General features: G+C 39.5%; 4 protein-coding genes across 4 annotated transcripts in view; 1 reads left to right on the top strand and 3 right to left on the bottom strand.

Moving 5' to 3' along the window:
- LOC118938130 (uncharacterized) overlaps positions 1 to 8106 on the bottom strand; it is a 13041-nt gene extending 4935 nt beyond the window's left edge. The window contains exon 1 of the mRNA XM_090194703.1: positions 7744 to 8106. Coding sequence (XP_090050829.1) covers positions 7744 to 8041 — 298 coding nt within the window. The 5' untranslated portion in view covers positions 8042 to 8106. The remainder of the gene's footprint in view (positions 1 to 7743) is intronic.
- A 4402-nt stretch (positions 8107 to 12508) lies between these two features.
- On the bottom strand, positions 12509 to 27776 carry LOC118938123 (uncharacterized). Its single transcript, XM_090194701.1, has 2 exons — positions 27414 to 27776; positions 12509 to 13188 (listed from the first exon to the last, which is right to left on the bottom strand). Exons 1-2 carry the CDS (start codon positions 27709 to 27711, stop codon positions 12524 to 12526), a joined length of 963 nt encoding a protein of 320 aa, XP_090050827.1. The 5' UTR covers positions 27712 to 27776; the 3' UTR covers positions 12509 to 12523.
- Positions 27777 to 29937: 2161 nt separating this feature from the next.
- Positions 29938 to 36567, bottom strand: LOC118940190 (uncharacterized). Its single transcript, XM_090194684.1, has 2 exons — positions 35627 to 36567; positions 29938 to 32256 (listed from the first exon to the last, which is right to left on the bottom strand). Exons 1-2 carry the CDS (start codon positions 36237 to 36239, stop codon positions 31274 to 31276), a joined length of 1596 nt encoding a protein of 531 aa, XP_090050810.1. The 5' UTR covers positions 36240 to 36567; the 3' UTR covers positions 29938 to 31273.
- Positions 36568 to 41249: 4682 nt separating this feature from the next.
- LOC118938121 (uncharacterized) lies at positions 41250 to 47133 on the top strand. Its single transcript, XM_090194698.1, has 2 exons — positions 41250 to 41857; positions 45323 to 47133. Exons 1-2 carry the CDS (start codon positions 41488 to 41490, stop codon positions 46057 to 46059), a joined length of 1107 nt encoding a protein of 368 aa, XP_090050824.1. The 5' UTR covers positions 41250 to 41487; the 3' UTR covers positions 46060 to 47133.
- The last annotated feature ends 24956 nt before the right edge of the window (positions 47134 to 72089 follow it).

Genomic DNA, 72089 nt, shown 5'->3' with positions numbered 1-72089 from the left:
TCTTCATGACGGTCTTGGTATATACCCACGTGGGTGTTTGAAAGATGAACTGAGGTCCACACTTCAGTCCAGTTGATGGTGGTAATGCACCTCAAAGAGAAGTATGTGTTGATTGATTCGTGTTTAATGAGTGAGAGTTTAAAACAAACTTTTGCATTGAACCATACTTCTAGGCATATCTTTCATCATAGCCAAAATGTGGTTTATTCAATTATTCAGTTAGCTATACGTGTTAACGAGCTATACGTGTTAACAAGCTATACGTGCTAACGAGCTATACGAGCTATACGTACTAACGAGCTATACGTGCTAACGAGCTATACGTGTTAACGAGCTATACGTGCTAACAAGCTATACGTGTTAACGAGCTATACGTGCTAACGAGCTATACGTGCTAACGAGCTATACGTGCTAACAAGCTATACGTGCAAAAGTCCAACCTCAAAACATAAATGGAAAAACCAAAGAATGTAACATTTTCCCCCTTATGACAACAAATAGATCCTATATTTTTTCACCCACAAGCCTCTAGAACTCTCGTCTTCCTAAAACTAACTAAGTTCTAGAACTCTCGACCCCTTGGAACAAAATAAATTGTAATCCATGGCAAAGCGCTTGCTAAACGCAAAACTTGCTGACTGCCCACCTTTGAGACAATCAGCAACCTACTCCTGCAATATCCGTAGTAACTTTCCACCTTACTTCTCTCTCTCTTTTCAGGGTTCAATCGATAGGCATGTTGTTGGATTGGGGCCAAGTCCTCAATGTCATGCATTTGGGTTAGCACATCTGAGAATGAATCCTGATATTCTAAAAGCAGGGCAACAACGTCAATGTAATTGTATCCAAAAATGGTCAGCTGGTTGCATAAACAATTATGATTACTAAATGTTAAATAAATTGTAAATATGAAATATCAAAACCAAATGTACACCCCTTTGTTAATATGTATTGGCAATACTTCACTTAATGGTGAGGAATGGAATAATAAAACATGTATATTTTGTCAGGCTGAATGTTTGAAATATGAGGTGATTTGAGACATGCTTCTTCAGTAGTGGAATAAAGACAATTAGCACTTGAATGTTGTCAAGAAATACTGGAGTGATGTCAGATTGTTAATAAAACTGATTATAGACCAATTTATTATACTGCTTTCATCTGCAACAATTATTATATTACATGTATTTTTTTAACCAAGCAGCTTTTTCAACTAGTAGAAAACAGCTAGCTACATTTTGAAGTGCTGCATTTTGATTAAAGTGGGTCACCAACACAGTAAGGGTAACACAGCTATTTTTTTGTTACTCACTTTGTTAAATAATATTTCAATTCAGAGCCTGGATTTTCCCCTGAGGCTAATATCCATATCATGCTACAATCAATTGAACAGGGCAAACGATAAGGTAGAACATCATTAAAATACTCCTACTACAATGTTAAAACATTCTACATTGTGACATCATTAAAATACTCCTACTACAATGTTAAAACATTCTACATTGTGACATTATTTCAGTGATATCATGAAACAACTTCTTCATGCATGTATTTTCTGATGTTTGATCAGAGATCTGTTATCAGAGTATCTCTTGTCACATTGATCACAGCTAAAAGGTTTCTCTCCTGTGTGTGTTCTCTGGTGTTGAGTCAGATTGCTAGCTTGAACAAAACTCCTCCCACATAAATCACAAGTATAAGGTTTCTCTCATGTGTGTGTTCTCTGGTGTTGAGTCAGATGGCTAGCTTGAACAAAACTCCTCCCACATTGATCACAGCTATAAGGTTTCTCTCCTGTGTGTGTTCTCTGGTGTACTGTCAGAATGCTAGATGTAGTAAAACTCCTCCCACATTGATCACATCTATAAGGTTTCTCTCCTGTGTGTGTTCTCTGGTGCTGAGTCAGATTGCTAGCTTGAACAAAACTCCTCCCACATTGATCACAGCTGTAAGATTTCTCTCCTGTGTGTGTTCTCTGGTGTATTGTCAGACCATTAGATCTAGTAAAAGTCCTGCCACATTGACCACAGCTATAAGGCTTCTCTCCTGTGTGTGTTCTGTGGTGTTCAGTCAGATGGCTAGATTTAACAAAACTCCTCCCACATTGATCACAGCTATAAGGTTTCTCTCCTGTGTGTGTTCTATGGTGTTCAGTCAGATGGCTAGATTGAACAAAACACCTCCCACATTGATCACAGCTATAAGGTTTCTCTCCTGTGTGTGTTCTCTGGTGTAATGTCAGACCGCTAGATGTGGTAAAACTCCTCCCACATTGACCACAGCTATAAGGTTTCTCTCCTGTGTGTGTTCTCTGGTGTATTTTAAGTTCTGATGAAGATTTGCAACCTTTCCCACAGTCAGAGCAGCAATGAGATTTCTTCCCTGTGGGTCTCTGCTGGTGTTTCTTGAGGTGTTTTGAAGTGGAGAGACTCGCCTCTGCCTCGTCAGCATCATGAGGTTGTTGAGGCCCCCCAGAGGATCCACGATAGTTAAGTCTCTCTCCTGTGTGAACAAAAAGTCGGACAGTTGGTTTAAGGCCCACAACAGCAAAAATACACTGTAAAAAGGAGATGCCAACAGCGTAGCCATTATGTCGTACAAACAATGATGTCTGTAATGAATGAGAATTATTTGACATTTGTCTGGACAGTCAAGTGAACAGCAATAGTTATATTTTGTCTTGTTTTCCCATTAGTAGTAACATCGATGATTGTATGCAAGAAATACGTTTTTAAAGTTGTTGAAATCCTAAACAGTGTGCCAGACAACTTTTGGTCTCCAATATAGGCACCTTTCTGTAGGTCTATGTTGTTGTTAGGTGAAGTTATGGGTCCTACGGTAGGTCTATGGTATAACGAGCGGTTGCTGCATTAGCATGGAGGAGTTTATGCATGGAAAAATGTTATGCTCTGCTCTGATCCAGTGGAAATGTCATACAATACCTGATTACTTCTTATCCCTTTCACAAATAGCTTACAGCTGTGTCTGTCCCAAACTATTTCATACAATGTTGCCATCACGTTTCGGACAGACCTAGGTGATAATTGATACACTGTTTAAAGTTCTATGTAGACAGGCCATGCACAGCCAATGTGATTTATTTTTATCTGGATATTTTCTAGATGTTTTTATTTGTTGGCTTAATGTAGGCTATTTTTACATAGTTGTCAATGGCAGTAAACATTATTTAGACATAATTTTCATTTATATAGAATGTATATTAATCACAGACAATGATTTTGAGATGCATTAAAAATGTAACTGTTCCAGTAAAATGTGAATATGAAAATCATAACTGGCACCAGATCAGTAGAAATGGTTAGATAAATGTTCACTCCAAATGGAAAACGTTGCCGACTGCTGTTTTAGTCTATTACTGGAAACTTCAGGAGCATAACATCAGAATTTATGAAGGCCAGCAGCAGCGGGAAGAGGAAGAGTTCTCTTCTTCTTATGGTTATCCTATCTTGATCTCTGGTTCCCTCAAGTAATTTGTGTTTCTCAATTATTTAATAAAAACGGGGGATTCCTATGTTGATGATGTAAAGAATATTTGCTGCTCTGTGTTGTGTCATGAGGAGCAACCAGAAGCTGCACGCATTTATGAAATTGCTTATTAGAAATTGCTTATAGACTGTGTGGGATAAAAAATGGCCGTGTCCAACTCTGCTTGCTCCCTCGACTCAGCTACCAACCAGCAATCTCCAACAGGGCCCTTTACCTGTATCAATAGACACTTCATAGTGAGCTACAGGTAGGAATCAGCAATGAATCCCAAAAATGAGCCAACTATGGGAGGGGTAACAAATCTTCGTGGACAAATCTCAATGTATTACTGCTACCCTGGGGAGATTGCTATACCCCTTGAACATCGGCTCCAACCCTCGTCGGATGTGGCAGGCTTGCCATCAGACTACAAAGGGAAGCACAGCCAATAGCTGCCCAGTGACACAAGCCTACAGGTCGAGCAAAATAAGGTAAGTAACACTGAAACATGCATGAGAGCATCAGCTGTTCTGGACAACTTTGTGATCACGCTCTCCACAGCCGATGTGAGTAAGACCTTGAACAGGTTAACATTCACAAAGCCGCAGGGCCAGACGGATTACCAGGACGTGTACTCCAAGCATGCGCTGACCAACTGGCAAGGGTCTTCACTTACATTTTCTTCCCCTGTCTGAGTCTGTAATACCAACATGTTTCAAGCAGACCACCATAGTGTTCTAGCAGTTTCTAAAATTGCGTTTCCATTGCCCTCACTGCTGCAGTGATAAATTGCATTAATAATAAACTAATAAGACATCTAAGAAGCTAGACATCATTGTGAAGGCGGCAAACAGATTTCTGGATCCCCAGGACTTCAGACAAAATGTTACAGGGAGTACTGAATGAAGAAGTTCCCCCCTCCCAGGTTCCTGAACCTGTGTAGGGATCTGAATAGCACCATTTTTCTTTGAAATTCAGGGTAGTGGAGTGAACTTGGGAAGTGTTTATTTTTTATTTTACGTAATTAGTATGATTTGTTAATCCCATTTTTTTTGCGTTTTGGTTATTTTTACAACCCCGTACAGTAGGTGGCAGCAATACACCTGATGAGTGTAGTCTGACAATAAACCTCAGAATAAGACATGGTAGGAACCAAAGTGTCGGTCAGTGTTTCCAGTTGAGCCTAATTAGATGTTACATTACATTTTGTTTTCTTACTTCATGTAGCCTGCTAGCTAACCAACATCTTCATACTTCGCTTACTCCTCTCTGATAAGATACCGCTTCACAAACATGCTTATCTAGGCCTACACCAGCACTGGTACCAGGCAGTATTAGCTAGCTATGTTTGCTCTGACTCTTAATACATTTAGCAAGCTAGCTAGCCCGCTAACTAGCGATTAGCAGCTAACATTATTTAAGCAACACCTTGCTAAAAGAGAATATTTCACCTTTAATGTAATGGCATGAAAATAATTGCTGGAATATTATACAATGACTTATCAACAGCTCTAACAATTTGACCCCCACAGGAAATCTACACTGGCAGTTATAGAAAGACCCATTTACTATATAACCAGTACGACATCCGGGAACTTTTGGCATACTAACTATATCACTCTATGACCAATAAGCATACTATATACTCAATTAACATCACAAATAGTACGGTTAGTATGAGTATTCTAACACAGCTAATGACTTCTCAACAGCTCTAACAATTTGACCCCTACAGGAAATCTACACTGGCAGTTATAGAAAGACCCATTTACTATATAACCAGTACGACATCCGGGAACTTTTGGCATACTAACTATATCACACTATGATCAATAAGCATACTATATACTCAATTAACATCACAAATAGTACAGTTAGTATGAGTATTCTAACACAGCTAATGACTTCTCAACAGCTCTAACAATTTGACCCCTACAGGAAATCTACACTGGCAATTATAGAAAGACCCATTTACTATATAACCATTGATTCTTGACGAATATAACTTATAAATGCCTCAACTGTTTCAGCCGTATTACCCCACCAGAAACCAAAACGTAAGCTCGTATAACACCACTGTTTGTAAACTAATACTATATGGCTGAGGAGTAGGGTTGATCCAAGCGTTCTGACCTCACAATGACAGTAAAGCACCCAAGCTAACTGGCTAACGTTGGATAGCTTGCTAGACACAAATCAGAGAAAACCTCACTCGTACCATTTTATTTGCCCTAGCAGAGCTGGTTAGTCTGTTTTCATGTTATCCAGAGCGTTGGTGACTAACTGTGCTGCTGGCAACAATTTCATTTGAGCATTTTTTGCAGATGTTTACTGACACCGGCCATATTCAACGGGTGTTGAGTGTTATTAAATCCATCAGTTATTCTGCTCTCCAATCAATTTAATAAACATTTGGTAGTTAGTTAGAATATAGTTACTATACTGGCAAGTACTTTATTACATTGCTCAACATTTGTCATAATTATTTAACCTCTAGTGACACCACAGCCCGTGAACGGGACCGTTATCATCTGACACTAATTAGCATAACACAACGGACATAAATCTTCCTAGAAAATATTCCTATTCATGAAAATCACAAGTGAAATATATTGGAACACAGCTTAGCCTTTCGTTTATCACCCTGTCATCTCAGATTTTCAAAATATGCTTTACAGCCAAAGCTAGACAAGCCTTTGTGTAAGTTTATCGATAGCCTAGCATAGCATTATGCCTTGCTAGCAGCAGGCAACCTTGTCACGGAAATCAGAAAATAAATCAAATTAAATCGTTTACCTTTGATGAACTTCGGATGTTTTCACTCACGAGACTCCCAGGTAGAGAGCCAAAGTTCATTTTTTCCCAAAGGATTATTTTTGTAGGCGAAATAGCTCCGTTTGTTCTTCACGTTTGGCTGAGAAATCGACCGGAAATTGCAGTCATGACAACTCCGAAAAATATTCCAAATTAGCTCCATAATATCGACAGAAACATGGCAAACGTTGTTTATAATCAATCCTCAGTGTTTTTCAAATATCTATTCGATAATATATCAACCGGGACAATTGGTTTCTCAGTAGAAGCGATTGGAAAAATGGCTACCTCTGTATTTTATGCGAGAATTTCTCAGGGAGCGTCAGGTGACCACTTGCGCAATGAAGCCGCCTACGGGTATTTTTCAATATAAATGCGTAAAACTATGTCACAATGCTGTAGACACCTTGGGGAATACGTAGAAAGCGTAATCTGGTTGATAGGGCATTCACAGCTCAATAGGGACACATTGGAACGCAGGGCTTTCAAAAGATGAGTCACTTCCAGATTAGATTTTTCTCAGGCTTTCGCCTGTAACATCAGTTCTGTTATACTCAGACAATATTTTTTACAGTTTTGGAAACTTTAGAGTGTGTTCCATCCTAAGCTGTCAATTATATGCATATTCTAGCATCTTGTCCTGACAAAATATCCTGTTTCATTTGGGAACGTTATTTTTCCAAAAATGAAAATACTGCACCCTAGTACCAACAGGTTTTTAAAGCAGTTCATTTGTATCCGCTCTCGTTGGACTTTGGCTGAATATTTTCCTCCATTTTCTTCAAATCTGAAATTGATGTGAAGTCACGCCCATTTCCCAAAGAATTGCATTATGGGCCGTAAAGTACTGCGTGTATATTTCATATTTTGGTGAATTTAGTACGACATCCAGGAACTTTTGGCATACTAACTACATCATACTATGACCAATAAGCACACTATATACTCAATTAACATCAAATAGTACAGTTAGTATGAGTATTCTAACACAGCTCAGGTCCCTAGGCAGCCATTTTGTTTGTTGAAAAACTAGGTGGCCCCTTTAAAAAAGACACACAACATTCAATCAACCAATCTGCAGTTCAACCAATAACAAAGCTGTAATTACACCACTATTTTGGTAATAAGATGAAGGATGGGGCTGGAGAAATGTAACTACTCTCAAATTCATAGACAGACCTATGGATGCAAGGACTGACCATCCATGATATCAACATTATAGTTTCAACCATGTTGAGGCTATACAGTGTTGATTTACATTGTTTCTAAACATTGGAGCAAAAAAAGCTTATTTGGGGTTCTGATGTGGTAAACAGTTGAACTAAGCTCATAAGGCATGTGTTATATGCCTATGGATGTAGCAATTGCAAATTTCCCCTTTAACACCACACATCAGTTCAACAACCGCAGAGTTTGTGCTTCTGTTTTTAAGACAGTACTTACTAGTGTTAATCAGGGCCCGTTCATCGTTAGAACCATCGGACGCCTTAAGATGCGCTTGGGAAACCGGGCCCAGATATCCAGTTTCCTCCTCTTCTACATTTTTCGATGACACAGTCACCTCCCCCTCCACTTCTTTCACTTTGACTCTGAACGAGTCTTCCTCTTCTTTAACTGAGACCTCTTTCTCTTCTTTCACGATAACAGCCTCAACCTCTACTTGTTTTTGTATTGTAACAGCCTCCTCTTCCACGAGAGCGTCTTTCTCCATCCAGCAGGCAGACCACCTCTTCTTCATCATCAGGGACGGGGTTAAGTTTGTGACTGGAGCTATGAGGCATGTACTAAAGTCGCTAAGCGGTATAATTCAAAGCAGAGTCCCTTTATCAGCAGCACGTGATCAATGACGTCTGAAGAATCATTTCGTGGAACACCTGATTGGTTTGGTATTGATTAATTTGGGCTCGTTCGACATTGCAGCCGGTGGCTGCTGACTGACTAATTTACAAATCACCTTGCGCCATAAATAACTACTCATTATTATTTATAAATCAGTCAGCCAGTCACCGTTTACCCACAATGCAGCATGGACTTGATGCTCTCGATCGAGGCCCGTGGTTTCGTAGAAGACATGAAGGCTACGCTGCTACCGTGTGGGAGGTCATCTTTAAAAATGTGGCTGTTCTAAATTCTGTGTCGCTCAAAGCCTTGAGTAATGAACCTATTTATTTATTTTTAAATTATTATCTGGAAAGAGCCAATACTTCAGAAAGCTTTGTTTCCCCATCACTACTTTTCAGCAAGTTTTCTGTGAATTCGACTACGGGAGTTTTGTAACTTTTTACACCTTGACTTACTGTTAGTTGGGTTCTAACTGGTCTCCGTTAGTTGGTCTCTGCTGACCATAACCGTGCTGGTTGGTTATGCTGTTTAGGCTAATAGCTAGTTGGCTAAATAGCAAACGTTAGCTGGCTGTCTAAGATAACTGCATATAGCTAACATTCTTTGATTGGTTAGATGGCATTATGTCTTTCCAAAACGTTGGTTTACTTTAATCACTCAAGTCATGAGTGCAAACGATTGGTTTAATGTAAAGTTATACATTTTAAGTTATTTCTGTTGTAGTTAACATCATAGGTAAGGATTTGTTGATTTCCAGTTTTTAAGTATGGTATTTAAGATGATTGATGAGAAAAGTATCGTACAACCATCGGGTAACTTGTTTCATGCGCATTAAAGGTGAGGGTGAATTTCAGATGTTCACTGCTTGTATTGATGAAGGAGTGGAATCGATGAAGTTCCTCTGCTGTCCCCTGGAATAGAAAGAACACATTCTTCTCTAACATACAGTTACACATAATTCGATGCTATTTTTTTAAACTACAATGACCATAATGACCTAAGCGCCTACTTGTCTTGTCTGTGTTTCTTTTACACCTGCTACGTAAAAGAGACTGAAGAATGTGTAACAGTATAGCTTCCGTCCCTCTCCTCGCCCCTACCTGGGCTCGAACCAGGGACTCTGCACACATAAACAACTGCCTCCCACGAAACATCGTTATCATCGCTATTAGCGCACACCCCGATAACTAGCTAGCCATTTCACATCGGTTACAAATGCACAATGGTCAATGCTATCTGGGATTCTTGGGATATCCCTACCCTAAACCCTAACCTTAATCCCTAACTTAACCATTTTAGATGTAAACTTCAATGGGCTAGGGACGTCCCATGGATGTATCGCTACCTGAAATTACACAATCTAAGTGATTGATAGTTGGTGTTCAGCAGTCATAAAGCCTTATTTATTTTAATGAACTACTAAAATTGTGATTTTGTCAGACAGCAGCTCTACACTTTATTGAGTGACTGATCCATTCATCCTTCCAACCCTCCTCAGCCTTCCTCTCCTCTGAAGACCCAGTGAGGGTGGAGCTCAGTCAGAGAGCTGTTGAGGGACTGGTTAGGAAGAACACTTCAACAGCCAGAGAGGTGAGAGGACACACATGGTTTAGATGGTAAATATTTATGTCCCCTTAGTGGTTCATCACATCAGCAAAAGGGAATATGTTCCATCATCCATGTTTATTTACATTAGTGCAAATTGACGACTGATATTGGTGTAATTTCAGGTCAGGTTTCAGCTCAGGTCCTCCGAGAGAGAGAAAGAGAGAATTAGAGAGAGCACACTTAAATTCACACAGGACGCCGAATAGGACAGGAGAAGTACTCCAGATATAACAAACTGACCCTAGCCCCCCGACACAAACTACTGCAGCATAAATACTGGAGGCTGAGACAGGAGGTCTCAGACACACACATTTGTTCTTTGCTATTATGGTCATTTGTGTAGAATTTACTTTTCCCCACTCATTCACCCCACCTCTTTACGTTGCTTATTTATATTCAGTGGCCTGACTGCATCCAGACTGTCAAAGGCCAATCCTGGTAGATCTGAACCTAATGCAGCTTGGAGTGATCGGATGACAGAAGTCACATTTAGGTGCCAGGTGTAACTGAGGCCATAGACGCTCCATAATGATTACTTTTAATGTTTTATACAATATGACTAAATTTATTTATTTCTGTGTTACAGGGGCAGTCAAGAAATGGAACGGCAAGGCCACAGAACATGACACAAGCAGAGCTGTGGGAGACCACCTCAAGCCCCTGGTAGAACAGGGGGTGGTGTTTACCACTCCACCACACCTTCAGCAGGCTGGAAAATTAACCCTGATATTTTAAAAGCAGGGCAACAACGTCAATATAATTGTACCCAAAAATTGTCAGTTGGTTGCATAAATAATTATGATTACTAAATGTTACATGAAATGTAAATATGAAATATTCGGTTACATAGTCTTATTTTCAACGTCTTTTCAATTACATTTTGCTAGGTGTGATATCCCCAATGTCAAAACACAGTTTTAATGTCTCCAAATCAATAACCAATATGCAGAAACAGTTTGGGATAAATTGAAAACCTAAACATAAAATGTGCTATATAGACAAACATCTGCCACAATAATCATATTTCTTGTATTTTTTAAAACAAGCTCCTTATAAACTGCACAAGCACCAAAAACGCTGTTGTTTTGACAAGACGCAATAAATCACTGATATCGATTAAAGGGGAAATTAGGTTGTACGTGCTGTTGAAACTGACACAACAAAAAAAACACATGGAAATGGGAGATATATTTTACCTCCCTGATTAGAGGACAACCTGCAGAAGAGTCAGCTACATTTGGGAGCGATGCATTAAATATAGGGGTCGCTAAACAAGGGAATGCAGCACTTATTTGCCATCACTCATCGAGATCATGGTAAAAAAAATTGTGAGAGAGGAGAGAGATGAGGTTGCACATCCTGTTAAAACTAACAGCTCAAAAACCTCACGGAATCTGGGAGTACATCCCTGGGAGTACATCCCTGGTTAGAGGACAATTTGTAGAAAACAGCACGCTACATTTTGAAGTGTTGCATTTTGATTCAAGTGGGTCACCAACGTGGTAAGTGTAACACAACTCCTAATTATCCCTAGAATTTCTAAGCAAACAGCTGGAGGCAGGGCTTTCTCCTGTAGATCTCCATTTGAATGGAATGGTCTGCCTATCCATGTGAGAGACGCAGACTCGGTCTCAACCTTTAAGTCTTTACTGAAGACTCATCTCTTCAGTAGGTCATATGATTGAGTGTAGTCTGGCCCAGGAGTGTGAAGGTAAACGGAAAGGCTCTGGAGCAACGAACCGTCCTTGCTGTCTCTGCCTGGCCGGTTCCCCTCTCTCCACTGGGATTCTCTGCCTCTAACCCTATATTACAGGGGCTGGGTCACTGGCAAACTGGTGCTCTTTCATGCCGTCCCTAGGAGGGGTGCATCACTTGAGTGGGTTGAGTCACTGACGTGATCTTCCTGTCTGGGTTGGCGCTCCCCCTTGGGTTGTGCCGTGGCGGAGATCTTTGTGGGCTTTACTCAGCCTTGTCTCAGGATGGTAAGTTGGTGGTTGAAGATATCCCTCTAGCGGTGTGGGGGCTGTGCTTTGGCAAAGTGGGTGGGGTTATATCCTTCCTGTTTGGCCCTGTCCGGGGGTTCCATTTCAGAGCCTGGATTTTTCCCCATTAGGCTAATATCCATAACATGTTGATATCAATTCATAAGTGAAGTTAGGCTTCTACATTGTGAAATCATTACAATACTCCTACTACAATGTTAAAAAATTCTACATTGTGACATTAATTCATTGAAATCATGAAACAACTACTTCATGTATGTATTTTCTAATCTTTTGATCAGAGATCTCTTATCAGATGATCTCTGGTCACAGCTATGAGATTTCAATCCTGTGTGTTCTCTGGTGTTGAGTCAGATGGCCAGATTGAACAAAACTCTTCCCTCATTGATCACAGCTATAAGGTTTCTCTCCTGTGTGTATTCTCTTGTGCACTGTCAGATCTCCAGATCGACTAAAACTCCTCCCACATTGACCACAGCTATAAGGTTTCTCTCCTGTGTGTATTCTCTTGTGCACTGTCAGATCTCCAGATCGACTAAAACTCTTCCCACATTGATCACAGCTATAAGGTTTCTCTCCTGTGTGTGTTCTCTGGTGTACTTTCATAGAGATTAATGTTGTAAAACTCCTACAACATTGACCATAGCTATAAGATTTCTCTCCTGTGTGTGTTCTCTGGTGTCGAGTCAGATTGCCAGATGAAGTAAAGCTCTTCCCACATTGATCACAGCTATAAGATTTCTCTCCTGAGTGTGTTCTCTTGTGCACTGTCAGATCTCCAGAGCGACTAAAACTCCTCCCACATTGACCACAGCTGTGTGTGTTCTCTGGTGTAGAGTCAGGTAGCCAGATGTAGCAAAACTCCTCCCACATTGACCACAGCTATAAGGTTTCTCTCCAGTGTGTGTTCTCTGGTGTAGAGTCAGGTGGCCAGATGTAGCAAATCTCCTCCCACATTGACCACAGCTATAAGGTTTCTCTCCTGTGTGTGTTCTCTGGTGTAGAGTCAGGTGGCCAGATGTAGCAAATCTCTTCCCACATTGATCACAGCTATAAGGTTTCTCTCCTGTGTGTGTTCTCTGGTGTTGAGTCAGATGGCAAGCATAAACAAAACTCTTCCCACAATGATCACAGCTATAACGTTTCTCTCTTGTGTGTGTTCTCTGGTGTACTTTCAGAGAGATTAATGTTGTAAAACTCCTCCAACATTGACCACAGCTATAAGATTTCTCTCCTGTGTGTGTTCTCTGATGAATTTTAATGCCTGATGATGTGAATCTCTTCCCACAGTCAGAGCAGCAGTGAGTTCTCTTCCTTGTGGGTCTCTGCGGGTGTTTATTGAGGTGTTCTGATCTGGAGAGACTCTTCTCTGTCTCCTCAGCATCATGAGGTTGTTGCGGCTCCCCAGAGGATCCACGATAGTCACGTCTCTCTCCTGTGTGAACAACAAAGTCAGACAGTTGATTAAAGGCCCACAACAGCGGTAATCCAGTGTAAAAGTTGATGCCAAACAGCATAGCCATGATGTTGTACAACAATTGATGTCTGTAATGAATGTTAAAATTATTGTCTTAAAATGAGCAAGAAGTCATATTTTGTCTTGTTTTCACATTAGTAGTAACATCTAAGATTGTAGACTAGAAATAAGTTATTCATGTTGTTGAAACTCTAAGCAGTGTGGTAGAAGACTTTTGGTCTACAATACAGGCCCCTTTGTGTTTGTGCGGCACGAGGGCAATTTGATTGCATAAACTCCTCCATGCTAATGAGGAAACCACTAGTTATGGATGTCGTATATCTGGTGTGACAAGAGATGAAAATAATCTGCCCACTCCATCAAGCAATGGGGACAGCAACACAGGGCATTCACGGGACCTCATGGAACCATGGACCACACCTGCAGAAACTGGACAACATAGGGAAGCAGAGGAGATACCTATCATAGACTTCTCCCAGCTGACGCTTGACATGCCACCTACGCCGCCTCAAGTGGTAGAAACAACCAGCTGGTATCATTAAGTAGAATCAGCCAACAGTAACACGGAAGCAGCAGAATGGGAGTTAGTAGTGCATGACCTAGATTTAGAATAAGAAGCTTCCATTTAGACACAGGTCTAAGATGACGTAATAAGCAATCTACCGTCCCAGTGTAAGCACTCAGTGTAAGCAATCTACAGTCCCCGAGTAAGCACTCAGTGTCAGCAATCTACAGTCCCCGAGTAAGCACTCAGTGTAAGCAATCTACAGTCCCCGAGTAAGCACTCAGTGTAAGCAATCTACAGTCCCCGAGTAAGCACTCAGTGTAAGCAATCTACAGTCCCCGAGTAAGCGGCCGGTGCAAGCAGCAGGGCAGTGTCAGTGTGAAAGTGTGGTTTAGCCACAGCTCCAGAAACTTGCCGCACGCCTAGGCCCTTGTTACACCGCAGTAACTAAAATCCTAAAGTACTCTGCCCAGCCAGAAGACGGGGTAGAGGCATTTGCTGCAGGTATTAGGCAAAAGTCAGCACCGTGACACTGGTAATGAGGAAACCACTAGTTATGGATGTAGTATATCTGGTAATGAGGAAACTGCTAGTTATGGATGTAGTATATCTGGTAATGAGGAAACCACTAGTTATGGATGTAGTATATCTGGTAATGAGGAAACCACTAGTTATGGATGTAGTATATCTGCTAATGAGGAAACCACTAGTTATGGATGTAGTATATCTGGTAATGAGGAAACTACTAGTTATGGATGTAGTATATCTGGTAATGAGGAAACCACTAGTTATGGATGTAGTATATCTGGTAATGAGGAAACCACTAGTTATGGATGTAGTATATCTGGTTGGAGCAAAAAATGGTGAGCCAAGATTTTAGTTTTTCACAATGTATTCTGAATATTACAGCTCACTATCATCGCAGATCAGGAGTGCTACTGAAGGAAACTCACATTAAGCTCTGTGTCTATTCACTAATTCACCACCGTGGGGGAAAACTCAGGGGAGTTCTCATAGGCTGACAGCAAAAATAGCCTCCATTTACAGGTGGAATATGAGTGCCTTTCACACTATTTTTGGAATATAATTGTAAGGCTTGCTTGAATCTCCTGCTTAGTGTAATGTTTGTGGAAGTCTCAAATCAACTGCTTCATACTTAAACACTTCAACCAGTAAAATGCTCTTTAGCTTTTCCATCAGCCTGACAATGAGGGTTTGTAAACTAAGTGTTTGCCAAATTGGCCCATAACTTCACCTAACAACAACATAGACCTACTGTAGGACCCATAACTTCACCTAACAACAACATAGACCTGCTGTAGGACCCATAACTTCACCTAGCAATAACATAAACCTACTGTAGGACCCATAACTTCACCTAGCAATAACATAGACCTACTGTAGGACCCATAACTTCACCTAGCAATAACATAGACCTACTGTAGGACCCATAACTTCACCTTACAACAACATAGACCTACTGTAGGACCCATAACTTCACCTAACAATAACATAGACCTACTGTAGGACCCATAACTTCACCTTACAACAACATAGACCTACTGTAGGACCCATAACTTCACCTAACAATAACATAGACCTACTGTAGGACCCATAACTTCACCTAACAACAACATAGACCTATTGTAGGACCCATGACTTCACCTAACAACAACATAGACCTACTGTAGGACCCATAACTTCACCTAATAACAACATAGACCTACTGTAGGACCCATACCTTCACCTAACAACATAGACCTACTGTAGGACCCCTAACTTCACCTAACAACAACATACACCTACTGTAGGACCCATGACTTCACCTAACAACAACATAGACAACAACATAGACCTACTGTAGGACCCATAACTTCACCTAACAACAACATAGACAACAACATACACCTACTGTAGGACCCATAACTTCACCTAACAACAACATAGACAACAACATAGACCTACTGTAGGACCCATAACTTCACCTAACAACAACATAGACCTACTGTAGGACCCATGACTTCACCTAACAACAACATAGACCTACTGTAGGACCCATAACTTCACCTAATAACAACATAGACCTATTGTAGGACCCATGACTTCACCTAACAACATAGACCTACTGTAGGACCCATAACTTCACCTAACAATAACATACACCTACTGTAGGACCCATAACTTCACCTAACAACAACATAGACAACAACATAGACCTACTGTAGGACCCATAACTTCACCTAACAACAACATAGACCTACTGTAGGACCCATGACTTCACCTAACAACAACATAGACCTACTGTAGGACCCCTAACTTCACCTAACAACAACATAGACCTACTGTAGGACCCATACCTTCACCTAACAACATAGACCTACTGTAGGACCCCTAACTTCACCTAACAACAACATAGACCGAGGACTATAAATCATTTAATATTTCAGGTGAAACATGGAAACTAAAATGTCTTTGTCATGACATTTCATAACCTGATCACCAGATAATTTTGTGAATAATCCCACTAGGCTACTCTGTAATGTGTTGTCATTCAAAATGTCCTGAAAAAAGGAAAATCGCTCTCTTTTTCTCCTTCTGGTTAGATTATCTTGATCTCTGGCTCCCTCGAGTCATTTGTGTGTCTTAATTATTTGATCAAACAACGTGCTTAAAGCATCAGACCAGTTCAGTACATATAGTTGATTTTATTAAAACACATGGGTTGTGTCTGTATTTGGAAAAATACACAACATTTCAACCAATCGATTTGTAGAAATAACAGATGACTCTTGGTGGACCAAGATTTATGTTAGGTGGGGACAGTACTAGAACATGATTTTGGGGCTCCTGAGTGGCGCAGCGGTCTAAGACATTGCATCTCAGTGCTTGAGGCATCACTACAGACACCCCGGTTCGAGTCCAGGCTGTGTCACAACCGGCCTTGATTGGAAGTTAAATAAAGTGTAAAACATTTTAAAATGAAATAAAACATAGTTTATTCAGAAAGTTCAGACCCCCTTCCCTTTTTCCACATTTTGTTACGTTATACAGCTTTATTTTCAAATGGATTTAAACAAATAGAATCCTCATTAATCGACACACAATAATGAAAAAGTGAAAACAGGTAAAAACAATATGAAATAACTTATTTCCATACGTATTCAGACCCTTTGCTATGAGACTCGAAATTGCTTTCAGGTGCATCCTGTTTCCATTAATCATCCTTGAGATGTATCTACAACCTGTTCGGAGTCCACCTGTGGTAAATTCAATTGATTGGACATGATTTGGAAGGCACACACCTGTCTATATATAAGGTCCCAGAGCTGACAGTGCATGCCAGAGCAAAAACCAAGCAATGAGGTCGAAGGAATTGTCCTTAGAGCGCCGAGACAGGATTGTATCAAGGCACAGATCTGGGGAAGGGAACCCCAAAAAATGGCTGCTGCATTGAAGGCTTTCCTCTGACACTGCCTACTATATATGTCCTGGATGGCAGGAAGCTTGGCCACAGTGATGAACTGGGCCGTTCGCACTACCCTCTGTAGCGGTCAGATGCCGAGCAGATGCCATACCAGACGGCGATGCAGCCAGTTAGGATGCTCTCGATGGTGCTGTTGCATTGCCTTTTGAGGATCTGAGGACCCATGCCAAATCTTTTCAGTCTCTTGAGGGGGAAAAGGTTTTGTTGTGCCCTCTTCATGACGGTCTTGGTATATACCCACGTGGGTGTTTGAAAGATGAACTGAGGTCCACACTTCAGTCCAGTTGATGGTGGTAATGCACCTCAAAGAGAAGTATGTGTTGATTGATTCGTGTTTAATGAGTGAGAGTTTAAAACAAACTTTTGCATTGAACCATACTTCTAGGCATATCTTTCATCATAGCCAAAATGTGGTTTATTCAATTATTCAGTAAGCTATACGTGTTAACGAGCTATACGTGTTAACAAGCTATACGTGCTAACGAGCTATACGAGCTATACGTACTAACGAGCTATACGTGCTAACGAGCTATACGTGTTAACGAGCTATACGTGCTAACGAGCTATACGAGCTATACGTACTAACGAGCTATACGTGCTAACGAGCTATACGTGTTAACGAGCTATACGTGCTAACAAGCTATACGTGTTAACGAGCTATACGTGCTAACGAGCTATACGTGCTAACGAGCTATACGTGCAAAAGTCCAACCTCAAAACATAAATGGAAAAACCAAAGAATGTAACATTTTCCCCCTTATGACAACAAATAGATCCTATATTTTTTCACCCACAAGCCTCTAGAACTCTCGTCTTCCTAAAACTAACTAAGTTCTAGAACTCTCGACCCCTTGGAACAAAATAAATTGTAATCCATGGCAAAGCGCTTGCTAAACGCAACTTGCTGACTGCCCACCTTTGAGACAATCAGCAACCTACTCCTGCAATATCCGTAGTAACTTTCCACCTTACTTCTCTCTCTCTTTTCAGGGTTAAATCGATAGGCATGTTGTTGGATTGGGGCCAAGTCCTCAATGTCATGCATTTGGGTTAGCACATCTGAGAATGAATCCTGATATTCTAAAAGCAGGGCAACAACGTCAATGTAATTGTATCCAAAAATGGTCAGCTGGTTGCATAAACAATTATGATTACTAAATGTTAAATAAATTGTAAATATGAAATATCAAAACCAAATGTACACCCCTTTGTTAATATGTATTGGCAATACTTCACTTAATGGTGAGGAATGGAATAATAAAACATGTATATTTTGTCAGGCTGAATGTTTGAAATATGAGGTGATTTGAGACATGCTTCTTCAGTAGTGGAATAAAGACAATTAGCACTTGAATGTTGTCAAGAAATACTGGAGTGATGTCAGATTGTTAATAAAACTGATTATAGACCAATTTATTATACTGCTTTCATCTGCAACAATTATTATATTACATGTATTTTTTAAACAAGCAGCTTTTTCAACTAGTAGAAAACAGCTAGCTACATTTTGAAGTGCTACATTTTGATTAAAGTGGGTCACCAACACAGTAAGGGTAACACAGCTCTTTTTTGTTACTCACTTTGTTAAATAATATTTCAATTCAGAGCCTGGATTTTCCCCTGAGGTTAATATCCATATCATGCTGCAATCAATTGAACAGGGCAAACGATAAGGTAGAACATCATTAAAATACTCCTACTACAATGTTAAAACATTCTACATTGTGACATCATTAAAATACTCCTACTACAATGTTAAAACATTCTACATTGTGACATCATTAAAATACTCCTACTACAATGTTAAAACATTCTACATTGTGACATCACTAAAATACTCCTACTACAATGTTAAAACATTCCACATTGTGACATCATTAAAATACTCCTACTACAAAGTTAAAACATTCTACATTGTGACATTATTTCATTGATTTCCTGAAACAACTTCTTCATGTATTTTCTTATGTTTGATCAGAGGTCTTTTATCAGAGTATCTCTTGTCACATTGATCACAGCTAAAAGGTTTCTCTCCTGTGTGTTTTCTCTGGTGTACTGTCAGACCGCTAGATCTAGTAAAACTCTGCCCACATTGATCACAGCTATAAGGTTTCTCTCCTGTGTGTTTTCTCTGGTGTACTGTAAGACCGCTAGATTTACTAAAACTCCTCCCACATTGAACACAGCTATAAGGTTTCTCTCCTGTGTGTGTTCTCTGGTGTACTGTCAGACTGCTAGATCTAGTAAAACTCCGCCCACATTGATCACAGCTATAAGGTTTCTCTCCTGTGTGTTTTCTCTGGTGTACTGTAAGACCACTAGATGTAGTAAAACTCCTCCCACATTGAACACAGCTATACGGTTTCTCTCCCGTGTGTGTTCTCTGGTGTACTGTCAGACCGCTAGATGTTGTAAAACTCTGCCCACATTGATCACAGCTATAAGGTTTCTCTCCTGTGTGTTTTCTCTGGTGTACTGTCAGAATGCTAGATGTAGGAAAACTCCTCCCACATTGATCACAGCTATAAGGTTTCTCTCCTGTGTGTTTTCTCTGGTGTACTGTCAGACCGCTAGATGTAGTAAAACTCCTCACACATTGACCACAGCTATAAGGTTTCACTCCTGTGTGTGTTCTCTGGTGTACCGTCAGACCGCTAGATGTAGTAAAACTCCTCCCACATTGATCACAGTTAAAACATTTCTCTCCTGTGTGTGTTCTCTGGTGTCTTATCAGATTGCTTGATGCAGTAAAACTCATCCCACATTGATCACAGCTAAAAGGTTTCTCTCCTGTGTGTGTTCTCTGGTGTACTGTCAGATAGCTAGATGCAGAAAAACTCCTCCCACATTGACCACAGCTGTAAGGTTTCTCTCCTGTGTGTTTTCTCTGGTGTATTTTAAGTTCTGATGAAGATTTGCAACCTTTCCCACAGTCAGAGCAGCAATGAGATTTCTTCCCTGTGGGTCTCTTCTGGTGTTTCTTGACGTGTTTTGAGGTGGAGAGTCTCTTCTCTGCCTCTTCAGCATCATGAGGTTGTTCAGAACCCCCAGAGGATCCACGACAGAAACGTCTCTCTCCTGTGTGAACAAAAAGTTGGACAGGTGGTTTAAGGCCCACAACAGCAAAAATACACTGTAAAAAGGTGATGCCAACAGTGTAGCCATTATGTTGTACAAACAATGTCTGTAATGAATGTTAATTATTTGACATTTGTCTTAAGACAGTCAAGTGAACAGCAATAGTTATATTTTGTCTTGTTTTCCCATTAGTAGTAACATCAATGATTGTATGCAAGAAATACGTTTTTAAAGTTGTTGAAATTCTAAGCAGTGGGCCAGACAACTTTTGGTCTCCAATATAGGCACCTTTCTGTAGGTCTATGTTGTTGTTAGGTGAAGTTATGGGTCCTACAGTAGGTCTAAGGTATTGGGATAACTAGCGGTTTCCGCATTAGCATGGAGGAGTTTCTGCAACCAAATTGCGTTTTAGCGAACAGAGGGCAGAGAGTGATGCAGAGAGCGATGCACCTATTTGGGGATGTCTGATAGTATTTACGCACCACCACTAATGATTTGTGGAGCTTCTCAAAGTAATTCTTCACCTCAAACAGCAAGTAAACAAAGTCTTACAAATACTTTGAGGAACTATTGATTAGAGTAAAATATTTCCAGCTCTCACGCTTGATAACCAATCGACATGAAAGGGAAAAATGTAATGCTCTGATCCAGTGGAAATGTCATACAATACCCGATTACTTCTTATCCCTTTCACAAATAGCCGACAACTGTGTCTGTCCCAAATTCTCTGGTGCGGGAAACTGAGAGCCCAGAATATTTTATACAATGTTGCCATCACGTTTTGGACAGACCTAGGTGATAGTTGATACACTGTTTAAAGTTCTATGTAGACAGGCCATGCACAGCCAATGTGATTTATTTTTATCTGGATATTTTCTAGATGTTTTTATTTGTTGGCTTTATGTAGGCAATTTTTACATAGTTGGCAATGGCAATAAGTTATTTAGACTGTATAATTTTCATTTCGATTTATATAGAATGTAGATTAATCGCAGACAATGATTTTGAGATACGATTATAAATTAAATTAAAACTGTTCCAGTAAAATGTGAATATGAAAATCATAACTGGCACCAGATCAGTAGAAATGGTTAGATAAATGTTCACTCCAAATGGAAAACGTTGGCGACTGCTGTTTTAGTCTATTACTGGAAACTTCAGGAGCATAATGACTGCTGGTGTAGTCTATTACTGGAAACTATAGGAGCATAACGTCAGAATTTACGAAGGCCAGCAGCAGCGGGAGGAGGAAGAGTTTTTCCTATGGTTATCCTATCTTGATCTCTGGTTCCCTCAAGTCATTTGTGTGTCTCTATTTAATAAAAACAGGTGATTCCTATGTTGCACGCATTTATGAAATTGCTTATTCCAGTTACTAATAAGCATGCACCCATTAAGAAACTGACTGTAAAAGCTGTAAACTCCCAGTGGAATGACGAGGAATTGAAAAATGGTATGGTTGAGAAGGATGAGGCAAAAGGAATGGCAAATAAGTCTGACTGTACAACCGATTGGCAAACGTCCTGCATTGAGAAGTCATGTGACTAAACTGAATAAAAAGAAGAAAAAACACAATGAAACAAAGATAGATGTAATAAAGAATGATAGTAAAAAGCTTTTGAGAACCTTACATACAATTTTGGGGAAGAAATTAACTGAATCAGATGGCTCATTCATCACAAAGCCCACTACTCTTATGATTTTTTCATTGGCAAGATTAGCAAACGTAGGCATGTCATACCAGCAACAAACACTGACACTACACTTCCAAGTATATCTGACCAAATGATGAAAGACAAGCATTGTAATTTAGAATTCCGTAACGTCAGTGTGGAAGAGGTGAACAAATTATTGTTGTCTATCAACAATGACAAGTAACCGGGGTCTGACAATCTAGATGGAAACTTACTGAGGATAATAGCGGACGATATTGCCACTCCTATTTTCCGTATCTTTAAATTTAAGCCTACTAGAGAGCGTGTCCTCAGGCCTGGAAGGAAGCTAACGTAATTTGACATGCGCTATGCTCTGCATAGTTAGCTCCAGGAAAAATGTTACACTTATTTCAGCCATTCTGTGACCAAAAACAAGCTACATATGGACAGTACCAAAATAAACTGACTCTGGAAATGACAAAGCGCCTCTTAACCTAGCTGGAAATGGGACAAACGGACCCCTTCTGTGGAAACAGACTGGGACGACTTCTAATCAAATCTAATTCCCAGGAACGGGGTTCATACAAACCACAGAGACTGTGTGGGATAATAACATGGCCGTGTCCAACTCTGCTTGTTCCCTCGACTCAGCTACCAACCAGAAATCTAGAACAGGGCCCTTTACCTGTATCAATAGACACTTCATAGTGAGCTACAGGTAGGAATCAGCAATAAATCCCAATAATGAGCCACCTATGGGAGGGGTATCCCTTTGTGGACAAATCTCAAAGTATTACTGCTACCCTGGGGAGATTGCTATACCCCTTGAACATGGGCTCCAACCCTCATCGGATGTGGCAGGCTTGCCACATCAGACTCCAAAGGGAAGCACAGCCGATAGCTGCCCAGTGACACAAGCCTACAAGACGAGCTAAATAACTTATGTGCTCACGTCGAGGTAAGTAACACTGAAACATGCATGAGAGCATCAGCTATTTCGGACGACTTTGTGATCACGCTCTCCGCAGCCGATGTGAGTAAGACCTTTAAACAGGTTAACATTCACAAGGCCGCAGGGCCAGACGGATTACCAGGACGTGTACTCCAAGCATGCAAAAAGGGTTAACAAGTTGGTGAAACAGATGTGCTGGAATGAAAACAATATAGGTGCTACTTTGAGATCACAAACTCTCACATCTTTCACAGCACAGAGCGAGGGAGTCCGGGGGAGGACTGGAGGAGCAATGGAGGAAGCATTGAGGGATTATCTTGGCGTGAGTACAGTTGGTGAGACTGAGTGGACGATGGTGAAGAACAGTGGAGTGAAAAGGGCTAAAGTTGGTAATGAACAGCAGTTTAGGGTCGGAGTGGGAATCATCAGCAAGGATGTTTTTGAGGGTGACCTGTTAATTGTCTCAAAGATGGTGAAGTGGAATCGGTTCGAGTGACCAGGAGTGGTATGATGCCGATTGTGTGTCAACAGCGCAAAAGGAGAAAGCTTTGTGTGGTTTAGGTTAAACATTTCAGGTAGGTGGATTCAAATTAATGATAGCCGGAAGGTTTTACTGTGGTTTGGTGAAGTGGTTCTCCCATCTTGTGTAAAACCTGGGTAAGTGAGATATACAGAAGCCGCTGCAGTGTTACAATTGTAAAAAAGGTTGGACATGTGGCAAGTGCTTGTCGAAGTAATGAATAAGTCATAGTCAGATGAAGCATGTTGTAATTGTGATGGGAATCACGTTCCCGAGTTCCCGGAGTGCCCTGTACGGATGAAGGAGGTCGTAGTAGCTAGGATGATCAGGTCCATCCAGCAGGTATCCTACGTGGAGGCAGTGAAAATAGCCTTAGGAGTAGAGAGGAGAAGGTAGAAGGTATGTCCCACAGTCTGCAGTGAAGCCATGCAGGAGAAGGATCCCAACAGACAAATAGTGAAAGAGAACACACTTTGTTGTGTTTATAGAGCAAGTGATAAAATGCATTAATAAATTATTAGTAACCTTCGTCCAAAACTAGCAGTTTCCAAAATTGCGTTTGCATTGCCCTCACTGCCGCAGTGATAAATTGCATTAATAATAAACTAATAAGACATCTAAGAAGCCAGACATCATTGTGAAGGCAGCAAATAGATTTCTGGATCTCCAGGACTTCAGACAAAATGTTACAGGGAGAACTGAATGAAGAAGTTCCCCCCCTCCCAGGTTCATGAAACTGTGTAGGGATCTGAATAGTACCATTTTTGTTTGAAATTCGGGGTAATGGAGTGAACTTGGTAAGTGTTTATTTTTTATTTTACGTAATTAGTATGATCTGTTAATCCCATTTTTTTTGCGTTTTGGTTATTTTTTACAACCCCGTACAGTAGGTGGCAGCAATGCACCTGATGAGTGTAGTCTGACAATAAACCTCAGAGAAGAAGACATGGTAGGAATCAAAGTGTTGGTCATTGTTTCCAGTTGAGCCTAATTAGATGTTACATTACATGTTGTTTTCTTACTTCATGTAGCCTGCTAGCTAACCAACATTTTCATACTTCGCTTACTCCTCTCTGATAAGATACCGCTTCACAAACATGCTTATCTAGGCCTACACCAGCACTGGTACCAGGCAGTATTAGCTAGCTATGTTTGCTCTGACTCTTAATACATTTAGCAAGCTAGCTAGCCCGCTAACTAGCGATTAGCAGCTAACATTATTTAAGCAACACCTTGCTAAAAGAGAATATTTCACCTTTAATGTAATGGCATGAAAATAATTGCTGGAATATTATACAATGACTTATCAACAGCTCTAACAATTTGACCCGCACAGGAAATCCACACTGGCAGTTATAGAAAGACCCATTTACTATATAACCAGTACGACATCCGGGAACTTTTGGCATACTAACTATATCACACTATGACCAATAAGCATACTATATACTCAATTAACATCACAAATAGTACGGTTAGTATGAGTATTCTAACACAGCTAATGACTTCTCAACAGCTCTAACAATTTGACCCCTACAGGAAATCTACACTGGCAGTTATAGAAAGACCCATTTACTATATAACCATTGATTCTTGACGAATATAACTTATAAATGCCTCAACTGTTTCAGCCGTATTACCCCACCAGAAACCAAAACATAAGCTCATATAACACCACTGTTTGTAAACTAATACTATATGGCTGAGGAGTAGGGTCATTCCAAGCATTCTGACCTCACAATGACAGTAAAGCACCCAAGCTAACTGGCTAACGTTGGACAGCTTGCTAGACACAAATCAGAGAAAAACTCACTCTTACCATTTTACTTGCCTTAGCAGAGCTGGTTAGGCTGTTTTCATGTTATCCAGAGTGTTGGTGACTAACTGTGCTCCTGGCAACAATTTCATTTGAGCATTTTTTGCAGATGTTTACTGACACCGGCCATATTCAACGGGTGTTGAGCGTTATTAAATTCATCAGTTATTCTGCTCTCTAATCAAGTCAACAAACATTGGGTAGTTAGTTAGAATATAGTTACTATACTGGCAAGTTTGATGTATAAGTAGCCAACTGACGTTAGGTAGCTAGTTAACATACCGATACATACTGCTGTAAAGATATGCTATGCCTTTTGTAAGGATAGTGTAGCTAACATAACGTGTAACGTAACTTAGTTGAAAAGTCATTACTTTATTACATTGCTCAACATTTGTCATAATTATTTAACCTCTAGTGACACCACAGCCCGTGAACGGGACCGTTATCATCTGACACTAATTAGCATAACACAACGGACATAAATCTTCCTAGAAAATCTTCCTATTCATGAAAATCACAAGTGAAATATATTGGAACACAGCTTAGCCTTTCGTTTATCACCCTGTCATCTCAGATTTTCAAAATATGCTTTACAGCCAAAGCTAGACAAGCCTTTGTGTAAGTTTATCGATAGCCTAGCATAGCATTATGCCTTGCTAGCAGCAGGCAACCTTGTCACGGAAATCAGAAAATAAATCAAATTAAATCGTTTACCTTTGATGAACTTCGGATGTTTTCACTCACGAGACTCCCAGGTAGAGAGCCAAAGTTCATTTTTTCCCAAAGGATTATTTTTGTAGGCGAAATAGCTCCGTTTGTTCTTCACGTTTGGCTGAGAAATCGACCGGAAATTGCAGTCATGACAACTCCGAAAAATATTCCAAATTAGCTCCATAATATCGACAGAAACATGGCAAACGTTGTTTATAATCAATCCTCAGTGTTTTTCAAATATCTATTCGATAATATATCAACCGGGACAATTGGTTTCTCAGTAGAAGCGATTGGAAAAATGGCTACCTCTGTATTTTATGCGAGAATTTCTCAGGGAGCGTCAGGTGACCACTTGCGCAATGAAGCCGCCTACGGGTATTTTTCAATATAAATGCGTAAAACTATGTCACAATGCTGTAGACACCTTGGGGAATACGTAGAAAGCGTAATCTGGTTGATAGGGCATTCACAGCTCAATAGGGACACATCGGAACGCAGGGCTTTCAAAAGATGAGTCACTTCCAGATTAGATTTTTCTCAGGCTTTCGCCTGTAACATCAGTTCTGTTATACTCAGACAATATTTTTTACAGTTTTGGAAACTTTAGAGTGTGTTCCATCCTAAGCTGTCAATTATATGCATATTCTAGCATCTTGTCCTGATATCCTGTTTCATTTGGGAACGTTATTTTTCCAAAAATGAAAATACTGCACCCTAGTACCAACAGGTTTTTAAAGCAGTTCATTTGTATCCGCTCTCGTTGGACTTTGGCTGAATATTTTCCTCCATTTTCTTCAAATCTGAAATTGATGTGAAGTCACGCCCATTTCCCAAAGAATTGCATTATGGGCCGTAAAGTACTGCGTGTATATTTCATATTTTGGTGAATTTAGTACGACATCCAGGAACTTTTGGCATACTAACTACATCATACTATGACCAATAAGCACACTATATACTCAATTAACATCAAATAGTACAGTTAGTATGAGTATTCTAACACAGCTCAGGTCCCTAGGCAGCCATTTTGTTTGTTGAAAAACTAGGTGGCCCCTTTAAAAAAGACACACAACATTCAATCAACCAATCTGCAGTTCAACCAATAACAAAGCTGTAATTACACCACTATTTTGGTAATAAGATGAAGGATGGGGCTGGAGAAATGTAACTACTCTCAAATTCATAGACAGACCTATGGATGCAAGGACTGACCATCCATGATATCAACATTATAGTTTCAACCATGTTGAGGCTATACAGTGTTGATTTACATTGTTTCTAAACATTGGAGCAAAAAAAGCTTATTTGGGGTTCTGATGTGGTAAACAGTTGAACTAAGCTCATAAGGCATGTGTTATATGCCTATGGATGTAGCAATTGCAAATTTCCCCTTTAACACCACACATCAGTTCAACAACCGCAGAGTTTGTGCTTCTGTTTTTAAGACAGTACTTACTAGTGTTAATCAGGGCCCGTTCATCGTTAGAACCATCGGACGCCTTAAGATGCGCTTGGGAAACCGGGCCCAGATATCCAGTTTCCTCCTCTTCTACATTTTTCGATGACACAGTCACCTCCCCCTCCACTTCTTTCACTTTGACTCTGAACGAGTCTTCCTCTTCTTTAACTGAGACCTCTTTCTCTTCTTTCACGATAACAGCCTCAACCTCTACTTGTTTTTGTATTGTAACAGCCTCCTCTTCCACGAGAGCGTCTTTCTCCATCCAGCAGGCAGACCACCTCTTCTTCATCATCAGGGACGGGGTTAAGTTTGTGACTGGAGCTATGAGGCATGTACTAAAGTCGCTAAGCGGTATAATTCAAAGCAGAGTCCCTTTATCAGCAGCACGTGATCAATGACGTCTGAAGAATCATTTCGTGGAACACCTGATTGGTTTGGTATTGATTAATTTGGGCTCGTTCGACATTGCAGCCGGTGGCTGCTGACTGACTAATTTACAAATCACCTTGCGCCATAAATAACTACTCATTATTATTTATAAATCAGTCAGCCAGTCACCGTTTACCCACAATGCAGCATGGACTTGATGCTCTCGATCAAGGCCCGTGGTTTCGTAGAAGACATGAAGGCTACGCTGCTACCGTGTGGGAGGTCATCTTTAAAAATGTGGCTGTTCTAAATTCTGTGTCGCTCAAAGCCTTGAGTAATGAACCTATTTATTTATTTTTAAATTATTATCTGGAAAGAGCCAATACTTCAGAAAGCTTTGTTTCCCCATCACTACTTTTCAGCAAGTTTTCTGTGAATTCGACTACGGGAGTTTTGTAACTTTTTACACCTTGACTTACTGTTAGTTGGGTTCTAACTGGTCTCCGTTAGTTGGTCTCTGCTGACCATAACCGTGCTGGTTGGTTATGCTGTTTAGGCTAATAGCTAGTTGGCTAAACAGCAAACGTTAGCTGGCTGGCTAAGATAACTACATATAGCTAACATTCTTTGATTGGTTAGATGGCATTATGTCTTTCCAAAACGTTGGTTTACTTTAATCACTCAAGTCATGAGTGCAAACGATTGGTTTCATTTAAAGTTATACATTTTAAGTTATTTCTGTTGTAGTTAACATCATAGGTAAGGATTGGTTGATTTCCAGTTTTTAAGTATGGTATTTAAGATGATTGATGAGAAAAGTATCGTACAACCATCTGGTAACTTGTTTCATGCGCATTAAAGGTGAGGGTGAATTTCAGATGTTCACTGCTTGTATTGATGAAGGAGTGGAATCGATGAAGTTCCTCTGCTGTCCCCTGGAATAGAAAGAACACATTCTTCTCTAACATACAGTTACACATAATTAGATGCTATTTTTTTAAACTACAATGACCATAATGACCTAAGCGCCTACTTGTCTTGTCTGTGTTTCTTTTACACCTGCTACGTAAAAGAGACTGAAGAATGTGTAACAGTATAGCTTCCGTCCCTCTCCTCGCCCCTACCTGGGCTCGAACCAGGGACTCTGCACACATAAACAACTGCCTCCCACGAAACATCGTTATCATCGCTATTAGCGCACACCCCGATAACTAGCTAGCCATTTCACATCGGTTACAAATGCACAATGGTCAATGCTATCTGGGATTCTTGGGATATCCCTACCCTAAACCCTAACCTTAATCCCTAACTTAACCATTTTAGATGTAAACTTCAATGGGCTAGGGACGTCCCATGGATGTATCGCTACCTGAAATTACACAATCTAAGTGATTGATAGTTGCTGTTCAGCAGTCATAAAGCCTTATTTATTTTAATGAACTACTAAAATTGTGATTTTGTCAGACAGCAGCTCTACACTTTATTGAGTGACTGATCCATTCATCCTTCCAACCCTCCTCAGCCTTCCTCTCCTCTGAAGACCCAGTGAGGGTGGAGCTCAGTCAGAGAGCTGTTGAGGGACTGGTTAGGAAGAACACTTCAACAGCCAGAGAGGTGAGAGGACACACATGGTTTAGATGGTAAATATTTATGTCCCCTTAGTGGTTCATCACATCAGCAAAAGGGAATATGTTCCATCATCCATGTTTATTTACATTAGTGCAAATTGACGACTGATATTGGTGTAATTTCAGGTCAGGTTTCAGCTCAGGTCCTCCGAGAGAGAGAAAGAGAGAATTAGAGAGAGCACACTTAAATTCACACAGGACGCCGAATAGGACAGGAGAAGTACTCCAGATATAACAAACTGACCCTAGCCCCCCGACACAAACTACTGCAGCATAAATACTGGAGGCTGAGACAGGAGGTCTCAGACACACACATTTGTTCTTTGCTATTATGGTCATTTGTGTAGAATGTACTTTTCCCCACTCATTCACCCCACCTCTTTACGTTGCTTATTTATATTCAGTGGCCTGACTGCATCCAGACTGTCAAAGGCCCATCCCGGTAGATCTGAACCTAATGCAGTTTGGAGTGATCAGATGACAGAAGTCACATTTAGGTGCCAGGTGTAACTGAGGCCATAGACACTCCATATCCATTACTTTTAATGTTTTATACAATATGACTAAATTTATTTATTTCTGTGTTACAGGGGCAGTCAAGAAATGGAATGGCAAGGTCACAGAACATGACACAAGCAGAGCTGTGGGAGACCACCTCAAGCCCCTGGTAGAGCAGGGGGTGGTGTTTACCACTCCACCACACCTTCAGCAGGCTGGAAAATTAACCCTGATATTTTAAAAGCAGGGCAACAACGTCAATATAATTGTACCCAAAAATTGTCAGTTGGTTGCATAAATAATTATGATTACTAAATGTTACATGAAATGTAAATATGAAATATTTAGTTGCATAGTCTTATTTTCAACGTCTTTTCAATTACATTTTGCTAGGTGTGATATCCCCAATGTCAAAACACAGTTTTAATGTCTCCAAATCAATAACCAATATGCAGAAACAGTTAGGGATAAATTGAAAACCTAAACATAAAATGTGCTATATAGACAAACATCTGCCACAATAATCATATTTCTTGTATTTTTAAAACAAGCTCCTTATAAACTGCACAAGCACCAAAAACGCTGTTGTTTTGACAAGACGCAATAAATCACTGATATCGATTAGAGGGGAAATTAGGTTGTACGTGATGTTGAAACTAACACAACTAAAAAAACACATGGAAATGGGAGATATCTTTTACCTCACTGGTTAGAGGACAACCTGCAGAAGACAGTCAGCTACATTTTGGAGGGATGCATTTAAATTTAGGAGTCACTAAACAAAGGAACACAACACTTATTTGTTATAACTCATCAATATCATGCTAAAATCATTTGTGCGAGAAGAGAGATGAGGTTGCACGTCCTGTTAAAGCTAACAGCTCAAAAACCACACTGAATTTGGGAGTAATGTGTACATCCCTGGTTAGAGGACAACTTGCAGAAAACAGCTTGATACATTTTGAAGTGTTGCATTTTGATTCAAGTGGATCACGAACGTGGTAAGTGGAACAAAACACATTTTTTGTTAATCACTGTTTGTTAAATAATACTCTTCCATTTCAGAGCCTGGATTTCCCCCCTGAGTCTAATATCCATATCATGTTGAAATCAATAGAACAGGGGACAAATGTTTAGGGTTCTACATTGTGACGTCATTAAAATACTCCTACTACAATGTTAAAACATTCTACATTGTGACATCTTTTCATTGATATCATGAAATAACTAATTAATGTATGTATTTTCTGATGTTTGATCAGAGATATTTTATTAAAGTATCTCTTGGCACACTGATCACAGCTATAAGGTATCTCTCCTGTGTGTGCTCTCTGGTGTGATACCACAACTCTTCCCACATTATTCACAGACAAAAGATTTCTCTCTTGTGTGTATTCTCTGGTGTTGAGTCAGAGTTCTTGATGCAGCAAAACTGTTCCCACATTGACTACAGCTATAAGGTCTCTCCCCTGTGTGTATTCTCTGGTGCACTGTCAGCGCTCCAGATTGGGCAAAACTCTTCCCACATTGATCACAGCTATAAGGTCTCTCTCCTGTGTGTGTTCTCTGGTGCACTCTCAGATCTCCAGATTGACCAAAACTCTTCCCACATTGACCACAACTATAAGGTTTCTCTCCTGTGTGTGTTCTCTGGTGCACTCTCAGATCTCCAGATTGACCAAAACTCTTCCCACATTGACCACAGCTAAAAGGTTTCTCTCCTGTGTGTATTCTCTGGTGCACTGTCAGCGCTCCAGATTGGGCAAAACTCTTCCCACATTCATCACAGCTATAGGATTTCTCTCCTGTGTGTGTTCTCTGGTGTGATATCAGGTTGCATTGTTGAGTAAACCTCTTCCCACATTGAGTACAGCTATAAGGTTTCTCTCCTGTGTGTGTTCTCTGGTGTGATATCAGGCCGGATGGATTAGTAAAACTCTTCCGACATTGAGTACAGCTATAAGGTTTCTCTCCTGTGTGTATTCTCTGGTGTGTTATTAGGCTGCTGAGCTGAGTAAAACTCTTCCCACATTGAGTACAGCTATAAGGTTTCTCTCCTGTGTGTGTTCTCCTGTGTAAAGTCAGAGAGCCAGATGTAGTAAAACTCTTCCCACATTGATCACAGCTATAAGATTTCTCCCCTCTGTGTGTTCGCTGATGAATTGTAATGCCTGATGAGGTGAATCTCTTCCCACAGTCAGAGCAGCAGTGAGTTATCTTCCCTGTGGATCTCTGCAGGTGTTTCTTGGGGGGTTCTGATCTGGAGAGACTCTTCTCTGCCTTGTCAGCATCATGAGGTTGTTGAGGCTCCCCAGAGGATCCACGGTAGTCCCGTCTCTCTCCTGTGTGAAAAACAAAGTCAGACAGATGATTAAAGGCCCACAACAGCGGTAATCCACTGTAAAAGGTGATGCCAACAGCGTAGCCATGATGTTGTACAACAATTGTTGTCTGTAATGAATGTACTGATTATTTGACAATTGTCTTAAAATGAGCAAGAATAGTCCTATTTTGTCTTGTTTTCACATTAGTAGTAACATCGATGATTGTAGGCTAGAAATAAGTTATTAAAGTTGTTGAAATCCTAAGAAGTGTGCCAGACAACTTTTGGTCTCCAACATAGGCACCTTTCTGTGTTTGCTTAAATTGCGACACGAGGGCGATGCACATGCAATTTGGTGGTAGAAACTCGTCCCCCTAATGAGGAAACCGATAGTTATGGATGTAGTATATCTGCCTGGAGCAAAAATGGTGAGCAAAGATTTTAGTTTTTCACAATGTATTCTGAATATGAATGGGGGAAAAGTAGGGAAGGGAAGTAACCTCCATTTCCAGGTTGCTTATGAGAGCATTTCACACTACTTTGGATTAGAATTGTAAGGCTCGTTTGAATGTCCTGCTTAAAATCATGTTTGTGTCGTCATCACAAATCAACCGCATTGTATTTAAAAAACACTTCAACCAGTAAAATGCTCTTTTTGCTAGATTTTCCATCAGCCTGACAACGAGGGGTTGAACACTAAGTGTTTGCCAAATTTGCCTATAACATCACCTAACAGAAGCATAGACCTACTGTAGGACCAATAACTTCACCTAACAACAACACAGACCTACAGTAGGACCCATGACTTACAACACAGACCTACTGTAGAACCCATAACTTACAACACAGACCTACTGTAGGACCCTTACAACAGACCGAGGACTATAAATCATTTAATATTTCAGGTGAAACATGGAAACTAAAATGTCTTTGTCATGACATTTCATAACCTGATCACCAGATAATTTTGTGAATAATCCCACTAGGCTACTCTGTAATGTGTTGTCATTCTAAATGTCCTGAATAAATGAAAATATCTCTGTGTTTTGTACAATAGCCTATCCATCAAGGGACAGTTCTCTACACATTATGAACTCAGTGTCTCTGTGTGCAAACAGACTAACAAGCCCCTACTGTAAATCAAGCAGACAATAACACATTATAAACCTCAATTTGTTAGGGATGTTGGATCCAACGTGGAGCACGGCATGACTGTCTTTACCAGAGTAATGAATGAAGAAGCACTTTGGTTGTTGTTGCATGTCGTGATGTTTGTTATTCAGAAAATGATTCCCAAGATCCGTATTGAAGTTGAAGTTCATCATATTACAAGCATAACGTTATGACTATAACTACTGTTCCCTGAAGGAGGGAAACTAGGTACAACATACTATTAAATCCGTGCCTCGCTGGAAGCCCCGCCTTCTACAGGTGATGAGTGAGGCTTGGATTTATTCCTTAAATTTAATGCCGCTCTACATCAACCCAGGAAAGGGTGGGGACAAACAGGTGTTGTACCTCGTTTCCCTCCTTCAGGAAAGAGTAATTATAGTCAAAGTTACATTTGGGGATGTCTGATAGTATTTCTGATTGTCTTAACGCTGCACCACAAACAGCAACAAAGTCTAATCAAAATCAATTGCGAATGACAATAGTTCCTCAAAGTATTTTCGTAAAATATTTCCAGCTCTCGCCCTTTCGATAACCACTCAGAATAAAAGGGAAAAATGTAATGCTCTGATCCAGTGGAAATGTCATAAAATACCTGATTACTTCTTATCCTTTTCACAAATAGCCGACAGCTGTGTCTGTCCCAAACTCACTGGAACAGGAAACCGAGGGCCTAGAATATTTTATACAATGTTACAAACTTGCTATCACGAGATTCGGGCCAACCATGTTTAAAGTTCATTGTAGACAGGTCACGTGCAGCCAATGTGATTTATAGGATATTTATTTTCATCAGTATATTTTCAACCTGGGTTCAACTTTTTTTTGTGAATTTTGCCCCAATTTCGTTGCATCCAATTGTTAGTAGTTACTATCTTGTCTCATCGCTACAACTCCTGTACGGGCTCGGGAGAGACGAAGGTTGAAAGCCACGCGACCCCTGAAACATAACCCAACCAAGTCGCACTGCTTCTTAACACAGCGCACATCCAACCCGGAAGCCTGCCGCACCAATGTGTCGGAGGAAACATCGTCCGGGGTAGGCAGTCATTGTAAATAAGAATTTGTTCTTGACTGACTTGCCTAGTTAAATAAAGGTTACATTTAAATAAATAAAAAATATTATTTTATGACAAAACATTTTCTATGAATCTGTCAAGGCACCAACTTTGAGAAAGTTTTAAAATTAAAGTCTCAAACCAATTCATGAATGTAATTGAATATAGGTATGTTTCGCCTGAAAATAAATTGGCTGAATATTATACAATGACTTATCAACAGCTGTAACAATTTGACCCCCACAGGAAATCTACACTGGCAATTCTGGAAAAAACTATATAGCGTAGAAACCTGGTTAAACTATAATTATGACATCATGGATCAATTCTAGAATATACTATATAGCCTAGAAACCTGGTTAAACTATCATTATGACATCATGGATGAATTCTAGAATATACTATATATCCTAGAAACCTGGTTAAACTATCATTATGACATCACGGATCAATTCTAGAATATACTATATAGCCTCAATCTGTTTAAAACGATCATTTTGACCTCATGGATGGCCAGTCTTTGTATTCATAGTGTATTTAATTCAGGGGGAGGCCCTGAGCTGAACTCAAACCTGGGTCCAGTGACTGTCAAGCCAACACCTTATAACTGTTACGCCAAGATGTACGGTTGCTACAATAGATTTCTCTATGCATTTGAGAGTGGTTACACTTCTCCTTACCCCATCCCTCAACTGTTTACCAAACCATGTCTCTGGGCAGCCATTTTCTTGATGTTTAAAAAACCCTCACAACTAATCTGCAGTTGTGACAATAACAAAGCTGTCATTCCACCACTGTTTTGGTAATAAGATGATGGATGGGACTGGAGAAATGTAACTACTCTCAAATTCATAGACAGACCTATGGATGCAAGGACTGACCATCCATGATATCAACATTATAGTTTTAACCATGTTGAGGCTATACAGTGTTGATTTACATCGTTTCTAAACATTGGAATAAAAAAAGCTTATTTGGGGTTTTGATGGGGTACAACAGTTGAACTAAGCGGCATGTGTTATATTCCTCAATAATCAATAGCTATAAATAAATAATTTAAAAGTCACAAAATGGATGTAGCATTGCAGATTTCTGCTTTAACACCAAACATCAGTTCAACAACTGCAGAGTTTGTGGCTCTGTTGTTAAGACAGTACTTACTAGTGTTAATCAGGGCCGGTTCATCGTTAGAACCATTGGATGCCTTAAGATGCGTTTGGGAAACCGGGCCCAGATATCCAGGTTCCTCCTCTTCTTTTGATGTAACAGTCATTTCCCACTCCTCCTCTTTCACTCCAAAAACGGAATCATCCTCTCCTTTTACAGTAACACCCCCCTCTTCTTTTACAGTAACATCCTCCTCTTCTTTTACAGTAACATCCTCCTCTTCTTTTACAGTAACATCCTCCTCCTCTTTTACAGTAACATCCTCCTCCACTTTTAAAGTAACAACATCCTCCTCCTCTTTTAAAGTAACATCCTCCTCCTCGTTCACTCTGAACGTGTCTTTCTCTTCTTCTTTCACAGTAACGGCCCCACCCTCTACTTCTTGTTTTACTGTGATATCCACCTCTTCCTTAGCAGCAGGAGTGTATTCCTCTTCTTTCAAAGTAACAGCCTCACTCTCTACTTCTTGTTTTACTGTGATATCTTCCTCGTCTTTCACTCTGAACGCGTCCTCCTCTTCTTTCACAGTAAAGGCCCCACTCTCTACTTCTTGATTTACTGTGATATCCTTCTCTTCATTAGAAGGAGAGTAGCTTAGTGACCGCATGGTCGGAGATGTTAGCTAGCTAGGCTAATGCTAACTTAACCAGCCCGCTAGCTGACTAATAACAACACTCTAAATATGAAATTAAATCGGATAACTAACTAGACGACAGAAGTGGTTTTAAAAGACAGTGGCTAATAAACACTAAAGCGTCTAAAGATCTTTATTGGTTCGGCTATTTTGTCTAGCAAGCTACCGAGGTGTCTGACTAACTGTTGCTGCTGTTGAAAGAAGCGTTCCGTCCACTAGATTATACGTCACACCAGCAGCATCGCCTTAAATTCCTAGACCGCCATCTGCTGACTGGAGTGGGTAACGCAGTTGAGTAAAATGTATATTTTATCTTCAGACAACAAGTTAAAGTGTAGGAAGCTTGAGTTTTTACTCACCAGTGTAACAATACAGTGTGGTTAAAGACTTAGTAAGCTAGTTGTCGTCACGATATGGTTACCTATAAGGACAAACAGTTATGTTTTTGCGTTATTACATATTTATTAACTTATTTTGTGACTCTTCCAAACTACCCACAATGCAGTATTTCTCAACGTCATATGGATGATATTCTCTGTGCTACTGAGTTTGTTTGCCAGTGTAACGAAGTTACATTTAAAACATATTTGTATCCTCTATTTAGCTAGGCAATTCAGTTAAGAACAGTGCCTTAGACCGCTGCCCCGCTCGTGTGATAAAGGTGTGGGATTCTGGGTAATCCACAGCAGATTTACTGAGAACTTGAAAATTGAGTGGTCCTGGGATAGAAAGGTATAAAATTGACATTACATCATTAAATCCACGTTTTAAATCACACATTAGCAATTTATGTTTTAGTAACTACTGTTGTTGGTTTGGTGTCAAGTCAGCCTCTCTTTATATGTTATTTGCCAAATCTCTGTTTTCCTTGTGGGTTTTACGCTAAAGATCCCTCTTTCAAGTTGGTATCTAACTGGAAAATGCATCTTCTTTTAGGAGTGCTATTTTTACCCTGTCGACTACTGATCATTCATCCACACTGTGTGTCTCATCAATGCAGGTCATTTATGACAAATGTATAAAGTATGTCTTATAAACTCATGAACACCAGCGAGTATATTACCCGGTTTTATTAGTTTAGGTGTATTATACTTCTTCGCCACCAGAGGGGGACTTTGAGTAATATTTCAGGTTAATTTGATAATTTTTTGATACTAAAATGGATGACAGTTTATTCTGATGTAGTGAATATGAGACACATGGAAATAATGTATTTATTTTTATTATAGTAAATGAGGAATTAGTAGGAATTGTTAAATCCACTATACAATCCCAATAACTTTGATAGACATTTCAACAGTTTTTTTTGTTAGTATATTACAGGGCAGATTAATGTAGAATTGCTGTGGGAGTGGTATTTATATCCCGTCACTACTGATCATTCATCCATACTGTGTGTGTCCCATCATTGCAGCTTTGGAAATAAATGAACTATCCATCCATTGCACCTTCCTGTGTTGACTCACTGACTTGAGAGACGACAGGACCAGGAAGGTCACACTAGGTCGATATCAAGCTCAAGCTTGCAAACGTTAAACACACCTCCATCTCCATTAACTCCATCAAACCTGCCCAGACCCACTAGAACACACCTCCATCTCCATTAACTACATCAAACCTGCCCAGACCCACTAGAACACACACCCGTCTCCATTAACTACATCACACCTGCCCAGACCCACTAGAACACACACCCGTCTCCATTATCTACATCAAACCTGCCCAGACCCACTAGAACACACCCCCATCTCCATTAACTACATCAAACCTGCCCAGACCCACTAGAACACACACCCGTCTCCATTATCTACATCAAACCTGCCCAGACCCACTAGAACACACCCCCATCTCCATGAACTCCATCAAACCTGCCCAGACCCACTAGAACACACCTCCATCTCCATTAACAACATCACACTTGCCCAGACCCACTAGAACACACCTCCATCTCCATTAACTACATCACACCTGCCCAGACCCACTAGAACACACCTCCATCTCCATTAACTACATCACACCTGCCCAGACCCACTCGAACACACCCCCATCTCCATTAACTCCATCAAACGTGCCCAGACCCACTAGAACACACCCCCATCTCCATTAACTACATCACACCTGCCCAGACCCACTAGAACACACCCACATCTCCATTAACTACATCAAACCTGCCCAGACCCACTAGAACACACACGTGTCTCCATTAACGACATCACACCTGCCCAGACCCACTAGAACACACCCACATCTCCATTAACTACATCAAACCTGCCCAGACCCACTAGAACACACACCTGTCTCCATTAACTACATCACACCTGCCCAGACCCACTAGAACACACCTCCATCTCCATTAACTACATCAAACGTGCCCAGACCCACTAGAACACACCCCCATCTCCATTAACTCCATCAAACGTGCCCAGACCCACTCGAACACACCCCCATCTTCATGAACTCCATCACACCTGCCCAGACCCACTAGAACACACCTCCATCTCCATTAACTACATCACACCTGCCCAGACCCACTAGAACACACCTCCATCTCCATTAACTACATCACACCTGCCCAGACCCACTAGAACACACCCCCATCTTCATGAACTACATCACACCTGCCCAGACCCACTAGAACACACCTCCATCTCCATTAACTCCATCACACCTGCCCAGACCCACTAGAACACACACCCGTCTCCAGCACCCGCATCAGCACCATTTTTTTTTCTCTCCGTTGCACACTCACTTTCAACTTTTAGATAATAAAGCATTTTACCTTTCTATTGAATTAACAACAGAGGATTGGTTGATTTCCAGGTTTTAAGTATAATATTTAAGATTAGAAAAGTATCATCTAACCATCGGGTATCTCACTGCATCCTCATATGCCATGTCTTGAAATATATAGACAGACGGATCAAAAGTAATTTTACATTGTATAACTGTACTTCTGACAGCCAACTTTCTAACTCCTCCCATAACTTTATGACGTCATAACATTCCCAGAAGGATTATTGAGTCATTGTTAGTTTTACACTTAAGACATGACTCTGCCGTTGTGCTGTAGAATTTTTGAATTTAGTCTCTTGTATAATAAGGGACTATCATTTATCCCAACATCACAGGCCACAGACTTTGATACAGTTAAAGACTTCCAAAAGTGTATTAATGGGGTTTCTCCCTGTGCACCTGCCAATTGAAATCCATTAAATGAGACAAGTTACCAGACAGGACATATTGCTGATGCTCTTCCCATTGATAACCTGAATGACAATTAACTTGTGGGCGGTGGTGGTGATGACGGCCTATTGGATGACGTCATCCATCGGGATTCCCCCCCAAGAAAGAAGACGCTCTGGATTGATCACTGGGGTCAGATGTGAAGGAGGAGGTTGATCAACAGGAGTCAGATGTGAAGGAGGAGGTTGGTCATCAGGAGTCAGATGTGATGGAGGAGGTTGATCATCAGGAGTCAGATGTGAAGGAGGAGGTTGATCATCAAGAGTCAGATGTGAAGGAGGAGGTTGATGACCAGGAGTCAGATGTGAAGGAGGAGGTTGATCATCAGGAGTCAGATGTGAAGGAAGAGGTTGATAATTAGGAGTCAGATGTGAAGGAGGAGGTTGATCATCAGTGAACCTCTAGGATTGTGGCTGGGCTGGCGTTTCCACTTTCAGCGTGGTCACATATATTTTGATACCTTGAATGTTGATATTTTGAACCTATGTTATATATTTGTACCTCCTGTTTCAGGAAGTGATGTCACTAAGTACTGCCCCTATATATACCGTGCATTCGGAAAGTATTCAGACCCTTTAACTTTTTCCACATTTTGTTACTTTACAGCCTTATTCTGACATGGATTAAATAATTTTTCCCCTCATCAATGTACACACAATACCCAATAATGACATCACAATACCCCATAATGACATCACAATACCCCCATAATGACATCACAATACCCCAAAATGACACCACAATACCCCATAATGAAAAAGCAAAAACAGGTTTTTATAAACGATACATGAAAAAATATGATTTTCTTTCAAAAACAAGAACATTTCTAAGTGACCTCAAACTTTTGAACGGTAGCATACCTCTACATGATGTTAAACCATGTAGGAGCAGTATAGACCTAGTCTGTTCATTATATACATCTATGTATTGTTACACCATGTAGGAGCAGTATAGACCTAGTCTGTTCATTATATACATCTACATGATGTATTGTTACACCAACAATAAAAGGGAAATTATATTATTTTATACTGATACAATTGAAAAAGATAATGACATTAAAATGTTTTATGAGATTAGAGAACACATTGGGTGGGATCTTAGACCATTCCTCCATACAGAATCTCTCCAGGTCTTTGATTTATTTAGTCTGCGCTTATGGACTGCCCTGTTCAATTCAAACCACAGATGTTCAAGGGAGTTCAAGTCCGAAGACTGAGATGGCCATGGAAAATGTTGATTTTGTGCCCAAGTAACCATCTCTTTGTGGATGATGATGTGTCTTGCTGGAAGATCCACTTATGGCCAAGTTTCAGCCTCCTAGCAGAGAGGTATCCAGGTTTTGGGCTAAAATATCCTGGTAGTGGGTAAAGTTTATTTATTTATTTCATACAGTAATTTTTGCTCATCTTTATCAAGGGTATCAATAACTAGGTGCTTTTTTTGAAATCTAGTTATTTGACTGAATCAGAAATATAGATGTGGAGTTGATGTAGAGTTTGTTTTAGAATCTCATAATAAACCTGAACTAATCAAACAACACTTGTTGCTCTTTGTACGTGTTGATATAATATTCTTATTTAATGGAGAGGAAAAAAACGTTTATCTAAACTGCTTTATAATATAATTCAATGAAGAAGAAAAAAAGTTTTCCCTCCTCAACTGCGTTTCCTCCCTCCAGACAGCAGATGGCGATATGTGACTTTCAGGCGATGTTTCTACTGTGACGTATAATCTAGTGGACGGAACGCTTCTTCAACAACTGCAGCCACCTCGGTAGCTCGCTGGACAACAAAGTCGGAACATTCAAGCTCTTTAGACAATTTACTGGTTTATTTAACACTATGATTTAAACATACTTATGTGTAAACAACTAGTTACCTCATTTAATGTAATATTTACGTTGTAAGTCAATTAGCTGTCTGGTCAAGTTAGCACTAGTCTAATCGCTAATGCTAACTAGCTGTTACCCCCGACCATGAGTTCACTAAGCTACTCTCCTCCTGATAAAGAAGAGAAGATCTGCTGGACGGAGAAAGAAGCTCTCGTCAAAGAGGAGGCTGTTACAATACAAGAACAAGTAGAGGGTGAGGCTGTTACTGTGAAAGAGGTGGAGGAAGACGTTTCAGTGAAAGACGAGGAAGACGCGTTCAGAGTGAAAGAGGAGGAGGAGGATGTTACAGTAAAAGAAGAGGAGGATGCAGGTTTTGGAGAGAAGGAGGTTACTGTGACAGTGAAAGAAGATGAAGACGTTTTTTTAAGGAAGGACGAAGAGGGGGAGATTACTGTCACATTAGAGGAGGACGAAGAAGAGAAGACTGGAGAACTGATTAACACCAGTAAATACAGTGAGTACTATCTTATAAAACAGGGACATTGATCTGATTAACACCAGTAAATACAGTGAGTACTATCTTATAAAACAGGGACACAAACTCTGCAGTTGTTGAACTAATGTGTGAATTTTAAAAGGGCGTTCTACTCTTGAATATGTTTTTGTATTGTATGAATTGTTCATGACGTCCTCCAGTGATTTTTAACTTTTCCTATTGAAAAGTGATATACAAATACACTAAAGTATAAACACACTAAAGGGAAACAAAATAAATGTTTTGAGCAAAATAGTGTTTTTTTAGACAACTGGAAACTAGAAGGAGTGAGTGATGTCATAGTAAGGTATTTAAGGAGTTGGCTTGATGGGAAGTCGTGATGTCATCCAATAGGCGACTGATCTTCATGTGAAATTCATTATTCTTTTTAAAATCCTTCCTGTTCTGTCAAGTCGGTTTTTGATCTAGAAAGCCATTTTCAAGTCTTACCAGAGACTTTCAATACGATTTAAGTCCAAACTGTAACTAGGCCACCCAGGAACATTCAATGTCATCTTGGTAAGCTCCTCCAGTGTAGATTTGGCCTTGTGGTTTAGGTTATTGTCCTGTTAGTACATATTTTGGGAGTCAGATCTCTGAAATGCACTCTACCTACGTAACATTTAGTATCTCTATGAACTATGTATAATTTAGTGGCTCCTTATGTTACGCTGGGAAAACAGTTTATGGGCACAGAAATTATAAATCATTTGAGTTGGCAAAATCCAGTGGTTCTAACCAAGAGTCACCTTAACTTTATTGACCCAAATAACTTTATTAACACCCAAATCAATACTGTCACTTACGCGGTTCTTCAATAATTACACATCATTCTTAATACTGTAGCTGTTTAGTTACAGTCACATGTTCAACTATCATCAGCTGATCCAGGAAATAATTTTCTGAATTCCAGTCAAATGACAAACATCACGACATGCAACAACAACCAAAGTGCTTCTTCATTCATTACTCTGGTAAAGACAGTTATGCCGTGCTCCATGTTGGATCTAACATCCCTAACAAATTGGTGTTTATAATGTGTTATTGTCTGCTTGATTTACAGTAGGATCTCGTTAGTCTGTTTGGACACAGAGATACTTAGCTCATAATGTGTAGAGAACTGTTCCTTGATGGATAGGCTATTGAACAACACACAGAGCTATTTTCTTTTATTCAGGACATTTAGAATGACAACACATTACAGAGTAGCTTAGTGGGATTATTGACAAAATTATCTGGTGATCAGGTTATGAAATGTCATGACAAAGACATTTTAGTTTCCATGTTTCACCTGAAATATTAAATGATTTATAGTCCTAGTTCTATGTTGTTGTTATGTGAAGTTATGGGGCCTACAGTAGGTCTATGTTATTGTTAGTGAAGTTATGGGTCCTACAGTAGGTCTCAGAGTGTTTTTGTGCGTAAAAGACAAATGCGGCCATTGTTTCTCTCTTTCCTACTAAGAAGCCACCAGTCCCGGTTGATATATTATCGAATAGATATTTGAAAAACAACTTGAGGATTGATTATAAACAACGTTTGCCATGTTCCTGTTGCTATTATGGAGCTAATTTGGAATATTTTTCGGTGAAGTCATCACCGCAATTTCTGGTCGAATTCTCAGCCAAACGTGAAGAACTAACAGAGTTATTTCGGCTACAAAAATAATATTTTTGGAAAAAAATAACATTTGCTATCTAACTGGGAGTTTCGTGAGTGAAAACATCCAAAGCTCATCAAAGGTAAACGATTTAATTTGATTGCTTTTCTGATTTTCGTGACCAGGTTGCCTGCTGCTAACTAGGCATAATGCTATGCTAGGCTATCGATAAACTTACACAAATGCTTGTCTTGCTGGCTGTAAAGCATATTTTCAAAATCTGAGATGACAGGGTGATTAACAAAAGGCTAAGCTGTGTTTGAATATATTTCACTTGTGATTTCATGAATATGAATATTTTCTAGTAAGATTTTTTGTCCGTTGCGTTATGCTACTTAGTGTCAGTTGATGACAATTCTCCCGGATCCGGGATGGGTAGATCCAAGAGTTAACAAACCTCCAAACAAGCTTCAATGCCATACAACACTCCTTCTGTGGCCTCCAACTGCTCTTAAACACAAGTAAAACTAAATGCATGCTCTTTAACCGATCGCTGCCCGCACCCGCCCGCCTGACTAGCATCACTACTCTGGACGGTTCTGACTTATAATGGCTGGCCCTCGCTACATATTCGTCACCAAACCCACTGGCTCCAGGTCATCTATAAGTCTTTGCTAGGGAAAGCTCCCCCTTAACTCTGCTCACTGGTCACCATAGCAACACCCACCCATAGTACGTGCTCCAGGAGGTATATCTCACTGGTCATCCCCAAAGCCAACACCTCTTTGGCCGCCTTTCCTTCCAGTTCTCTGCTGCCAAAGACTGGAACGAATTGCAAAAATCGCTGAAGTTGGAGACTTACATCTCCCTCACTAACTTTAAGCATCAGCTATCTGAGCAGCTTACCAATCGCTGCAGCTGTACATAGCCCATCTGTAAATAGCCCATCCAACTGCCTACCACGTCCCCATGTTTTTATTTACTTTTTTGCACACCAGTATTTCTACTTGCACATCATCATCTGCACATGTATCACTCCAGTGATAATTTGCTAAATTGTAATTACTTCTCTACTGTGGCCTATTTATTGCCTTACCTCCTTACTCCATTTGCACACACTGTATATAGATTTTTCTATTGTGTTATTGACTGCATGTTTGTTTATTCCACGTGTAACTCTGTTGTTTTTTTGTCACACTGCTATGCTTTATCTTGGCCAGGTCGCAGTTGTAAATGAGAACTTGTTCTCAACTAGCCTACCTGTTTAAATAAAGGTGAAATAAAAAATAGAATCTTTACTTTCTTGACACCCAAATGGATACTGTCATTAACGCGGTTCTTCAATAATTACACATAGTTCATAATACTGTAGCAAACATTATATTAAACAGGACATTCAATCGAGCCTTACAATTAACATCCAAAGCAGTGTGAAAATGACTCATTAGCAACCTGGAAATGGAGGTTACTCCCCTGAGTTTTCCCCCATTCATATTCAGAATACATTGTGAAAAACTAAAATCTTTGCTCACCATTTTTGCTCCAGGCAGATATAATACATCCATAACTATCGGTTTCCTCATTAGCAGGGAGGAGTTTCTGCAGTCACATTGCCCTCGTGCTGCAATTTTAGCCTACAATCATGGATGTTACTTCTAATATGAAAACAAGACAAAATATGACTATTCTTGCTCGTTTTAAGACAATTGTCAAATAATTTTAACATTCATTACAGATGTCAATTGTTGTACAACATCATGGCTATGCTGTTGGCATCACCTTTTATACTGGATTACCGCTGTTGTGGGCCTTTAATCATCTGTCTGACTTTGTTGTTCACACAGGAGAGATATGGGACTATCGTGGATCCTCTGGGGAGCCTCAACAACCTCATGATGCTGAAGAGGCAGAGAATAGTCTCTCCAGATCAGAACACCTCAATAAACACCCACAGAGACCCACAGGGAAGAGAACTCACTGCTGCTCTGACTGTGGGAAGAGATTCACTTCATCAGGCATTAAAATTCATCAGAGAACACACACAGGAGAGAAACCTTATAGCTGTGGTCAATGTGGGAAGAGTTTCAGTACATCTAGCACTCTGACTGTACACCATAGAACACACACAGGAGAGAAACCTTTTAGCTGTGGTCAATGTAGGAAGAGTTTTTCTTCATCTAGCTCTCTGACTGAACACCAGAGAATACACACAGGAGAGAAACCTTATAGCTGTGGTCAATGTGGGACGTGTTTTACTACATCTGGCTCTCTGACTCAACACCAGAGAATACACACAGGAGAGAAACCTTATAGCTGTAATCAATGTGGGAAGGGTTTTATTCGATCTGTCCACCTGACTCAACACCAGAGAACACACACAGGAGAGAAACCTTATAGCTGTAATCAATGTGGGAAGGGTTTTGGTCAATCTGGAGAGCTGACAGTGCACCAGAGAAAACACACAGGAGAGAAACCTTATAGCTGTGGTCAATGTGGGAAGAGATTTGCTTCATCTGGCTCTCTGACTCTTCACCAGAGAACACACACAGGATTGAAATCTCATAGCTGTGACCAGAGATAATCTGATAAATGATCTCTGATCAAATATTAGAAAATACATACATGAAGTAGTTGTTTCATGATTTCAACGAATTAATGTCACAATGTAGAATATTTTAACATTGTTTTAGGGTTATTTTAATAGTCTCAATGTAGAAGCCTAAACGTTTACCCCCTTATCAATTGATTTCAACATAATTTGGATATTAGCCTCAGGGGAAAAATCCAGGCTCTGAAATGGAAGAGATTGATTGGTGTCACCTCGTTAGTCAGTATGTGTTACACCTGTGCTGGCTTGTCCATCTCATTAGTAGGAAGGTGTTTCACCCGAGCTGGTCCAGGTTCTATTTAAGTGTGTCTGGCCCAGTGCTCCAGTTGTCTTGATAGATGTGGAGAGTCAACACCTTTTTGGTTTGCGTCCTGTCTTTAAGTTTGTTGTGGGTTTTTCTTTTGTTTGCCTCTTCTTGGGCAGATTTAGTGGGTCTCATGGTGGGTGTCTTTTAGGTCCCAGTTGTTGTTACTAGTCAACTTTCAGTGGACACTGAGAGCAAAACTGCAAGATTATGTTATTGTACTTTTATTGTATCAAATGGTTGTGTTATGCAACAGAATAGAGGGTTCTTAGAACTATTGTGTCTGTGTGTTCTACTGAGGATGGGCCTCTGGGAGATAACACTGACAGGAGATTTACAATGTCTTTTGTGTGATAAAACCTAAAGAGGCCGCATTCCAGAGCATGAGTTAATGTTTCTGTTCTCTATGGTACCAGGGAGAGATTACCCCAGGGCCAGACCCTGGTCTCCACACAGAGTACTGTTTTTACAGCAGATATTGTCTGCTGTGAATTATAAGTATCTTTCATACGAATCTTAACCTTGTGACCCATCTATACATCTGCTGTTCGTCATGTAGATTGAAAGGGGTGTATCTTGGCTATAAAAGACCTTTGTACTTTTGTCTCGGGGCTCTCAATGAGTAGTCTGGGGGTGATTCATCGACCAGCAATCATTATCGTAGAGCATTCAATTGATTCACTTTATGTATGCGTTGTATTGACTTGCTCCCTTAAGTGAATAAAGATTTAGCTTAAGAAAAACTCTGACTTGCGTGATAAGTTTGTTTCCTCATTTGATATTAAAGAACTTAACCACATTTGGGGATGTTAATCTTCATTTGGTGACCGCTCCTGACGACCTGGGTAAATGGTACACCAGGGATCCCTCTAACTTGAGATCTCAGGGACACCACACTTTGGGAACGGCGCAGATGGAGCACCTGGAGCACCTTTGATCTGAGAGGCAGCGAGGCTGTGGATACCACATCTCAAACCTAGTTTAAATAAAAAGAGGTGATCGAAACACGCTAAGTGTAGTTTTTATAAAAGCCTCGTAAACAGGGCCGAGGCAGTAGGCTCTGAGTGTGTTTTCCTGTGTGAGGGGGAACCTTGGAGGTGTAAACAGGGCCCAGTCAGTAGGCTCTGAGTGTGTTTTCCTGTGTGAGGGGGGCACCTTGTAGGTGTAAACAGGGCCGAGGCAGTGGAAGATTATCTGAGAGTCAGTCGACTCAGACACCTATCATTAGTCGGTTGCAGGCGACCTAGAGCCGTCTTGACACTGAATTGATCACAGTGGGGATTGGTGCGGTCTGTAGGGGGGAGGGGCCAGGGTGACTGGGTTCTGTCACAGACCAGCTAGATCTACTGCCTCTACTATATTTTGACAGACGAGCTAGTTATACTGTCTTTATTATATTATGCGAGACCAGCTAGATCTACTTTCTCTACTATATTATGAAAGACCACCTAGATCTACTATCTCTTCTATATTATGACAGACCAGCTAGATCTACTGTCTCTATTATATTATGACAGACCAGCTAGATCAAGTGTCTCTACTATATTATGACAGACCAGCTAGATCTACTGTCTCCTCTATATTATGACAGACCAGCTAGATCTACTGTATCTATTAAATTATGACAGACCAGCTAGATCTACTGTCTCTATTATATTATGACAGACCAGATAGATCTACTGTCTCTACTATATTATGACAGACCAGCTAGATCTACTGTATCTATTATATTATGACAGACCTGCTAGATCTACTGACTCTACTATAGTATGGCAGACCAGCTAGATCTACTGTCTCTATTGTATTATAACAGACCAGCTAGATCTACATTCTCTACTATAATGTGAAAAACCAGCTAGAACTACTGTCTCTATTATATTATGACAGACCAGCTAGATATACTGTCTCTACTAATTTATGACAGACCAGCTAGATCTACTGTGCGTTCTATAGTATCAAAGACCAGCTAGATCTAATGTCTCTATTACATTATGACAGACCTGCTAGATCTACTGTCTGCACTATATTTTGACAGACAAGCTAGATTGACTGTCTTTATAATTTTATGCGAGACCAGCTAGATCTACCTTCTCTACTATGTTATGATAGACCAGATAGATCTACCTTCTCTGCTATATTACGATAGAGCAGCTAGATCTGCTGTCTCTTCTATTTTATGACAGACCAGCTAGATCTATTGTCTCTATTATATTACGCAAGACCAGCTAGATGTACTGTACTATATTATGACAGACCAGCTAGATCTACTGTATCTATTATATTATGACAGACCAGCTAAATCTAGTGTCTCTACTATATTATGACAGACCAGCAAGATCTACTGTCTCTATTACATTATGACAGACCTGCTAGATCTACTGTCTCTATTATATTATGACAGACCAGATAGATCTACTGTCCCTATTATATTATGACAGATCAGCTAGATCTACTGTCTCTACTATATTATGACAGAGCAACTAGATCTACTGTCTCTACTATATTTTAACAGACCAGCTAGATCTACTCTCTCTAATATATTATGACAGACCAGCTAGATCTACTGTGTCTATTACATTATGACAGACCAGCTAGATCTACTGTATCTTTTATATTATGACAGACCAGCTAGATCTACTGTCTCTATATATTATGACAGACCAGATATATCTACTGTCTCTACTATATTATGACAGAGCAACTAGATCTACTGTCTCTACTATATTTTAACAGACCAGCTACATCTACTCTCTCTAATATATTATGAAAGACCAGCCAGATCTACGGTCTCTACTATATGATGACAGACCAGCTAGATCTACTGTCTCTACTATATTATGACAGACCAGCTAGATCTACTGTCTCTATAATATTATGACAGACCAGATATATCTACTCTCTCTAATATATTATGACAGACCAGCTAGATCTGCTGTCTCTATTATATGATGACAGACCAGCTACATCTACTCTCTCTAATATATTATGACAGACCAGCTAGATCTGCTGTCTCTATTATATGATGGCAGACCAGCTACATCTACTCTCTCTAATATATTATGACAGACCAGCTAGATCTACGGTCTCTACTATATGATGACAGACCAGCTAGATCTACTGTCTCTACTATATGATGACAGACCAGCTAGATCTACTGTATAGATTATATTATGACAGACCAGATATATCTACTGTCCCTATTATATTATGACAGACAAGATAGATCTACTGTCTCTACTATATTATGACAGACCAGCTAGATCTACTGTCTGTACTATATTATGACAGAGCAGCAAGATCTACTGTGTGTTCTATAGTATCACAGACCAGCTAGATCTAATGTCTCTATTACATTATGACAGACCAGCTAGATCTACTGTATCTATTATATTATGACAGACCAGCTAGATCTACTGTCTCAACTATATTATGACAGACCAGCCAAATCTACAGTCTCTACTCTACTATGACAGACCAGCAAGATCTACTGTCTGTACTATATTACGACAGACCAGACAGATCAACTGTCTATATTATATTTCGACAGACCAGCCAAATCTACTGCCTATACTATATTTTGACAGACGAGCTAGATATACTGTCTTTATTATATTATGCGAGACCAGTTAGATCTACTGTCTCTATTATATTATGACAAACCAGCTAGATCTACAGTCCCTACTATATTATGGCAGACCAGCTAGATCTACTGTCTCTACTATATTATGACAGACCAGCTAGATCTACATTCTCTACTATATTATGACAGACCAGCTAGAACTACTGTCTCTATTATATTATTACAGACCAGTTAGATCTACTGTCTGTACTATATTACGACAGACCAGACAGATCTACTGTCTATATTATATTTCGACAGACCAGCCAAATCTACTGCCTATACTATATTATGACAGACAAGCTAGATCTACAGTCCCTACTATATTATGGCAGACCAGCTAGATCTACTGTCTTTATTACATTATGACAGACCAGCTAGATCTACCGTCTCTACTATATTATGACAGACCAGCTAGATCTAATGTCTCTAATATATTATGACAGACCAGCCAGATCTACAGTCTCTACTATATTATGACAGACCAGCTAGATCTACTGTCTCTACGATATATATTGACAGACCAGCTAGATCTACTGTCTCTATTGTATTAGAACAGACCAGCTAGATCTACCTTCTCTACTATATTATGACAGAGCAGCTAGATCTACTGTCTCTATTATATTATTACAGACCAGTTAGATATACTGTCTCTACTAATTTATGACAGACCAGCTAGATCTACTGGGCGTTCTATAGTATCAAAGACCAGCTAGATCTAATGTCTCTATTACATTATGACAGACCTGCTAGAACTACTGTCTGTACTATATTTTGACAGACGAGCTAGATTTACTGTCTTTATTATATTATGCGAGACCAGCTAGATCTACCTTCTTCACTATATTATGATAGAGCAGCTAGATCTGCTGTCTCTTTTATTTTATGACAGACCAGCTAGATCTACAGTCTCTAATATATTATGACAGACCAGCCAGATCTACGGTCTCTACTATATGATGACAGACCAGCTAGATCTACTGTCTCTACTATATGATGACAGACCAGCTAGATCTAATGTATAGATTATATTATGACAGACCAGATATATCTACTGTCCCTATTATATTATGACAGACAAGATAGATCTACTGTCTCTACTATATTATGACAGACCAGCTAGATCTACTGTCTGTACTATATTATGACAGAGCAGCAAGATCTACTGTGCGTTCTATAGTATCACAGACCAGCTAGATCTAATGTCTCTATTACAACCAGCTAGATCTACTGTCTGTACTATATTTTGACAGACGAGCTAGATTTACTGTCGTTATTATATTTTGACAGACCAGCTAGATCTACTGTCTCTATTATATTATGACAGACCAGCTAGATCAAGTGTCTCTACTATATTATGACAGACCAGCTAGATCTACTGTCTCCTCTATATTATGACAGACCAGCTAGATCTACTGTATCTATTATATTATGACAGACCAGCTAAATCTAGTGTCTCTACTATATTATGACAGACCAGCAAGATCTACTGTCTCTATTACATTATGACAGACCAGCTAGATCTACTGTCTCTATTATATTATGACAGACCAGATAGATCTACTGTCCCTATTATATTATGACAGACCAGCTAGATCTACAGTCTCTACTATATTATGACAGACCAGCTAGAGCTACTGTCTCTACTATATTATGACAGACCAGCTAGATCTACTGTATCTATTATATTATGACAGACCTGCTAGATCTACTGTCTCTACTATAGTATGGCAGACCATCTAGATCTACTGTCTCTATTGTATTAGAACAGACCAGCTAGATCTACATTCTCTACTATAATGTGAAAAACCAGCTCGAACTACTGTCTCTATTATATTATGACAGACCAGCTAGATATACTGTCTCTACTAATTTATGACAGACCAGCTAGATCTACTGTGCGTTCTATAGTATCACAGACCAGCTAGATCTAATGTCTCTATTACATTATGACAGACCTGCTAGATCTACTGTCTGCACTATATTTTGACAGACGAGCTAGATTTACTGTCTTTATCATTTTATGCGAGACCAGCTAGATCTACCTTCTCTACTATGTTATGATAGACCAGATAGATCTACCTTCTCTACTATATTACGATAGAGCAGCTAGATCTGCTGTCTCTTCTATTTTATGACAGACCAGCTAGATCTACTGTCTCTATTATATTATGCAAGACCAGCTAGATGTAATGTATGTACTATATTATGACAGACCAGCTAGATCTACTGTATCTATTATATTATGACAGACCAGCTAAATCTAGTGTCTCTACTATATTATGACAGACCAGCAAGATCTACTGTCTCTATTACATTATGACAGACCAGCTAGATCTACTGTCTCTATTATATTATGACAGAGCAGATAGATCTACTGTCCCTATTATATTATGACAGATCAGCTCGATCTACTGTCTCTACTATATTATGACAGAGCAACTAGATCTACTGTCTCTACTATATTTTAACAGACCAGCTAGATCTACTCTCTCTAATATATTATGACAGACCAGCTAGATCTACTGTGTCTATTACATTATGACAGACCAGCTAGATCTACTGTATCTTTTATATTATGACAGACATGCTAGATCTACTGTCTCTACTATATTTTAACAGACCAGCTAGATCTACTCTCTCTAATATATTATGAAAGACCAGCCAGATCTACGGTCTCTACTATATGATGACAGATCAGCTAGATCTACTGTCTCTACTATATTATGACAGACCAGCTAGATCTACTGTCTCTATAATATTATGACAGACCAGATATATCTACTCTCTCTAATATATTATGACAGACCAGCTAGATCTGCTGTCTCTACTATATGATGACAGACCAGCTAGATCTACTGTCTCTACTATATGATGACAGACCAGCTAGATCTACTGTATATATTATATTATGACAGACCAGATATATCTACTGTCCCTATTATATTATGACAGACAAGATAGATCTACTGTCTCTACTATATTATGACAGAGCAGCAAGATCTACTGTGCGTTCTATAGTATCACAGACCAGCTAGATCTAATGTCTCTATTACATTATGACAGACCAGCTAGATCTACTGTCTGTACTATATTTTGACAGACAAGCTAGATTTACTGTCGTTATTATATTATGACAGACCAGCTAGATCTACTATCTCTATTACATAATGACAGACCAGCTAGATCTACTGTCTCTATTATATTATGACAGACCAGCAATATCTACTGTCTCTATTATAGTATGACAGACCAGCAATATCTACTCTATCTATTATATTATGACACACCAGCTAGATCTAATGTCTCTAATATATTATGGCAGACCAGCTAGATCTACAGTCCCTACTATATTATGGCAGACCAGCTAGATCTACTCTCTCTACTATATTTTGACAGACCAGCTAGATCTACTGTATCTATTATGTTATGACAGACCAGCTAGATCTACTGTCTCAACTATATTATGACAGACCAGCCAAATCTACAGTCTCTACTCTACTATGACAGACCAGCAAGATCTAATCTATCTATTATACTATGAAAGACCAGCTATATCTACTGTATCTATTATATTATGACAGACCAGCTATATCTACTGTCTGTACTATATTATGACAAACCAGCTAGATCTACATTCTCTACTATATTATGACAGACCAGCTAGAACTACTGTCTCTATTATATTATTACAGACCAGTTAGATCTACTGTCTGTACTATATTACGACAGACCAGACAGATCTACTGTCTATATTATATTTCGACAGACCAGCCAAATCTACTGCCTATACTATATTTTGACAGACGAGCTAGATATACTGTCTTTATTATATTATGCGAGACCAGCTAGATCTACTTTCTCTACTATATTATGAAAGACCAGCTAGATCTACTATCTTTATTACATTATGACAGACCAGTTAGATCTACTGTCTCTATTATATTATGACAAACCAGCTAGATCTACAGTCCCTACTATATTATGGCAGACCAGCTAGATCTACTGTCTCTACTATATTATGACAAACCAGCTAGATCTACATTCTCTACTATATTATGACAGACCAGCTAGAACTACTGTCTCTATTATATTATTACAGACCAGTTAGATCTACTGTTTGTACTATATTACGACAGACCAGACAGATCTACTGTCTATATTATATTTCGACAGACCAGCCAAATCTACTGCCTATACTATATTTTGACAGACGAGCTAGATATACTGTCTTTATCATTTTATGCGAGACCAGCTAGATCTACCTTCTCTACTATGTTATGATAAACCAGATAGATCTACCTTCTCTACTATATTACGATAGAGCAGCTAGATCTGCTGTCTCTTCTATTTTATGACAGACCAGCTAGATCTACTGTCTCTATTATATTATGCAAGACCAGCTAGATGTACTGTATGTACTATATTATGACAGACCAGCTAGATCTACTGTATCTATTATATTATGACAGACCAGCTAAATCTAGTGTCTCTACTATATTATGACAGACCAGCAAGATCTACTGTCTCTATTACATTATGACAGACCAGCTAGATATACTGTCTTTATTATATTATGCGAGACCAGCTAGATCTACTTTCTCTACTATATTATGAAAGACCAGCTAGATCTACTATCTTTATTACATTATGACAGACCAGTTAGATCTACTGACTCTATTATATTATGACAAACCAGCTAGATCTACAGTCCCTACTATATTATGGCAGACCAGCTAGATCTACTGTCTCTACTATATTATGACAGACCAGCTAGATCTACATTCTCTACTATATTATGACAGACCAGCTAGAACTACTGTCTCTATTATATTATTACAGACCAGTTAGATCTACTGTCTGTACTATATTACGACAGACCAGACAGATCTACTGTCTATATTATATTTCGACAGACCAGCCAAATCTACTGCCTATACTATATTTTGACAGACGAGCTAGATATACTGTCTTTATCATTTTATGCGAGACCAGCTAGATCTACCTTCTCTACTATGTTATGACAGACCAGATAGATCTACCTTCTCTACTATATTACGATAGAGCAGCTAGATCTGCTGTCTCTTCTATTTTATGACAGACCAGCTAGATCTACTGTCTCTATTATATTATGCAAGACCAGCTAGATGTACTGTATGTACTATATTATGACAGACCAGCTAGATCTACTGTATCTATTATATTATGACAGACCAGCTAAATCTAGTGTCTCTACTATATTATGACAGACCAGCAAGATCTACTGTCTCTATTATATTATGACAGACCAGATAGATCTACTGTCCCTATTATATTATGACAGATCAGCTCGATCTACTGTCTCTACTATATTATGACAGAGCAACTAGATCTACTGTCTCTACTATATTTTAACAGACCAGCTAGATCTACTCTCTCTAATATATTATGACAGACCAGCTAGATCTACTGTGTCTATTACATTATGACAGACCAGCTAGATCTACTGTATCTTTTATATTATGACAGACCAGCTAGATCTACTGTCTCTACTATATTTTAACAGACCAGCTACATCTACTCTCTCTAATATATTATGAAAGACCAGCCAGATCTACGGTCTCTACTATATGATGACAGATCAGCTAGATCTACTGTCTCTACTATATTATGACAGACCAGCTAGATCTACTGTCTCTATAATATTATGACAGACCAGATATATCTACTCTCTCTAATATATTATGACAGACCAGCTAGATCTGCTGTCTCTACTATATGATGACAGACCAGCTAGATCTACTGTCTCTACTATATGATGACAGACCAGCTAGATCTACTGTATATATTATATTATGACAGACCAGATATATCTACTGTCCCTATTATATTATGACAGACAAGATAGATCTACTGTCTCTACTATATTATGACAGAGCAGCAAGATCTACTGTGCGTTCTATAGTATCACAGACCAGCTAGATCTAATGTCTCTATTACATTATGACAGACCAGCTAGATCTACTGTCTGTACTATATTTTGACAGACGAGCTAGATTTACTGTCGTTATTATATTATGACAGACCAGCTAGATCTACTATCTCTATTACATAATGACAGACCAGCTAGATCTACTGTCTCTATTATATTATGACAGACCAGCAATATCTACTGTCTCTATTATATTATGACAGACCAGCAATATCTACTCTATCTATTATATTATGACAGACCAGCTAGATCTACTGTCTCTAATATATTATGGCAGACCAGCTAGATCTACAGTCCCTACTATATTATGGCAGACCAGCTAGATCTACTCTCTCTACTATATTTTGACAGACCAGCTAGATCTACTGTATCTATTATGTTATGACAGACCAGCTAGATCTACTGTCTCAACTATATTATGACAGACCAGCCAAATCTACAGTCTCTACTCTACTATGACAGACCAGCAAGATCTAATCTATCTATTATACTATGAAAGACCAGCTATATCTACTGTATCTATTATATTATGACAGACCAGCTATTTCTACTGTCTGTACTATATTATGACAAACCAGCTAGATCTACATTCTCTACTATATTATGACAGACCAGCTAGAACTACTGTCTCTATTATATTATTACAGACCAGTTAGATCTACTGTCTGTACTATATTACGACAGACCAGACAGATCTACTGTCTATATTATATTTCGACAGACCAGCCAAATCTACTGCCTATACTATATTTTGACAGACGAGCTAGATATACTGTCTTTATTATATTATGCGAGACCATCTAGATCTACTTTCTCTACTATATTATGAAAGACCAGCTAGATCTACTATCTTTATTACATTATGACAGACCAGTTAGATCTACTGTCTCTATTATATTATGACAAACCAGCTAGATCTACAGTCCCTACTATATTATGGCAGACCAGCTAGATCTACTGTCCCTACTATATTATGACAGACCAGCTAGATCTACATTCTCTACTATATTATGACAGACCAGCTAGAACTACTGTCTCTATTATATTATTACAGACCAGTTAGATCTACTGTCTGTACTATATTACGACAGACCAGACAGATCTACTGTCTATATTATATTTCGACAGACCAGCCAAATCTACTGCCTATACTATATTTTGACAGACGAGCTAGATATACTGTCTTTATCATTTTATGCGAGACCAGCTAGATCTACCTTCTCTACTATGTTATGATAGACCAGATAGATCTACCTTCTCTACTATATTACGATAGAGCAGCTAGATCTGCTGTCTCTTCTATTTTATGACAGACCAGCTAGATCTACTGTCTCTATTATATTATGCAAGACCAGCTAGATGTACTGTATGTACTATATTATGACAGACCAGCTAGATCTACTGTATCTATTATATTATGACAGACCAGCTAAATCTAGTGTCTCTACTATATTATGACAGACCAGCAAGATCTACTGTCTCTATTACATTATGACAGACCAGCTAGATCTACTGTCTCTATTATATTATGACAGACCAGATAGATCTACTGTCCCTATTATATTATGACAGATCAGCTCGATCTACTGTCTCTACTATATTATGACAGAGAAACTAGATCTACTGTCTCTACTATATTTTAACAGACCAGCTAGATCTACTCTCTCTAATATATTATGACAGACCAGCTAGATCTACTGTGTCTATTACATTATGACAGACCAGCTAGATCTACTGTATCTTTTATATTATGACAGACCAGCTAGATCTACTGTCTCTACTATATTTTAACAGACCAGCTACATCTACTCTCTCTAATATATTATGAAAGACCAGCCAGATCTACGGTCTCTACTATATGATGACAGATCAGCTAGATCTACTGTCTCTACTATATTATGACAGACCAGCTAGATCTACTGTCTCTATAATATTATGACAGACCAGATATATCTACTCTCTCTAATATATTATGACAGACCAGCTAGATCTGCTGTCTCTACTATATGATGACAGACCAGCTAGATCTACTGTCTCTACTATATGATGACAGACCAGCTAGATCTACTGTATATATTATATTATGACAGACCAGATATATCTACTGTCCCTATTATATTATGACAGACAAGATAGATCTACTGTCTCTACTATATTATGACAGAGCAGCAAGATCTACTGTGCGTTCTATAGTATCACAGACCAGCTAGATCTAATGTCTCTATTACATTATGACAGACCAGCTAGATCTACTGTCTGTACTATATTTTGACAGACGAGCTAGATTTACTGTCGTTATTATATTATGACAGACCAGCTAGATCTACTATCTCTATTACATAATGACAGACCAGCTAGATCTACTGTCTCTATTATATTATGACAGACCAGCAATATCTACTGTCTCTATTATATTATGACAGACCAGCAATATCTACTCTATCTATTATATTATGACAGACCAGCTAGATCTACTGTCTCTAATATATTATGGCAGACCAGCTAGATCTACAGTCCCTACTATATTATGGCAGACCAGCTAGATCTACTCTCTCTACTATATTTTGACAGACCAGGTAGATCTACTGTATCTATTATGTTATGACAGACCAGCTAGATCTACTGTCTCAACTATATTATGACAGACCAGCCAAATCTACAGTCTCTACTCTACTATGACAGACCAGCAAGATCTAATCTATCTATTATACTATGAAAGACCAGCTATATCTACTGTATCTATTATATTATGACAGACCAGCTAGAACTACTGTCTCTATTATATTATTACAGACCAGTTAGATCTACTTTCTGTACTATATTACGACAGACCAGACAGATCTACTGTCTATATTATATTTCGACAGACCAGCCAAATCTACTGCCTATACTATATTTTGACAGACGAGCTAGATATACTGTCTTTATTATATTATGCGAGACCATCTAGATCTACTTTCTCTACTATATTATGAAAGACCAGCTAGATCTACTATCTTTATTACATTATGACAGACCAGTTAGATCTACTGTCTCTATTATATTATGACAGACCAGCTAGATCTACAGTCCCTACTATATTATGACAGACCAGCTAGATCTACTGTCTCTACTATATTATGACAGACCAGCTAGATATACTGTCTATATTATATTATGACAGACAAGCTAGATCTACAGTCCCTACTATATTATGGCAGACCAGCTAGATCTACTGTCTTTATTACATTATGACAGACCAGCTAGTTCTACTGTCTCTATTATATTATGACAGACAAGCTAGATCTACAGTCCCTACTATATTATGGCAGACCAGCTCGATCTACTGTATCTATTATATTGTGACAGAGCAGCTAGATCAACTGTCTCTACCATATTATGACAGACAGCTAGATCTACTGTCTCTATTATATTATGACAGACAAGCTAGATCCACTGTCTCTACTATATTATGACAGACCAGCTAGATCTACTGTTTACAATACATTATGACAGACCAGCTATGTCTACTGTCTCTTCTATATTATGACAGACCAGCGAGATCTACTCTCTCTATTATATTATGACAGACCAGCTAGATCTACTGTATCTATTATATTATGACAGACCAGCTAGATCTACTGTCTCTACTATATTATGACAGACCAGCCAGATCTACATTCTCTACTATATTATGACAGACCAGCTAGAACTACTGTCTCTATTATATTATTACAGACCAGTTAGACCTACTGTCTGTACTATTTACGACAGACCAGACAGATCTACTGTGTATATTATATTACGACAGACCAGCTAGATCTACTGCCTATACTATATTTTGACAGACGAGCTAGATATACTGTCTTTATTATATTATGCGAGACCAGCTATATCTACTGTCTCTGTTATATTATGACAGACCAGCTAGATCTACTGTCTCTATTATATTATGACAGACCAGCTAGATCTACAGTCCCTACTATATTATGGCAGACCAGCTAGATCTACTGGCTCTACTATATTATGATAGACCAGCTAGATCTACTGTCTCTATTATATTATGACAGACGAGCAAGATCTACCGTCTCTACTATATTATGACAGACCAGCTAGATCTAATGTCTCTAATATATTATGACAGACCAGCCAGATCTACAGTCTCTACTATATTATGACAGACCAGCTAGATCTACTGTCTCTACGATATATATTGACAGACCAGCTAGATCTACTGTCTCTATTGTATTAGAACAGACCATCTAGATCTACCTTCTCTACTATATTATGACAGAGCAGCTAGATCTACTGTCTCTATTATATTATTACAGACCAGTTAGATATACTGTCTCTACTAATTTATGACAGACCAGCTAGATCTACTGGGCGTTCTATAGTATCACAGACCAGCTAGATCTAATGTCTCTATTACATTATGACAGACCTGCTAGAACTACTGTCTGTACTATATTTTGACAGACGAGGTAGATTTACTGTCTTTATTATATTATGCGAGACCAGCTAGATCTACCTTCTCTTCTATTTTATGACAGACCAGCAAGATCTACTATCTCTATAACATTATGACAGACCAGCTAGATCTACAGTCTCTATTATATTATGACACACCAGATAGATCTACTGTCCCTATTATATTATGACAGACCAGCTAGATCTTCAGTCTCTACTATAGTATCACAGACCAGCTAGATCTACTCTCTCTAATATATTATGACAGACCAGCCAGATCTAGGGTCTCTACTATATGATGACAGACCAGCTAGATCTACTGTCTCTACTATATTATGAGAGACCAGCTAGATCTACTGTCTCTATTGTATTAGAACAGACCAGCTAGATCTACCTTCTCTAATATATTATGACAGACCAGCTAGATCTACTGTCTCTATTATATTATGCAAGACCAGATAGATCTACTGTCTGTACTATATTATGACAGACCAGCTTGATCTACTGTATATATTATATTATGACAGACAAGCTAGATCTACAGTCCCTACTATATTATGGCAGACCAGCTCGATCTACTGTCTCTACTATATTTTGACAGACCAGCTAGATCTACTGTATCTATTATATTGTGACAGAGGAGCTAGATCAACTGTCTCTACCATATTATGACAGACAGCTAGATCTACTGTCTCTATTATATTATGACAGACAAGCTAGATCTACTGTCTCTACTATATTATGACAGACCAGCGAGATCTACTATCTCTATTATATTATGACAGACCAGCTAGATCTACTGTATCTACTATATTATGACAGACCAGCCAGATCTACATTCTCTACTATATTATGACAGACCAGCTAGAACTACTGTCTCTATTTTATTATTACAGACCAGTTAGACCTACTGTCTGTACTATTTACGACAGACCAGCCAGATCTACAGTCTCTACTATATTATGACAGACCAGCTAGATCTACTGTCTCTACGATATATATTGACAGACCAGCTAGATCTACTGTCTCTATTGTATTATGACAGACCAGCTAGATCTAATGTCTCTAATATATTATGACAGACCAGCCAGATCTACAGTCTCTACTATATTATGACAGACCAGCTAGATCTACTGTCTCTACGATATATATTGACACACCAGCTAGATCTACTGTCTCTATTGTATTAGAACAGACCATCTAGATCTACCTTCTCTACTATATTATGACAGAGCAGCTAGATCTACTGTCTCTATTATATTATTACAGACCAGTTAGATATACTGTCTCTACTAATTTATGACAGACCAGCTAGATCTACTGGGCGTTCTATAGTATCACAGACCAGCTAGATCTAATGTCTCTATTACATTATGACAGACCTGCTATAACTACTGTCTGTACTATATTTTGACAGACCAGCTAGATCTACTGTCTCTACTCTATTATGACAGACCAGCTAGATCTACTCTCTCTAATATATTATGACAGACCAGCCAGATCTAGGGTCTCTACTATATGATGACAGACCAGCTAGATCTACTGTCTCTAATATATTATGACAGACCAGATAGATCTACAGTCTCTATTACATTATGACAGACCAGATAGATCTACTGTCCCTATTATATTATGACAGACCAGCTAGATCTTCAGTCTCTACTATAGTATCACAGACCAGCTAGATCTACTCTCTCTAATATATTATGACAGACCAGCCAGATCTAGGGTCTCTACTATATGATGACAGACCAGCTAGATCTACTGTCTCTAATATATTATGACAGACCAGCTAGATCTACTGTCTCTATTGTATTAGAACAGACCAGCTAGATCTACCTTCTCTAATATATTATGACAGACCAGCTAGATCTACTGTCTGTACTATATTATGACAGAACAGCTTGATCTACTGTATCTATTATATTATGACAGACCAGCAAGATCTACTGTCTCTATTACATTATGACAGACCAGCTAGATCTACTGTCTCTATTATATTATGACAGACCAGATAGATCTACTGTCCCTAATATATTATGACAGACCAGCTAGATCTACTGTATGTATTATATTATGACAGACCAGCTAGATCTACTGTCTCTACTCTATTATGACAGACCAGCAAGATCTACTCTATCTATTATACTATGACAGACCAGCTATATCTACTGTATCTAATATATTATAACAGACCAGCTAGATCTACTATCTCTTCTATATTATGACTGACCAGCTAGATCTACTGTCTCTATTATATTATGACAGACCAGCTAGATCAAGTGTCTCTACTATATTATGACAAACCAGCTAGATCTACTGTATCTATTAAATTATGACAGACCAGCTAGATCTACTGTCTCTAATATATTATGACAGACCAGATAGATCTACTGTCTCTACTATATTATGCCAGACCAGCTAGATCTACTGTATCTATTATATTATGACAGACCAGCAAGATCTACTCAATCTATTATACTATGACAGACCAGCTAGAGCTACTGTCACTACTATATTATGACAGACCAGCTAGATCTACTGTATCTATTATATTATGACAGACCTGCTAGATCTACTGTCTCTACTATATTATGACAGACCAGCTAGATCTACTGTCTCTATTGTATTAGAACAGACCAGCTAGATCTACATTCTCTAATATATTATGACAGACCAGATAGATCTACTGTCCCTATTATATTATGACAGACCAGCTAGATCTACTGTATATATTATATTATGACAGACCAGCTAGATCTACTGTCTCTACTATATTATGACAGACCGGCTAGATCTACTGTCTCTATTGTATTAGAACAGATCAGCTAGATCTACTCTCTCTACTATATTATGACAGACCGGCTAGATCTACTGTCTCTATTGTATTATGACAGACCAGCTAGATCAAGTGTCTCTACTATATTATGACAGACCAGCTAGATCTACTGTATCTATTAAATTATGACAGACTAGCTAGATCTACTGTCTCTAATATATTATGACAGACCAGATAGATCTACTGTCTCTACTATATTATGCCAGACCAGCTAGATATACTGTATCTATTAAATTATGACAGACCAGCTAGATCTACTGTCTCTAATATATTATGACAGACCAGATAGATCTACTGTCCCTGTTATATTATGACAGACCAGCTAGATCTACAGTCTCTACTATATTATGACAGACCAGCTAGAGCTACTGTCTCTACTATATTATGACAGAGCAACTAGATCTACTGTCTCTATTGTATTAGAACAGACCAGCTAGATCTACCTTCTCTAATATATTATGACAGACCAGCTAGATCTACTGTCTCTATTATATTATGCAAGACCAGCTAGATCTACTGTCTGTACTATATTATGACAGACCAGCTAGATCTACTGTCTCTATTGTATTAGAACAGACCAGCTAGATCTACATTCTCTAATATATTATGACAGACCAGATAGATCTACTGTCCCTATTATACTATGACAGACCAGCTAGAGCTACTGTCACTACTATATTATGACAGACCAGCTAGATCTACTGTATCTATTATATTATGACAGACCTGCTAGATCTACTGTCTCTACTATATTATGACAGACCAGCTAGATCTACTGTCTCTATTGTATTAGAACAGACCAGCTAGATCTACATTCTCTAATATATTATGACAGACCAGATAGATCTACTGTCCCTATTATATTATGACAGACCAGCTAGATCTACTGTATATATTATATTATGACAGACCAGCTAGATCTACTGTCTCTACTATATTATGACAGACCGGCTAGATCTACTGTCTCTATTGTATTAGAACAGATCAGCTAGATCTACTCTCTCTACTATATTATGACAGACCGGCTAGATCTACTGTCTCTATTGTATTATGACAGACCAGCTAGATCAAGTGTCTCTACTATATTATGACAGACCAGCTAGATCTACTGTATCTATTAAATTATGACAGACTAGCTAGATCTGTCTCTAATATATTATTACAGACCAGATAGATCTACTGTCTCTACTATATTATGCCAGACCAGCTAGATATACTGTATCTATTAAATTATGACAGACCAGCTAGATCTACTGTCTCTAATATATTATGACAGACCAGATAGATCTACTGTCCCTGTTATATTATGACAGACCAGTTAGATCTACAGTCTCTACTATATTATGACAGACCAGCTAGAGCTACTGTCTACTATATTATGACAGAGCAACTAGATCTACTGTCTCTATTGTATTAGAACAGACCAGCTAGATCTACCTTCTCTAATATATTATGACAGACCAGCTAGATCTACTGTCTCTATTATATTATGCAAGACCAGCTAGATCTACTGTCTGTACTATATTATGACAGACCAGCTTGATCTACTGTATCTATTATATTATGACAGACCAGACAGATCTACTGTCTATATTATATTTCGACAGACCAGCCAAATCTACTGTCTATACTATATTTTGACAGACGAGCTAGATATACTGTCTTTATTATATTATGCGAAACCAGCTAGATCTACTTTCTCTACTATATTATGAAAGACCAGCTAGATCTACTATCTTTATTACATTATGACAGACAAGCTAGATCTACTGTCTATATTATATTATGACAGACAAGCTAGATCTACTGTCTCTATTATATTATGACAGACCAGCTAGATCTACTGTCTCTATTATATTATGACAGACAAGCTAGATCTACAGTCCCTACTATATTATGGCAGACCAGCTAGATCTACTGTCTTTATTACATTATGACAGACCAGCTAGATCTAATGTCTCTATTATATTATGACAGACAAGCTAGATCTACAGTCCCTACTATATTATGGCAGACCAGCTCGATCTACTGTCTCTACTATCTTTTGACTGACCAGCTAGATCTACTGTATCTATTATATTGTGACAGAGCAGCTAGATCAAATGTCTCTACCATATTTTGACAGACAGCTAGATCTACTGTCTCTATTATATTATGACAGACAAGCTAGATCTGCTGTCTCTACTATATTATGACAGACCAGCTAGATCTACTGTTTACAATACATTATGACAGACCAGCTATGTCTACTGTCTCTTCTATATTATGACAGACCAGCGAGATCTACTGTCTATTCTATATTATGACAGCCCAGCTAGATCTACTGTATCTATTATATTATGACAGACCAGCTAGATCTACTGTATCTATTATATTATGACAGACCAGCTAGATCTACTGTCTCTATTATATTATGACAGACCAAATAGATCTACTGTCCCTATTATATTATGACAGACCAGCTAGATCTACTGTCTCTACTATAATATGACAGAGCAACTAGATCTACTGTCTCTACTATATTTTAACAGACCAGCTAGATCTACTCTCGCTAATATATTGTGACAGACCAGCTAGATCTACTGTCTCTACTATATTATGACAGACCAGCTAGATCTACTGTCTCTATTGTATTAGAACAGACCAGCTAGATCTACCTTCTCTAATGTATTATGACAGACCAGCTAGATCTACTGTCTCTATTATATTATGCAAGACCAGCTAGATCTACTGTCTGTACTATATTATGACAGACCAGCTTGATCTACTTTATCTATTATATTATGACAGACCAGCAAGATCTAATCTCTCTATTACATTATGACAGACCAGCTAGATCTACTGTCTCTATTATATTATGACAGACCAGCTAGATCTACTGTCCCTATTATATTATGACAGACCAGCTAGATTTACTGTATATATTATATTATGACAGACCAGCTAGATCTACTGTCTCTACTCTATTATGACAGACCAGCAAGATCTACTATCTCTTCTATATTATGACAGACCAGCTAGATCTACTGTCTCTAATATATTATGACAGACCAGATAGATCTACTGTCTCTATTATATTATGACAGACCAGCTAGATCTACTGTCAATATTATATTATGACAGACCATCTAGATCTACCTTCTCTCCTATATTATGAAAGATCAGCTAGATCTACTATCTCTTCTATATTATGACAGACCAGCTAGATCTACTGTCTCTAATATATTATGACAGACCAGATAGATCTACTGTCTCTACTACATTATGCCAGACCAGCTAGATATACTGTATCTATTAAATTATGACAGACCAGCTAGATCTACTGTCGCTAATATATTATGACAGACCAGATAGATCTACTGTCCCTATTATATTATGACAGACCAGCTAGATCTACAGTCTCTACTATATTATGACAGACCAGCTAGAGCTACTGTCTCTACTATATTATGACAGACCAGCTAGATCTACTGTATCTACTAATTTATGACAGACCAGCTAGATCTACTGTGCGTTCTATAGTATCACAGACCAGCTAGATCTAATGTCTCTATTACATTATGACAGACCAGCTAGATCTACTGTCGCTTTTATATTATGACAGACCAGATAGATCTACTGTCCCTATTATATTATGACAGACCAGCTAGATCTACTGTGTCTATTATATTAAGACAGACCAGCTAGATCAAGTGTCTCTACTATATTATGACAGACCAGCTGGATCTACTGTCTCTATTGTATTAGAACAGATCAGCTAGATCTACATTCTCTAATATATTATGACAGACCAGCTAGATCTACTGTCTCTATTATATTATGCAAGACCAGCTAGATCTACTGTCTGTACTATATTATGACAGACCAGCTATATCTACTGTATCTATTATATTATGACAGACCAGCAAGATCTACTCTCTCTATTACATTATGACAGACCAGCTAGATCTACTGTCTCTATTATATTATGACAGACCAGATAGATCTACTGTCCCTATTATATTATGACAGACCAGCTAGATTTACTGTATCAGAATCATAAAACACGGGACGAGATGTTAAAAAACTGTCCATTGTGCCAATAGATGGAATGCACTCGCATGAGATTTGCCGTGATGTTGACAGAGTGGCATGGGAGGTTTATTTCTTAGACTGGGTTAAGATGTCAATTTTGGGACACATCCTCAGTAGTGTGCCTTCGAATCAGTGGGTGTTTCGGCCTTTAATCACTAAACACTCTCATCAAAGGTGGCCAGCTAAAGGGTGATCAAGCCTTAGCTTGTGTCCCATGCCCAATTAAGATGTCCCACGGGACTATGCAAGGCAGGGGCGTCCTCTTCCCTGAGCCAGTCCGACAGCTGACCGCACACCTCATATGCCCTCCTCAAGTTGGAGGGATCTGAATTGGGTTCTCAGGTGGGGGTGGGGGGTCATGAAGTTATAGCCCAGCAAGGGTCCTTCCGTTTAATCCAGATCCACTGGCTGCCTCTTTCAGCTGCTTGAGAAACTGCTCTGACGGTCTGCCGCAGAGCCTGTCCATGGATTCCAAGTTCTTTCAGCAACCTGATGGTGGAAGAAGCCACGAATCCTCTGCATCCCACTTCAACTGGCCAGACTTTTGCATTCCAGCCACGCTGAGTTGCGTCTGCTGCCAACTCTGTGTAACGCAGTTTCTTACGCTCATAGGCCTCTTCAACAGAGTTTTCCCACGGGACTGTGAGCTCTATGATGTACACAGCCTTTCGTGAAGGGGACCAGAGTACCATGTCTGGCCTAAGTTTGGTAGAAGCAATCTCAGGTGGAAAAATTAGTTGCTGGCCAATATCGACAAGCATCTTCCAGTCCCGGGCCATGGCTAGGTGTCCAGTTTCTGGCTTTGTAGGAGGATACTTGGGCCTTTTCTGTCCCTCCCGGATGAATGTTGTTGTTTTGACAGGATTGCTTGTTTTTGGAGGTAATGAATTGGTTGCACTCCTCTTGGTCTCAAGTGCTGCAGCCAGGCTCTTGAGGACCTGATTGTGCCTCCAGGTGTAACGGCCTTGTGAGAGGCTGGTCTTGCAACCTGTCATTATATGCCTGAGAGTCGCTGGAGCTGGGCAGAGGGGGCAGGTCGAGTCCTCGCCATACCATTGATGTAGATTTTTTGGTGATGGAAGCACATCATAAACAGCTCTTATGATGAAGCTGATGTTGCTTGCCTCCATTTGCCAAAGCTCACTCCAGTTGATCTTTCTCCTCTCCAGGCCTTCCCACCGCGTCCATTGACCTTGTTTAGCAAGAGAGACAGCCTTTGCACTTCTTGCAGTCTCCTCCTGTCTGCGCACCTCCTTGACCACCAGCTTCCTGCGTTCAGATGTTGTTGCCTTATGGAACGTTGGTTTGCTTGCTGCCAGGCCAAAGCCTCCTCTTCCATGCTGGATATTCCCCACAATGTCTTGGTGTCTCAGGGCTGATGTTGCTTGCTGCACAGCCTTGGATGATGTCCATTTCCGTCCAGTTTGTAGGGGAGGTCTGGTCTTTAGTTTGTAGGGGAGGTCTGGTCCAGTTTGTAATGGTCTGGTCTTTAGAGTCCTTCAATGTCATCTGAAGTCTTACTTTAGAGCACTTGTACTCCTCCGTTAGACTTGTAAGAGGTAGTTCAAGGACCCCTTTGCCATAGAGGCCGATGTTACTCAAGCATCGTGGGACACCCAGCCATTTCTTCACGTATGAGGTAATGGTTCGCTCCATCTTCTCCACTGTTGTTATTGGGACCTCATAGACGGTGAGTGGCCACATTACCCAGGGGAGAAGTCCAAACTGTAGGCACCAAAGCTTGAGCCTCCCAGGCAGTAGGGTCTTGTTGATGTTCTCAAGACCGTCGGCGATGTCCTGCCTTACTTGCTGCACTTGATCTTTATCCCGGAGGCTTTCGTTGTACCATCTACCCAGGCTCTTGATGGGTTGCTCAGACACCGTTGGTATCGGGTCATCTCCAATGCAGAACCTCACATCTTTAAGCTGTCCCTTGACTATGGAAATGCTTCGAGATTTGCTTGGCTTGATTTTCATCCGGGCCCACTTGATGTTATCCTGCAGTTTTGCAAGTAGCCGCCTGGTGCATGCTGCAGTGGTGGTCAGTGTAGTCATGTCATCCATGTATACTCGGATAGGTGGGAGACGGAGCCCCTCCTTAGTTCTCTCACCGCCGACCACCCATCTCGATGCCCTGATGATGACTTCCATGGCCATAGTGAAGGCCAGAGGAGAAATTGTACAGCCTGCCATTATGCCTACTTCCAAGCGCTTCCATGTTGTTGTGAAGTCAGGTGTTGTGAAACACAATTGCAGGTCTTGGAAATAGGCCTTTACCAGTGTAGTGATGGGTTCTGGTACGTGGAAAAAGTTGAAGGATTCCCAGAGGAGTTCATGGGGAACTGAGCCAAAGGCATTGGCCAGGTCGAGGAAGATGACATAGAGGTCTCTCTTGTCCTTCTTAGCTGTTTGGATCTGGTGCCAAATCATACTAGTATGTTCCAGGCAACCAGAGAAACCAGGAATGCCTGCTTTCTGTACAGATGTATCAATGTACTTGTTCCTTTCCAGATAAGTGGACAGCCTCTGTGCTATTATACTGAAAAAGATCTTCCCTTCGACGTTTAGAAGGGAGATTGGTCGGAATTGACTGATGTCTGTCGCATCCTTCTCTTTCGGGATTAGCACACCACCAGCCCTTCGCCTTTGGTATTATTTCCTTCTGCCACACTATCCTCATGAGCCTCCAAAGAAAGCGTAGAACATCCGGGGCATTCTTGTAAAGCTTGTATGGTACTCCATTAGGCCCAGGAGCCGAGGCCGCTCTTGCTCTTCGGACAACGTTCTCTACTTCCCTCCATTTTGGAGGGTCAGTGTCCAGATTGAATTCTGGTGGTTGAATAGGTGGGATGTCATGTGGGATGATTATCTGCTCATGCCTTTTCATGTCCTGGTGGACCTTTTCCAGATGTTCTTCCAGTTCAGGCTTTGGAGTTTTTAGGATTCCGCACTTTTCCTTTGCGAAGAGATCTTTGACAAACTTAAAGGGGTTTTTATAGAACTGTGTTCTTGAGTGTTCCTTCTTCCTACGAAGTTTCCTTAAGTTTTCCGCTCTTCGCAAGGTTGCCAGCCGACATTTAATGTCTGCTTGGAGTAGCATGAGACCTTCTCTCTCTGCATCAAAGGCCTTCTTCCACTGCTTCCTCAGCTGCCTTCTCTCTCTGACAAATATCTCGATCTCCTGCTGCCTCCTAGATTTGGCTGGTGCGGGTGGTGTCTTGCCACTTCTCCTTTCGTTTACTCCAAAGCGCTCTTCTCCGTAGTGGTAGATAATGTCTCCCATCCTTTCAAGCTTTTTCTCTGCTGTTCCTACCTGTTGTTCCAAGATTTTTGTCAGGTCGTTGTTGATTGTTTCCCACTCTCTCTTTTCAACAGCTTTGGGCCACTTCACACTCGGTCTGTGCCCTTTGATCTTTTCCTGTTTTAGAGGTCTCTGTGGTTGGGTGAGTTCATCCACCGGCATTTCTGTGCTTGTGTTATCCTCCTCGGTTACAGGGGTGCTGATGCTTTGCGAACTTTGGTTTGCGTCCCGTCGCTGTGCTTCATTCGACTGATTTGACTGGCTGCTTCGTAAGAAGTACTGGTCAATGCGAGGTCCCTGTCTCTGCTCTCCCAAACACCTTTTCCTCCCTTGATGGATCCTTAACCCCCTTGCCGATGTTACTCTCTCCCAACCACAGCTGCACGCCTGAAGTGTGAGTCCTGCTGCTGTTATGGTTGTCTCATGTGCTGTGTTCCTACTCGTAGTCGTTTCCGTTCCTGGGTCCGTAACCATGTGATCAGTCATTGAGCCATCTTGCGCCCCAGCTCTCGCAGGCTCTAGGGGTATGTTCCTTTGTTGACTTTCAGTAGCACTTAGCGGGTGTCTCCAACATACTGAAACAGCGTCGGAGACTGCCAACATGGGTAGCTAGCCCATGACAGCCCCAGTGGGGTCTATTCCCTCCGGTCAGCTGTCTCTCCAAGCTGTCACACAGACTTTCCTATGTTGTCAGCTGTCCTTTCACAGCAGTCACTGGACTGGTCCAGATGATCAGAATCATAAAACACGGGACGAGATGTTAAAAAAAAAAAATATATATATATATATATATATATATATATATATATATATATTTATATATATTTAAATATAATATATAAATATATTATATTATGACGGACCAGCTAGATCTACTGTCTCTACTCTATTATGACAGACCAGCAAGATCAACTCTATCTATTATACTATGACAGACCAGCTATATCTACTGTCTCTATTATATTATGACAGATCAGATAGATCTACTGCCTCCATTATATTATGACAGACCAGCTAGAGCTACTGTCTCTACTATATTATGACAGACCAGCCAGATCTACTGTCTCTCCTATATTATGAAAGATCAGCTAGATCTACTATCTCTTTTATATTATGACAGACCAGCTAGATCTACTGTCTCTACTATATTATGACAGACCAGCTAGATCTACTGTCTCTATTGTATTAGAACAGACCAGCTAGATCTACCTCCTCTAATATATTATGACAGACCAGCTAGATCTACTGTCTCTATTGTATTAGAACAGACCAGCTAGATCTACCTCCTCTAATATATTATGACAGACCTGCTAGATCTACTCTCTCTATTACATCATGACAGACCAGCTAGATCTACTGTCTCTATTATATTATGACAGACCAGATAGATCTACTGTCCCTATTATATTATGACAGACCAGCTAGATTTTCTGTATATATTATATT

This window comes from Oncorhynchus mykiss, chromosome 13 (genome assembly GCF_057628025.1).
Source record: "Oncorhynchus mykiss isolate SJ-2025 chromosome 13, ASM5762802v1, whole genome shotgun sequence".
Taxonomy (NCBI): Eukaryota; Metazoa; Chordata; class Actinopteri; order Salmoniformes; family Salmonidae; genus Oncorhynchus; species Oncorhynchus mykiss.
Note: the sequence above shows the minus strand (reverse complement) of the source record. Positions and strands in the feature narration are given on the sequence as shown.

What these genes read in the sequence shown, in the direction of transcription:
- LOC118940190 (XM_090194684.1), bottom strand. Translation starts at nt 36,239, where the DNA reads ATGCGGTCACTAAGCTACTCTCCTTCTAATGAAGAGAAGGATATCACA. An exon ending in ACCGGCCCTGATTAACACTA is followed by an intron (nt 32,257 to 35,626) that starts GTAAGTACTGTC and finishes TTTTTCACACAG; the next exon opens with GAGAGAGACGGGACTACCGT.
- LOC118938123 (XM_090194701.1), bottom strand. Translation starts at nt 27,711, where the DNA reads ATGATGAAGAAGAGGTGGTCTGCCTGCTGGATGGAGAAAGACGCTCTC. An exon ending in ACGGGCCCTGATTAACACTA is followed by an intron (nt 13,189 to 27,413) that starts GTAAGTACTGTC and finishes TTGTTCACACAG; the next exon opens with GAGAGAGACGTGACTATCGT.
- LOC118938121 (XM_090194698.1), top strand. Translation starts at nt 41,488, where the DNA reads ATGAGTTCACTAAGCTACTCTCCTCCTGATAAAGAAGAGAAGATCTGC. An exon ending in GATTAACACCAGTAAATACA is followed by an intron (nt 41,858 to 45,322) that starts GTGAGTACTATC and finishes TTGTTCACACAG; the next exon opens with GAGAGATATGGGACTATCGT.